The following is a 54,478-nucleotide window of genomic DNA, read 5'->3' as shown; positions in this document are numbered from 1 at the left end:
AAAATCACGGTGAGGGGCGAAGGCGAGGCAGAGTAAAGGAAAAGGAGAAGGAGAGGCAGAGCTTACCGGTGATGCAGAGTTTGAAGACGACGAATCTTGACGGCAACGGAGAAAGCTCGGAAAAAAAAAGATTTTTAGTTTTTTATAGTTTTAATAATTCTTTTTTGTTTTTTTGTTTAATTTATTCTGAGAATTAAAATGAAAGGTAAAATGGTCAGATCATATTTCATTAAAATGGAGAGGGATATAAAGATTAGTGAAGGAGATAAGAGATTTGTTTTTTCGTATAAAGGAGTTTTGAGATGAATTTTCGTGTCCAAACTGCTATTACCAGTTTACCACGCGTCTTTCGCTGTCCTTATATGGAACTTAAAGTCTTAAACTATTCGCAAAGAGACACGACACTATATATAAAACAGTTGGTGCGTTCAGTAAGAAATACGAAAGAAAAACGCTGATGTGGAGGGTGATTACAAAGGCGATTAGGGTTTTTTCCTTGGCTATCGAGTTTGATGGTTACGGCGGATCAGCCGCCTCGGACTACTGAGTCCGGTACACCGCTGTTGGATCTGGCTCTGCCGTTGAATGTAGAGGGGAGTTAAGGGAGTTCGGTTAAGGTTTTATCAGAAGAGTTAGGCTCCTTCCAGGATGGAGCCGCAACCACAGTTTCAAAGGGTTTGGGTTTAGGTCAAAAGCCATGGCTGAAGGCGGCGCAGAAGCACACATTCACGAAACAAGCGTTTGTGGTAACAGAGATTGAGGGGAAGCAGCGTGTCGTGGTTCCCAAGGATGTGTTTGTTGATGCGAAACCACTGTGGGAAGATTTTGTCATCGGAAAGTTTCTTAATTCAAAAGCTCCCCATGTGGGGAAGATTCACATGATAGTCAATAAAATTTGGAGATTGGGAGATAAATCTTCACTCATTGATGTCATTGTGGTTAACGACTTCACTGTTAAATTTCGTGTGCGCAGTGAGAGTACCAGGCACAGAATTTTAAACCGGGGAATGTGGAACATAGGTGGTCTTCCAATGATCCTCTCAAAATGGACGCCTTTCGCTGAGGAGGCACAAACAGCGCTGAAGTCTGTTCCATTGTGGGTTGTATTGAAGAATATACCACACACCATGTTTACTAACAAGGGGTTGCAGTTTTTGTCAAGTGCAGTGGGTACACCTATACGTTGACATCCAAAACAGAGGCATGCTCAAGTTTTGACGAAGCAAAAATTCTGGTTGAGGCCGATCTCACTAAAACCTTACCCGTTGAATACAACTTGGCTGGAGAAGAGGAGGGGGAGTTAGATACTGTGGTCAAATATTCTTATCCTTGGCTACCTCCTCAATGTAGTCAGTGTCGCAAATGGGAAAATTTGCAGGCTGTCTGTCTGAAAACTGCTTTGCCAACTGAATCAGAGGTTGTTCCAACGATTCTAGCGGTGAAGGAGACAGAGATAATGGGGACTGCAGACGCTCCTGCTCAGGAGATTATAAACCAATCTACAGAAGTAGTTTTGGGGACGGTTGATGCTCATGGTACTAAAACCATGGAGACAAAGGAAGCTCAGGAGTGGATAACTCCACAGAAAACCGGTCATAAGCCTATGTCTAGTCCGAACAAATAGAATACGCTGGTGCAGACTGGTGAGGTACCTCTGTTATCTAACTCCTACTCGGTTTTGAGTGAGGGGGATGAAGATGAGGCAGAGGAGGATGTTGTTCGGGCAAAGGAGGCAGCTCCACCTGTTTCAACACATGTTGGTGATTCTATCGTTGTTCCTCCTGTTCTACCTTCAACTGCACTGGTGTCTGTTGTGCCTGCAGTGTGGGCAAATGGACGTGGAGTTAAACCTACTGTAACCCTAAGAGAATCAATCCCACGTGCTTCGAAGATATCTCATAAATATGTTAGCAACCCTTCTACTCAGCCTCAACGCGACCCGAGTAAGTCGGGTACCTAACATTAATTTATGTCGACTTTCTTTTGGAATGTTCGCGGATTCAACAAAATGTCAAAACATTCCGTAGTTCGAGATTGGGTTAAGAGGGGTAATTTTCAGTTTGGTTGTATTGTGGAAACAAGGGTAAAGGAAACAAAAGATGCAGCTATTCTTGCTTCAGTTTTTCCTGATTGGTCCTATTTAACAAATTACACTTTCAATCGAAGAGGGAGGATATGGGTGGTATGGAATTCCAGTGTCCGTCTTACGCCTTGTTACACAAGTAGTCAGGTGATCACTTGCTCCGTCCTGCTGGAAGGTGCTGAGAAGGAGTTTTTTTTGTTTCGTTTGTATATGCAGCAAATGGTGTTGATGATAGAAAAGTGTTGTGGGAGGATTTGAAATTTCATCAAGACTCTCCATTGTTCCGTAATAAACCATGGATGGTTTTTGGCGATTTTAATGAAATTTTGAAGGCGGATGAGCATTTACTCTCTGATATCCAGCCTATGGTGTCACCGGGGATGCGTAACTTTCAAGAGGTGGTGCAGCATTGCTCCTTTAGTGATCTGCAATCTCATGGTCCGATGTACACTTGGTGTAATAAGCGTGAGTTTGGTCTAATTTGTAAGAAACTTGATAGGGTTCTTGTTAATGATATTTGGCTCCTTGAGTATCAATAGTCCTACAGTGTGTTTGAGGCAGGAGGATGCTCTGATCACCTACGATGCCGTATAACAATTGGGGGAGACAAACCTAAACTGCGACGACCATTTAAGTTCTGTAATGCTTTGGTAGATGATGAAAAATTTCTGCCAATGGTTAAAGATTTTTGGGATGGCTCTGAACCGTTATATCACTCAACTTCCGCAATGTACCGGTTCTCAAAAAAACTAAAAGCACTGAAACCACATATCAAGTTACTAAGTAGAGATCACCTTGGTAATTTGGAAAAGCGAGCTAAAGATGCATTTGAGCATCTTTGTACCTGTCAGATTGACACCCTGCAAAACAGACCAGACAATGCAAAGAGAGGCGGTTGCTTATAGTAGATGGCTGTTTGTTTCAAGGTTGGAGGAAAAACTTTTAAAACAAAAATCCAAACTGCATTGGCTCAAGGTCGGCGATGGAAATAACAGGGCATTTCACCGTGCAGCAAAGGCCCGGGAAGCAAGAAATGCGATAAAAGAGATTCAGTGTCCGGATGGCAGACTTGCAGATACACAAGAGACAATAAAGCAGGAAGCAGAGAGGTTTTTTCGTGAATTTCTTGGCCATAGACTGTCAAACTACCAGGCTCTCGGTGCGGATGAGCTGTTGGCTTTGCTGCCCTATCGTTGCTCAGAATCGGATCAAACTATGCTGGTGAAGGATGTAATGGAGGCTGAGATAAGAGATGTCTTATTCTCTATGCCAAAGGAAAAAAGTCCTGGTCCAGATGGCTATACCGTGGAGTTTCTAAAGGAGACATGGTCTGTCATTAAGAATGATTTTGTTGCTTCGGTCCAATCTTTCTTTAAGTTTGGTTTTTTACGAAAGGGCGTCAATACTACCATTCTAGCACTTATTCCTAAGAAGAAAGAGGTTAGAGAGATGAAGGATTACAGACCAATTTCTTGCTGCAATGTGACATGCAAGGTGATCTCCAAGCTCCTCGCCAACCGGCTTAAACGACTGCTGCCTGCATTTATCTCTCCTAACCAATCCGCAAAAGGACAGGCTTTTAATGGAGAATGTCCTCCTTGCCTTAGAGATAGTTGCCAATTACCACAAGGATATTGTGTCTCCCCGAAGTGCCATAAAGATAGATATCTCTAAGGCATTCGATTCGGTACAATGGCCGTTTTTTATTAGTATTTTCCACACTCTGAACTTCCCGTTGCAGTTTATTAAGTGGATTGAGCTTTGTATTACCACGGCTTCCTTCTCTGTTCAAGTAAACGGTGAGTTGTCAGGACTTTTCCGCAGTGCAAGAGGGTTGAGACAAGGTTGTTCCTTGTCACCCTATCTATTTGTGATGTGCATGCAAGTTTTGTCTGCAATGCTTGATAAAGCAGCTAAGGATAGGCGAGTTGGTTATCACCCGCGATGTAAGAATATCAGTCTCACACATTTGTGCTTTACAGATGACTTATTGGTATTCAGTGATGGGACTAAGACGTCTATTGAGGGTATTCTTCAGGTTTTTCATGACTTTGCATGCTTTTCCGGCCTGAATATTAGCCTTGAAAATTCTACACTGTATATGGCTGGAGTCACAGTCAGTGAAAAAGATGCGATCCTACACTCATTCCCATTTGCATCCGGAACCCTTCCTGTCCGTTATCTTGGCTTACCGCTTCTAACCAAGCGTATCTCAACCTCTGACTATACACCGTTACTGGAACGCATTAGAGAAAAATTCAGCAGTTGGACAGAGAGATATTTATCTTTTGCGGGGCGTCTTCAGCTCATCAGTTCAGTCATCCACAGTCTCACAAACTTTTGGATGTCAGCTTTCCGTTGGAATTCACGGGTCGACGCTTCTTGTTCCTTCTGCCGTGCGTCGCAAGAAAACCGCAATCATCTTTTCTTCGCATGTCCTTACTCCTCAGCAGTTTGGACCGGTCTCATCTCTAAGTTAGTCATGACTAAATTCTCGAAAGATTGGGATAGTAACATGAATCTACTTGTGGACACTTCCTTGGGGTCTGCAACTCTGTTTTTTTTCCGCTATGCTTTCCAGGCATCGATCTACTCGCTCTGGCAAGAGCGAAATAGACGTCGTCATGGAGAGACACCAGTATCTTCGGATCAGCTTATCAAATATCTTGACAGACAAGTCCGCAATTGGCTGCTCTCGCTTCGGTTTGGAGGAGGTCTCACTTGCTGTATGGCAAATTGGTTGGGTTCACGCTGAGGACACCACTAGATGGCCTTCGAAATACATTTTGTAAACATAATTTCTAGTTTCCTCTCAAAAACCTATATTTACTTCATGCTGCACTTGATGTAAACACTACTTTTTTCGAATAAATTTTACATTTTATTCAAAAAAAATATATATATAACAGTTGGAATCCAGGAAATAATTAGCAACCTATAAAAGTAAGTGAGATGACAACGAAGGGTTCTTTGAATTTGAGACTTGTGTTCTTCCTTCTATTGGTTCTTTTGCTCTCATGCTCTAACGACTATGCTCTTTCGTCTTCACATAAGTTACGCCCATCATCAGGTTAGTCTTGAGTTGAGACATGTATTCCCAATGATTTTTTTTTTTAAAATCGATCGAGTACTTAAAAAGTTCATAAATAAAAAGGTGCAAATATGATTCTCCCCAAATACCAATCAAATTCATGTGCTCTCATTTCACAATCTAAATTTCCGTGAAGTTCGAGTTTTTGTGTATGTATATTTTTTGTTGGTTTGTGAAAAGTAAAACCAATTAAAGACCAAAAATCTTTTGAGGAGATTAGTTTGGCCTCGTTTCCATTTTGGTTTTGGTAGGTTTTAGTAACATTTTTTTATTAGATGGTTTATTTGTGTTTGTTCAAAAAAGAAAGATTGTTTATTTCTATTGTTTTACTTTGATTTCAATTTGCATTTGTTTGTAACAGGAAAAAATAAAAAAATTGGTTTATTCATTTATTTGCTTTAACTTATAATTATAGTTTCAACCATTTAAAATGGATAAGGCACATGTTTATATATTTGGTTATATATATATATATATATATATTCTTTTGTCAAAAAAAGATCTAATAACAGAATTCAATTAGTTCTCAATGTTTTTTAATTAATAAATCAAACAGGAGGGAGAAGAATGATGCGGCGAGTTAAATCATCAAGTAGTGGACATGGTGGAGGAGGTGGTCCAGGTGGAGGTGGTTCAGGTGGAGGTGGTAATGTACCATTACCGTTCCATCCCCCACCACTGTTACCACCGCTATGTCAGCCGTCACCTTCAGTACCGCCACAATCAGAGGCACTATCACTGCCATGAAATGAAGAATGTAAGCTTAAAAAAAACATAAACAAAATCCAATCGAAGTGGTCAACCCATCAAATATTGTGAAGATTGTTCTTTTTCAACAGACGAAATCTAATGCAATTTAAAAGTAGAATTCATATTCAATATATGATTCATTATAAATAAAGTGTTTATTTATGATTTATTAAACATTTGATTTGGTGATTCGAAATGAGGATAAGCTTTCTTCTCTAAGTTCTTTTTTTTTTGTTAGTAATTGTTTTAAATTTTTTCAACGAATATTTTTTTTTTTGAACAAACACTTGTTTTCATTTCAGTAAAGATAGAATCCAAGAACAAATACAAAAAGAGTTTGAGAGCTCAAATTTTTAAGTAAAACAATAGAGGGCATTCCCTAATGCCTTACAAAGAGAGATAAGAGGATAGATAAGCTTAGCTAACAAACGTTCTTTGAGAACTTTGAGCCAAAAGCTGGATAGCGTTTTGGTAAATGTGAGATTAAAGATTATCGACAATTCTTGGACGAATGTAAGATGATTTGTTTAGTGGAAACCGAATTATCTTTTTAAAAAATTGTTCATACAAAACCTTTTCATACCACTACAACTTAGAAAAGATCTCACATTACACCAAATCAGCCTATTCAACCTAAATTCCACAAAATAGTCAGGGTTATCTTTAAATTCTTAAAGGTTATAATAAATGCATTTCGGGAGGGGAAGAGCATCAATTCACAAGAACAACCGAGCAATCAACGAGCTCGCATTAGAAGTGCTCTTCCATTGCCGTCCTTTTCACCACCACTGTCGGTAGTTTTTATGAAACGACAAAAATAGAAGGTTGAGTTTTGTTTTATATTTCTGTTGAAATATGTTGTAACATTTGCAAACATTAATAAGTGATGTAAGGGAATCTCGATAAGTAGTTCTACTTCCACATTCATTTCTGGTATCCTCCCTAATTTAGTGGCTGAAAAAGGTCACATTTGACTTCGTTATCTATGTTTCTTTGGTCTATTTACTAGAAGTCAAACTATCTTCTGAAAAAAGTTCTTTCTACGAAACACATCATACAAGCCACTACACCCACTAAGCATTACAAAATATCCCATATTCACATTATAGTAAACGAGCGTTTTCAACATCAATTCCAAAAGTAGTCATTGCTTTATTTTAATTGGTTATATAATAAAAAAATTTGAGGAAAGGGAAGATGTTGGTGCAGGAATTGACATCCACGACATACCAACTTAAACCGAAAATAAACCAAGTAAATTTAGATTCTGATTAAACTAGAAAATCTCGGGCAAGGCCTGATAAATGGAGTTGTGGGTAAAAGCTCACGAAGGTCGCCAAGTCAACCTCGTATCCAAACTGACCTCCTACAAATAAAACAAAAACATACAAAGTTAAGCAAAAGAAGAAGATTTCATTCTTAGATCTAAGGAAGTTTTACTTATCTAATAATCTAAGTACTTCATATAAACAGGGGGGATTTCCCCCTATGAAGGGGATCCGATTTCTAATAGCAAAAAACCCTAGATCTTAAATTGTTCTTGAGAAGAAACCTACCTTGTTCTTCAAGAGATTTTAATTAAATTTATGTTCTAGCTTTGAATCTAGTTTTTGAGAGAGATTGTTAATTGAATTTGTTTCTCCCCTTAAACAAATTCATTGTGAAAATCCTTGATTCTACAATTTGCGCCGATCAAACTCGCTGCGACAATGTCTCTACTACCAACTAACAGAGTCATTGACCCATCTCTCACACAGAAAGAAAATCCAACAGATCGCTCCCGTAATGCGGCTAGTGAAATCGAAGCCGATTTAACAGAAGCAGAACGGGTTGCTATACGTCAATCTGAAGCGCAACTCACTCGTGAAACACTGTCTAACGCCACAGCTTCACATCCAACACGACTAATTCCAATGAGCGAGCTCCAGATGGTTTTTTGTACAATGACCAAAGATCTCCTCTAGATGATTGCCGATACGAATCGTCGGATTGATGAGGTCGCCCGCCAGACTACTCCACAACCTCAACAGGGAATCCTATCTCTGGGTCAAACTAACTTGGGCAACCTCACCGGCACTTTGGATTTCACTCACAATCCGTCCAACCATGTCGGCGGATTTCTTCCACAACAGATAACCTCAGCATTCGAAACCCCTGTTAGTCCCCCGCTGGTGCAACAAATGCAGGTCGTAGCCTCGAAAATCGAGGACCTTTATTAAAAACTTTGGGATATCAGCTCTCAAATTAACCGCGCTTTCAGTTCGGCTCTTGAGATCGATAGAATGTTTGAAGAAACGCAGCAAACACCTCTCACCGAGCGAATCACACGGACTAGAATCCCACACGTCAAATTAAAGCTTCCAACCTACGAAGGAGACAAAGACCTGAAGCAATTCATGATGTCTTTTATGACCGTCGTCGCCAAGGCTCACTTTTCCGCCGAGCAAAAGGACATCAGATATTGCCAGCTGTTCCTCGAAAGCTTGTCCACTGACTTTGTTCTCAAAACTCGAGACCAATTTTATCGATAACTTCGCTCAGTTATCAACAACTTTCATTAAGCACTATCAGATCTTCATCTAGTCGAGAGCCTCTAGTGCCGATCTGTGGGGCATAACACATGAAGCCGACAAATTGTTACACCGGTATCTAACCAGATTCAAATAAGTGCTCTCCATGATAAATGTTTCAGAGGACACTGCCATTGCCGCTCTTCGAAAAGAGCTCATATACAGGTCTACCCTGCGGAAGGACTTGTCTATTCACGAGCCTTAGGATCTCGATGATGCGTTACTTCGGGCTTCTAGATACGCTATTGTCGAGGAAGAGGATGCCAAGCTAGCTGCTAAGAATGCACCTGTACGGCCAACCACCGCCAAGTATAAAGGTCAAATGCCAAACGGGGTACAGTCCACTCGATATCTGAGGTGGATGGGCAACAGAAGGCGCCTCCTAATGCGAAAGATCTATACTGTGATTTTCATCGCTTCCCAGGAAATTCGACAGCCGAATGCAAACATCTATCGTACATCTTGCTCGACAAATACAAATCTGGTGAAGTGGAAGCCGCTTTCCAACCAAGAGATTCTCGCGGTGATAAGCGATAAGATGACAACCGTCATGGGCAACTTAATGGCAAACGAAGGCCACAACACAACAATTGCGAGTATCGCAATAATGATCGTTGTGACGATGATAAGCATGAGCTTAATTATAAGGAGGATAGATGGAGCTTACCTCGACAAGAAAACGAGGACAACCAAGTTCGAGAGGAAGATCTCCCAGGTCCTCTGAAGAGGCTAACATGATAACGACCTGAACGAGCCATGAAAATTATTAAACCTGACGACTGTAGCGATAGGATTCAGTTTGGGCCCTTAAGAAGAGGGCAAAGCAGGTCTACAACATACAAGCTCTCCTAGAAGATGTGCCTCTCAATTATGATCACATTATCTTTATGATGGAAGATGCTAAAGGAATACAACATCCGCACAATGATTCTTTGGTCGTTGAGGTAAAAATGGGCGACTTCTACATTAAGAGAATCCTATCGAGACTGGAAGCACGGTGAACATAATTTTTCTTTGCACATTAGAAAAATGGGAATTTTTGAGCAGCAACTCAAGCCTGAGTCGTGGACCTTGACTGGATATGATGGAATCGTGAAGTTGTCAATTGGCGTTGTCAAATTACATGTCCGGGATGGAGGAGTCACGAGAAAAACTAAGTTCGTAGCAATGCGCCTCCGATCTATAATGCGATCCTTGGATATACACCATGAGAGAAATTTCATCGACGTATCACCTTTGCATCAAGTTCCCGAGTACAACAGGATCTATACCCTGTACGGTGACCAAAAAATATCACGAACCTATTATGTTATCGAGAACGCATGTCGTGTCTCCATCAGCAAGGACGTGACTTGATAAAATCACCAAACTGTCAGATCATTCAAGTTAATATCGATGATTCAGATCCTTCTCGCACGGTCAAAATTGGAGCCGAAATCGACGACAACACCAAGGAGGAGACGATTGCTTTCTTGAAGATTAGATCTTTGACCTTCGCATCGTCGACCAAAGATATGGTAGGAGTCGACCCTGACATCGCATGTCACAAACTCAACATTATTTAACTTTCAAACCAATCTGGCCGATATGACGGCGATTATGGGTAGATCAAGCCAAAGCAGTACATGATGAAGTGGAACGACTCCTTAAGGCAGATCTGATAATGGAGCAGCAATATCTGGATTAGTTGGCAAACCCGGTTGTGGTTAAAAAAAATGGTAAATGGAGAGTGTGCATGTATTTCACCGAGCTCAATAAAGCCTTTCCTTAAGATAGCTTTTTCTTACCTCACATTGACTGCATGGTGGAAGCTAAAGCTGGGAATCAATTGTTGTCTTTCATGAACGCTTTCTCAGAGTATAATGAGATCAGGATGAGTTCAGGAGATGGAGAGAAGCCTACTTTCATTATGGATAGAGGAACTTATTTCTACAAGGTCATGCCCTTCGGACTAAAGAATGCTGGAGCCACCTACCAGCGGCTGGTCATTAAAATATTCTCTGATCTATTAGGACGGACAATAGAAGTCTACATCAATGACATACTAGTCAAATCACTGGTAGCGAACAAACACGTCCGACATTTAAACGAATGCTTCGACATACTTGATAAGTTTTGGATGAAATTAAATCCGACTAAATGCACGTTTGTGGTGACCTCGTGGCTTTGAACCACAAGCGTGGGATCGAAGCTAATCAGAAACAAATCAGAGCTGTACTGGACCTTCCATCTCTAAACAATAAATGTGATGTGAAACGCCTAATAGGTCGGGTTGCAGCTTTGAACCGATTCATGACTCGATCAACCGGTAAGTGCCTTCTATTTTATCAGCTTCTTAGCGGGAATAAGAACTTCCATTAGGATGAAAAATGCGAGGTCGCCTTTTAGGAGCTCAAGATTTACTTAAGCAGTCATCCTATGCTGGCTAAACCGGAGGAGGCCGATACATTATACCTCTACATCTCTGTTTCTAGTTTCTAGCGAGGTCTTGGTCAGAGATGATCGAGGATATGAGAAGACGATTTTCTACACCAGCAAGGCTCTTAAGGACGCCGAAATCAGGTACCCAACCTTGGAAAAATGGCCCTGGTCATCGTTGTTGCCATTAGAAAGTTACAACCGTATTTTGATAATAGGATTTTACTATCAATTATCCTAGAGTACTATCATGTCATTGCAGTACAATAGGTGTCAACCCAGTTGGGAACTTTACTAGCAATCAAGATGCAATCAAGGTATCACAATTCAAGCCAGTTAAAAGAGAGTGTTTATGTCTAACAATCCTAGAATGATTAAAATGCAAAATGAAATAAACTAGAGAACTAGAAACAAACATGCATGACAAGAAGCGAACATAAATAAGTAAAAGCAGAAACAAGTATAAGCATGAAATAAACAGCAAGAACAGAATACAGTCTCAAGAATGCAATAATAATAAGAAAGGTAAAGGTCCTAAGGATCAGAGTAATTGATATAGGTAACAAGAAAAATATCCTAGACGATGAACATCACAACTTAGCTAATCAACTCTCTTGGCAAAAGCTACTCAGACTCAAACATTTCCAAACCTGGCTCTCGCTAGAGAAACATGGTCAAGCAGACATGACAAACGAGTTTATTCATGTCAATAAAGATCCTAGACATCTAATCGTTTAGGCTAGGAATACAAATCTTTAGGGTATGGAAATGCCTAAGTTCTAATTCCAGATGATCTGTAAGAAATTAGCATTAAGAATCCTAATCCAAAAGGGAAACAATCAGATGTAAGCTTAAACATCATATACACTAAGATTCTCCACCTAATATGTTCCATCTTCAAGAACACTAACACTACACAAACCAAGAAAACATCATACTCAAGAAAAATAACCAAGAAAATGCTGAAACAAGCATGATTAAGTAGATGATATTCTAAGAAGCAAGAATGATCAAAGAAATAAATGAAAATTCTAAATAGATTCAGAAAAGTATGAATTACAAACTAAAAAAATGTTTTTGTGGCTACTCATAAACCTTATGGTAATAACCATATCTTTTGGGTAAAGACTTAAGAGAGTATTTATAGCAAAACATGTAAAACCCTAAAACATAAAACGACAAGATAAAGAGACGGTTTAGAAATCTTCTGAAACGTGCGAGACGGGTTGCTCGAGTCGGATGTCTAGCGTGGTCGGTCGAGTGGAATGTCATCTCTTCCAGGCGTGGTGGTCGAGTGCTTCTTGGTGCTTCTTCATGGGAGCGCGTCCAAGTCGCATGTCGGTCGAGTAGGATGACATCTCTCCCAGGGGTGTGCTCGAGTGGCTTGCTGGTGCTTCTTCCTGGGAGCGCGTCCAAATCGTATGTCGGTCGAGTGGGATGTGTCTCCATGTGGGTGTGCTCGAGTCTAACGTCGCTCCTCAGATGGTTGCTCAAGTCGCATGGCATGAATCCTAAAAGTGGTGTTGGAGTCGCATAGCGTGAATCCTTGAAGTGGTGCTTGAGTTGCATGACATGAATCCTTGAAGTGGTGCTCGAGTTGCATGATGTCTCTTTCGGGAGTGCGCCTGAGTTGAATGGTCGAGTTGGACTTGGTTGAGTCCGACATTGCATTCTTTGTTGTGCGCTTGAGTTAGATGCACGTCTCAGGCTCCATTCGGTTCCAACAGTCTGGACAGCTCCTAAGTACCTAAAATACTCCAAAATGCACGATGAAATGCAGGACTTATGCAAAACTAACTAAGTATGCATTCTATGCAAAAGAGACTATCAATGATGCAAAAACACTTAATCGTTTTTCTTTCTCTTCTTTGTCTAACATTTTCATTCTATGCCCAGAACCAAAAACACTTTTTACTTTGCTTATCCCAAATCTGTACTAGACTTGTAAACCTTAAAAACACATTCCCTCTCATAAAGACTCTTTACCCTTTTGTTTTCTCTTTTACTCATCACTTTTCTGCACAAACCCAATCCCAAGAATCAAAATCTAGTTCTCACCTAGTCCTACTAGTCTGGATAACGTGAACTAGAACTAAACAGGATCCTACTCTTGTCGGCTAGAACCTAACACTTTCTAACAAGCTCAACTCGAAAAAGGCCTCACACTCAAGTATACAATTGGCTTGAAATAACGGTTGGTTATGGGTGCGGGAAACTGTTCCAAATATGGGAATCAGCTACTTGGATTAACAAGAGTGGTAAAAAAGAGAAAGATAATCCAAGTATGTATATGGTATCCATGAGTTCGAGTTCATTTCATAACATGATAATTGCAAGTGAGGATTAGGTTCAGGTAGATAGGGAATGATGTTAATTCAAAACATGCTTCAATCAAGACTAGAATGCAATTTTGAGAATTCAAAACCCGGTTCAGTCTTACATTTCAAGTTTATTCAACATGCATCAAAGAACTAATAACAAGGGCCTAGATCTTATCCTATTGAATTCAGCAAGCTACCAAGGTTATAATCATCATTAACCCCTATGCTAAATGCAACAACCATATATGAATAACATTAGAAATTTTTGAAATTTTTTCAAATTTTTATGGTTTTTCAAATATATACATGCAGACTTAAACATGCTATGATGCAAAAATTTGAAATAAGAATCACAAAAACCAACATCAATACATCATCTCAAACCCTCCCCCAAACATAAATTACACAGTCCCTTGTGTAAAAAAAATTTGAAGAAGGATTGAGAATCACAACAAAAACAATGCAAGGATGAGATGGTATATACAAAGGAAAGGTAGGAGTACCTCAATAGTAGAAGAAGGAATCGGTGCTCGCCCAAGGAGAAGCGTGATACTAACTTTGCCCCTCACCTTGTTCTGGATCTGCATGAGTGACCTCAGCTGCTTGGTCGACTTGCTGCTCAATCACTTGCGTGTCCAGATAAACGTTCTGCTGCTCTTCGCACTGCATGTCGTCGACTCCTGACTTACCATGGTTTGATACTAACACAACATCTTCTACATGCTGATAGTCACCTTGATGCTCAATGTGCTGCTCAACCTCTTTCATACCTTGATAGTCACCTTAAGCTTCATTATGCTGCTCAACCTCTTACTCACTTTGAGCTACCGACCGATGCGCTGACCGATTACTTGAAGAAGCTCTATACCTGGAACTCCTCGAACCTCTTCACTTTCTCTCCCTATACTGATGAGAGGAATGTCTTGAACGAACGGGTGACGCCTGACGCTCCCTTGTCACATAGGAGGATTGACGTACTGGAGAAGGAACCAGAGAAGGTGTTCTCTGGCGAATTGGCTCAAAGCTCGCGGAGGCGCGACCCTGCATTGATCAGGCATCCTCGGGAATGGACATAGGAATGACGGTAGTGGATGTCGAACAGCTGAATTTACACAAGAAGTCGTGAAAGTCTTCTTGAAACTATTGAACGCCTTGTCCCTTGCCTTGCCCCATCTTTGAAGATTGTTGAGACGTTCATGAGCTGCCTTGACCCCCTGGGGCATCGTCGGCATTGAGTACTCCTCAAAGTGAACTGCTCTGGGCGGTACTCATCTGTGTCTTCCTCCATCGGGTCGGTTCTCTCTTCTGCAGCTTCTACATGTTGCTCCTCAACCTCAGATTCATAAATAATGTCTCTTAGAGGAATGAACTCGATGTGCGCACCGCTCAAGATTGTCGTCAACTCGACACAAGGGAGGAGTAATCTCGAGGGACCAGCCTCATGATGCATAAACTTGTAGATCAGCTGTCCATGCCTCAAACCCCAATCTAGAGTGTTATGCTGCCGCAAGTTGTTCATGTCTATGCAGCGTGGTGGGTATGACTCGGAGGATAGTAGAACACCAACAGCCTGAAGAAACCAAGTAACCACGCCGTCCATGCACATCACTCTTGGAGTTTGGTTACTGTTGAATCGCGAGACCCAAGTTTTGTAAGTCATCATGTAGTTTAGAATGTAGAACGAGGTGGACGTGTTGGTCGTGTCACCTTGCTGTTCAGTTCCATCCATTGCAGTGAACAAAACTCCCTTAATCGCTATGTCAATCATGTCAAGCTCACCATTCTTGATATAGCCTTTGATCTCCTTTTCGTAAAACGCATTAGCAACTGCCTTATAGAAGTATCACAACACTAGGCTTCTCAAGTGCATCGCCTCTGTTTTCGACGAAATGAATGTGAGCATCCTTCCATTTTTTGCCCAGAGTGCCGCCACTTCATTCCTATCGATCTGTGGTGCAGTCCTAGTTCTGCTGGGAAATCGTAGTACTTCCTCGATGGTATTAATGGTGAGAGTGTAAAACTGGCCGTGAAACGGAATGTGATGTAACCCAAACCTCCGTCAGACATTGTGCCCGGCTCATCCACATACAAGTTGATACTTAGAGTAGAGAGGAATTGGATGATTTCCTCTTTGTATCCATGCTTGGGAGTGTTCATGAGCCTCTCCATGTGGCACTGCTTAAACAGATACTGCACATTCTCAGATATCCCGAGTTGCTCCATTGTCTCAGTATGGGGATATCTCTTACCCATGAATTCAAGATGCTGAAATAGCTCATAGTACTCCTTGGAAGTCAACCTCGCCTCAACCGCTTTTCTTTTCACTGATTTTCTGGGCGCTTGCTCTGAACGCAGGTAAGGTTCCTCCGTCTCGTAATAACTTCCCTCATCTCTTGATTCATAAAATTGTATCGGTCTCTTTCCGTAACTCTCACTCTTGGCTAACGGCTAGACTGGTCTGCTCGACCCCACTTCCTGATTCTGTAACAACCCTAAATCCTCAACAGCTTCTCCTACCATGTTCTTCTTTTCCAAAAAACCCTTTGCCATAAACTTAGGCGATGAGCGTTCTCTAGCCCTACAACCATACGCATCTCTCATTTCATCTAAGTACTTAGAGCGTTCTCTAACTCTGCTTTGAATTAAACATGTCTCAGAGAAGCAGAAATAGCACCGAGTTCTTAGATGAAATGAGAGAAGCGTATGGTTGTAGGGTAGGAGAATGCTCATCGCCTAAGTCTATGACAAAGCATTTTTTGGAAATGAAGAACATGGTAAGAGAATCTGTCGAGGGTTCAGGGCTGTTACAGTGTTAGGAAGCGGGGTCGAGCAGACCAGTCAAACAGTTAGACAAGAGTAAGAGTTGTAGAAAGAGATCGATACAAGTTTCTGAATAAAAAAATGAGGACAGTGATTATGAGATGGAGAAACTTCAGCTGCGTTCGGAGTAAGCGCCCATGAAATTAGTAAGAAGAAGAATGGTGGAGGGGAGGTTCACTGCCAAGGAGTACAATGACCTATTTCAACAACTTGAGTTCATGGGTACGAGATATCCCTATCCTGAGACAATGGAGCAACTTAGGATAGCTGAAGATATGCATTTTCTGTTTAGGCAGTGCCACCTGGAGAGGCTCATGAACACTCCCAAGCATAGATACAGATAGGAAACCATCAAATTCCTCTCTACTCTGAGTATCCACTTGTATGCGGATGAGTCGGACACAATGTCTGGCGGAGGTTTGGGTTACATCACATTCCGCATTCAAGGCCAGTTTTATACGTTCACCATGAGGACCATCGAGGAAGTACTTGGATTTCCCAGCGGAACTGGGACTGCACGACGGATCGATAGGACTGAAGTGGCGACACTCTGGGCAACGATTGGAAGCACGCCGACGTTCATTTCGTCGAAAACAAAGGCGATGCACTTGAGAAGCCCTGTGTTGTGATACTTCCAGAAGGCAGTTGCTAATGCGTTTTACGCAAAGGAGATCAAAGGCTATATCATGAATGGTGAATTTGACCTGATTGACATAGAGGTTAAGGGAGTTTTGTTCACAGCAAAGGATGGAACTGAACTGTAAGGTGACACGACCAACACTTCAATCTTGTTCTACCTTCTGAACTACATGATGACCTAAAAAGCTTGGGTCTCGCAATTCAATAGTAACCGAACTCCAAGAGTGATGTGCATGGACCACGTGGTTACTTGGTTTCTTGAGGCTGTTGGTTTTCCACTACCCTCCGAGTCATACCCACCACGCCGGATAGACATGAACAACTTGCAGCAGCTTAACACTCTGGATTTGGGTTTCAGGCATGTACGACTTATATACAAGTTTATGCATCCTCAGGCTGGTCACTCAAGATTACTCCTACCTTGTGTCGAGTTGACGACAATCTTAGGCGGTGTGCACATAGAGTTCATTTCCCCAAGAGACACTCTTTATGAATCTGAGGTTTAGGAGCAACATGTAGAAGCTGTAGAAGAGAGAACCGACCCGATGGAGGAAGACACAGATGAATACCGCCCAGAGCAGTTTCACTTTGAGGAGTACTAAATGCCGAGGATGCCTCAAGGGGTCAAGGCAGCTCATGAACGTCTCAACAAACTTTAGAGATGGGGCAAGGCAAGGGACAAGGCGTTCAGTAGTTTCAAGAAGACTTTCACGAACTTCATGAGTAAATTCAGCTGTTCGACATCTACTACCGCCATTCTTATGTCCATTCCCGAGGATGTCTGACCAATGTAGGGTCGCGCCTCCGTGAGCTTTGAGCCAATTCGCTAGAGAACACTTTCTCTGGTTCCTTCTCCAGTACGTCAATCCTCCTATGTGCCAAGAGAGCATCAACCGTCACCCGCTCCTTCAAGACATTCGTCTCATGAGTCTAGGGAGAGAAAGTGAAGAGGTTCAAGGAGTTCCAGGGATAGAGCTTCCTCAAGTCATCGGTCAGTGCATCGGTCGGTAGCTCAGGGTGAGTAAGAGGTTGAGCAGCATAATGAAGCTTAGTGTGACTATCAAGGTATGAAAGAGGTTGAGCAGCAGATTGAGCATCAAGGTGACTATCAGCATGCATAAGATGTTGTGTTAGTATCAGACATGGTGAGTCTCGAGTCGACGACATGCAGTGTGAAGAGCAGCAGAACGTTTATTAGGACACGCAAGTGATTGAGCAGCAAGTCGACCAAGCAGCTGAGGTCACTCCTGCGGATCCAGAACAAGGTGAGGGACAAAGTTAGTATCACGCTTCTCCTTGGGCGAGCACCGATTCCTTCTTCTATTATTGAGGTACTCCTACCTTTCCTTTGTATATACCATCTCATCCTTGCATTGTTTTTGTTGTGATTCTCAAATCCTTCTGCAATTTTTTCTTACACAAAAGACTGTGTAATTTAAGTTTGGGAGAGGGTTTGGGATAATGTATTTAATGTTTTTTTTTTTGTGATTCTTATTTCAAATTTTTGTATCATAGCATCTTTGCGTCTGCATTCATCTATTTGCATAGAAAAACCATAAAAATGCTACAAAACTTATTATGATTTACCAATTGTCAAACTTATACAAATGCTACAAAACTTTAATTTTAAATTATTTGAATTAAACTGTATAAAAAGATAGTAAATATAATGTATTGTAACACCATATAAAGTTTTTCCTAAAAAATAAAACATTAGTATATTAAAAACCTAGTATTATGTCTAAACTTTTAGTGACATAAATAACATTTTATCTGTAAAATATAATTCATTAAATTATATGACTTAAAAGTTAAAACTGATAGAACATTACTCTTCATGTAATATGGGCATTCATTCATTTAGCTACTATAAATTTTCTTTCAAAGAAACATATGCACAATACTTATAATACATAAGCTGAATAAAAAACACTACTTATAATACATTGTTTTGTAAAAAAACTTATATATTCTAAGAAAACAAGTCTGTAGATTAATCAGCAAATAAAACATTATTATGTAATCAACAATAGTCTTTGGATCATAGTTGTCCGAAGTTTCATGATCTTGGATAATGATTATGAAAACTAATAAAATTTTAGAAGGAAAAAAAGAAGATAGTAACCATATTATTTTCCACTTTATGAACACAAACATATATATATATATATCACTTTCACTTAGATAACCTGAGATTATACACATTTTTTGTTAATTATGATGATTGAGAACAACTAACCAACTAATCGTGAACAGAAACCAGTAATCCCAGAAATGTACTAATCTCCTTACCTCCTATTCCTGGGATTACTAGTTTCTCCCATTTCAAATTTGTATTTTTTATTAAGTTTAACTTTAAGTTTAAAATTTCATTAAAATTTGTTACCGTATAAATACTTCACTTTACATACATAGTTCAAGTTAATTTTCTATCTGATTCGAAAAATGTACCAATCAAATTTTATTGTGATGTTGATAATAACTACACTGTTGGTGGCTTTTTTCAGAAAAAAAAAAAAGGAAAACACTTGTGGTGATGGTTCATACCGCATCTATGGTGGTGTATGTGGCATCCCTGGCGACAATGACGGCACATTTGGGATTCTTGGCGGTGTTGCATGGGATGTCTGCGGCGGTGGCGGTGATGCATGGGATATCTGCGGTGGCGGTGGTGGCGATTTGTAAATATAATAATGAGGACTCGGTGGGCTGGATGAATGTGTCACTCGTACCATCTTTGTTCTTCACTCTAAACAATTTAGGAAACAAATTAATAAAAAAATAACAAAGAAACAATTAAAATCTGTATCTGAAAAGTTGAAAACACTACCGGTTATTGAGGTTTGTTGAGAAGGCAAAGCAGATTCAGTATGGTAAAGAAAGGTGCATAGAAGAAGAAGAAGAACAACAAGACCCAAGGCTGAAATAGTATTGCTTTTCATCTCTATCTCTCCCTCTCTCTCTCTCTAGGATTCTGGAAAAAAATCTTTCACTCAGGAAAATAGGGACAAACACAATAATGCCTTTTTGGCATTTTTCACCAAAAAAAATGTTGTAGTTTAAAGATTTTGGCAAATGTCACTTATGTGATGTTGTAGGCCATACATGTAGGGAAATTTCCAAGTAAAAAGTTAAAGTAAATCGAATATTTCTTCTCTCAGTAGTAAATATAAGTCAAGTCTTAAGATTTTGTCCACATTGAAAAATAATATTTTCTATCTTGTCGTCTTTTACTGGAATTTTCGGCCGACTTGCAAATATCAAATGTATACAAATATCTAATACAAATTTGTGTATTGTCAATTTACTGCCCTACAAAATTTGATTAGATATTTCACAAGAGTGAAAGTTAAACTAAACGCGACAGAAGTAGTCTGTAAACTAGATGTCATACACTTCTCCTTTTTTTAACAAAAAAAAAACTATATTTCATATACTACAAAAAACATGGATTTACCGACTGTAAATTACGATTTAAAATACAGTCGTTAATTTTAACTATTGAATTGCAATTGTTTTGCTACTTGATGACTACTAAAATAAAACAGTCGCGTAATAGACGCTAATACAAGACTGATGCATAATGTCGTAATGTAGTCGCCAATTTGCGACTAGTTTGGAGACCAATTTGACAGTGCCAAACATTACGTTAAACAATTACTCTTTAGTGACTACTTTATTTAATTTGGGCTTTCAACCAAATTTGGATCGTAACAAAACGATAAAACCCAAATCGTTTCGCATCGTTTTTCTTTTTCCCCGAGAAAACCCTAATCCCTCATTTGTCTTCTCAATCGTTTCTTCTTCTTCTTTCGTTTATTCCTCAAAACCCTAGATCTTAATTGCTCTTAACCGAGAAACCGTAATCCCTCCTTGTATCTCTCGATTTTGATGGCTGGAGTAAAGAAAAGAGGATGAGGAAGAAGAAACCCCTCAAATCGAACCTCTGGAACCTGAGAAACGGTGGATTGAAGACCCGCTAAACATCTCAGCCAGTATGCCTTAACGCCGGCAAACCCGGATAACCCAGACACTGATTCGCAGGGAATTCCTGTCTCAGTTCTCCAGCCTCCAGCGAGACCTACACCTACTTACAGGGACTATGCACCTCCGACAAATCTGTTCTAGAACTCGAGGAGCTTTCATGGAGCATCCCCTTCCAGCGTAACTCTAATCAGGTGTCCTTTTCCTCAACCTCTCGCTTCTGCGTCGAATCCACCAGAATTCTCGAGTCAACTTTGAGAGTCTCCTCAACCTTCAGTCACAAATCATCCTCGACAGTCTCCTCAAGTCTCGAATAAACCTTGACAGTATTCTCAACCTCCAGCCTCAAATCATCTTCGACCCTCTACTCAACCTTGAGCAGGCTCTGCATCGCATCACAGTTCTCAATCGCAAAACTCACATGAGGAAGAAGAAGACGGAGCTAATTCTGAGGATGACGGTTTAACGCAATCAAATATCTCTGCTGATGTACTCGCTGCTTTACATGACATGCTTGTCCAGCCAGGTCGTGAGTTGTATACCACTGTCCTCTCTCCCAGATTAGAGCCTGGAACCACTTGGTAAGATAATTTTTAGTTGATTGATTAGAATTTTTAGGTTTGTTTGTGTTTAAAACCACTTGTGTTTGTGTTTGATTAGAATTTTGATTGGATTGATTAGCATTTTTAGGTTTGTTTTTGTTACCACTTGTGTTTGTGTTTGATTAGAATTTTTATAATTTTTACTTTCGATTTGTTTGTGTTTGAATGTTTGGTAAGGACAAGTCAAAACTTACCTGAAAGATTACAAAAGTATTTACAAACAAGTTTGATGGGCCATATTACAATTGGGGTTGTGTTTCTAATGAATGAAGAGAAAGATACTTCTTGAAATTCGCGGTAAACGTATACTACTTTCAATTTGACTTCTGTATTTATAGTTTTTTTTTGGTTTTATGATCACTAACACTAGTCTCCCTTCTTCTTTTGTAGAAAACACACACCTGGGATCCCTCACTAACCGGTGTAGTTCAAGAAAAGTTCTATACCATTTGTCAACGCTATATGAAAGACATGGTTTTCAAGGCAGCAGATCAGCGAGATCAAGCAAAACCGACTTGGATTGAGAGTACTCTTTGGAAAGAAATGTGTGACTATTGGGACACAAAAGAAGCCATGGCAAAGAGTGCAACCACTTCAGCAGCTCGAATGTTGACCGTAATGGTCTTGGTCCTCACAAGCATGTATCAGGGCCGAAGTCTTATCTCAGATGGTGAGTTACATCCTAACCTTTTCATTTTTTAATAAGTTACATCAGATGGTTCCTCACCTTTTCATTGTCTATCATTTCAGAAAGTGGAATTGGGAAGACCGCCAACTATTCCTGAAGTTTTCGTCAGGACTCATACAAAATAAGATGGTACTTTTGTCGATAAGAAAGTGCAAGCCGTTCATGAGGCATATAAGAAAAAAAGGGAAGCTAAGTTGGCTGCTCTGGATAATGACGATTCTTCTGATGGTACTTCATGTCGATCAGAGCTATCCTCTGTTTTAAAAAAATCGGCCTAGGCGGCCGTGGAATCGCCGATTCTACGCTAGGCAGCCCTGTGCCGCCGCGATTTCGACATAGTCGGCCAAAAATCGGGTTTCAAAAAAAAAAAATTGAAGGTTTTGAGGCTCTAACTATTTTTTTGATTGTAGATCTATCATATAAGAGCTAAAACTACAAAAATAACAAAGTAAAATGATGAATAATTGCTAAGAAAATGAAATCCCAGCTTAAATTAGGGTTTTCAGATCGATAGTGATGAGGATATTTTCGTCATTCTGTATTTATTGAAGAAAAATAGAAAAAAAACCCAAAATGTGATTTGTACGGCTCGAACCTGAGAGCTATGGAATTTCGGTCCGTCTCGGAACCACTGCACCACGAACGAATCTTACTAATATGCTACAATATATATATATATATTATAGATGTATATAAATAAAACCCCTAAAACTAGTACCCGATTAATCCCCGATTTAAATCCGATTTTCCGATTAATCGCTAGGCCCTCCCTCACCGCCCGACTAACGTCTAGCGATTTTTAAAACAGGGAAGCTATCTAAAGAGGAGGATGATGAGCTCTTTCTTCAGGTAATTTGCTTCTTTCTAATAAGCTATTAAATTTTTCATTGTTAAGTAATTATGTTAATTTTTTCTCTCTGTTATGTTTATGCAGTTTACTTTCATAAGCGATAGAGGAACATATTTTGGAGTTGGAAGCCTAGGGAGTTATATCAATGAGAAGTGGAAGTTCCCTGGAAGCTCTTCTTCTTTCACAAGCCTGCAACAACAGTTTGAAGAAGCTAACCGCAAAATAGAGCAACAAGCAGAGCGTGACGCAGAGGCTTCACGGGTTGCAGCTGAAGCTTTACGGGTTGCAGCTGAGCAACAAGCAGAGATCAAACACTTGGTGAGCTTCCTCAAGACTGACCCAAGCTTTGTCGTCTTCCTCAAGTCTCAAACCAATGCCCTGACCCTGCTGATGTTCAAATTTAGGTTCCTTCACTATCCCTCCTTCCCTCATGACCTTAAAAACTTTTTTAATGGTTGTACTTGTACTTTTGAACTTGGTGTGATTTGTTGGATGTTTTCTAGAACTTATGTATGTTAAAAAACATTATAAATCGATAATAAAAATAATTCAATTTAACCAGATTTAAAAAAATATTATAAATCAATAATTAAACTGTCGTAAAACAGCCACCAAAACGTACACAAATCAGTAACCAAAACAGTCGCAAATGAGTAACCAAAACAGTCGCTCAGGTGTTGCAATTCAGTCGCAACTTTTAGCGACTGTTTGGCGAGGGAACAACGACCAATATTATCAGTCGCCAATTAGTAGCTCATTAACGACTCTTTAGCGACTGATTATTTTAACGACACTCTGTTTAGCGACTATGTACGTCAGTTGTCAATCAGTCGTTACTAAGTAGATTGCGACTGTTTAGTGACTGTTTTTGTAGTCGGTAATCCCATGTGTTCTTGTAGTGATATCGCAGTAAATAAGTTTGGTGAAATAATTGTAATATAATGCTATTAAGTACTCTTTTTCTTCACTAGGGAACACGACTACACGAGTCAGTCTTGGAGCAGCTACTTCACTATGGAATGATTTCTGAATACCAACTCAATTTCCAAAACAGTCAATATGCATGGTGTTAATTCTTACACATTTCTTACAGTCAATCATCTAACAATGCATTTACCATGGACCATGGTCCGAAGTATTATGCTTAAAAGTGTACTGGTACGAGTTCCTTTGGTCTGTAATAATATATACCAGTTCATACATTTAATGAATAGTGAATTAATTTCCTACGATCCAACTTTAGTTTAGTATGTAGCATACAGACCAACCAGACAAGATCTTAGTGTTTTAGATTTTTTTGTGTTATGTATATTCTCCGTCTATGATCTTAGTGAAAGTGTTTTATCAGAAATTACATTTATTTAGTTCGTATACAGGATATCTTTAACACATAATGGTAAGATTATTCATCCCTCAGATTTTTAATTACAAAAGTGAAGAATGAATTAAACACGGCAAAATTAGTCTTTAAAACTAATGTATATGTTATCACATTAAATAAGTTTCTTTAGTATTTGTAAATTGTAATAATGCTTTATGAAATACTGACTGGTTGTCTGTGCTAAGCGCCGAAGTTTTATTCTCTATTTATTTTTATTTTATTTGTTATTTAATTTTTGTTGTTATTTTGTCTTTTGGTTTTATATTTGTGATTCATTGGTTTGGTTGTTATTTTTTTTTTAAGTTGGGTAGTTTTGTAATATTAATTATAATATAATTGAAAATTTTAAAATAGTTATTGCATCTGTATTCAACGTCATTGATGCTGCACATGATGGTTGATTGAACAACCGTCAAAGTAACATAATAGAGTTGTATTTTTGTTACCCTGACTCTATGTAATGATTGTTTGTCTTTTTTTTAGCATTGATCGGTCTTTGTTTTGCTTTGTTTCCAGCCCAACTTATCTAACCAGAGTTTTCCTTCCACAATATTGCCTCTGCATAACATTACAATTTTGTAAAGGAAAATACTACTGTTGTTCGTAAATATTCCAATCCTGAATCTCTGTTGTTTTTATGAAAATATTCTTGAATTCGTTTGATGTAGTGTGTCTCCACATTTTGACTTGCGAGGTATTACTCCATGAATGTCTTTGTCTCTATTTATTGTTGATAATAGATTCATACTTTGTGGCCTTAAGTTGATATTCTTGTATACTCAATTGTCTCGGGCTGCCTTTGTGATAGAGAGCGGAAGCTTAATAACGGACGAGAACACTAGATCTCCAGGAGAACTCGGATTCACGAACGGATCTTGCTTAGAACGTCGTAACTTAACGAAGAAGCAATAAGGATAGGGCTAAAATCGGGAACGATATCGACGTGGTTTTGCAAGTCCTCCTTGCAGGGCTTGAATGCAAGCTTTTAAGGTTGAGAGTTCTCCTCTCTAGGCTTTTGACAAAGCTCTCTTGAAAATCTTTTATTCGATAATCAATAATTAACTCTTTACAAAACAATCTCACGTCTCTTTAAATAAGAAACCTAAAACAAAACCCTAACCTAAAGAACTAAGTAAACCGACAACTAATATTCAAAGCCCATACTTAAGCCCATTTATACCACAAAAAGAACTGAGGATTTTGTTAATGGAGCTCCTCCCACTCCCACTAATAGACCTCACCAAATACTCGATAACCTTCTCTCACTCTCTCAGACCTTATATGTAGATATAGACTTAAGAAAATAACCTAAACCAACCATGGTTAACTCTCACAACAAACCATGGTTAAGTTAAACTTAAGTAAATATTATTATGCATTTTAACTGCTTCTATCAATACCCTTCCCTTTGAAAATAACCTTGTCCTCAAGGTTGAGATGAGAAAACTGCTTAGCCAATCTCTTTTTTGAGCTTCCACGGACATTCAAAATCTGGCAGCGCTTCCCACTTCACCAACAACTCTTCATGCTCTGTTCTCAGATTGTCTCTGATTCTTGATTCACTTGATCTCAAGAAGTCAATTCCCGCCCTTTGAATATCAAGTGGCGTCAGAAGTTTCTTCACAGAATGTCCCTTACTTCGAAACTTGCATCCCATAACCATTCCAAATTCATTTATTGATACATCCATGTTCAGCAGTAGAAGTCTCTCTTGATATTCTTCCTTGTGATTGTTCTTAAAACTCTCCAGGTTAAGAAACCTTTCTTTCTTATTATGTTTCTCTCTGAAGATCCAGAAAAAAAATGACCAAATATAGTCTTCAAGTCCTTTATAGTCCTGTCCAGCTTCTTGGTTACTTGCTCTCCGTCTCTCCTAGACACATAATTCTTTACTTTTCCCACATGCGACATAATCATATTCATCATCCAGTTTTTTTAACCAACTGACTTAGCCTTTCCAGACATTCCAACGCTCCAAACAATATGTTGTATAAGTAGAAATGCGTGTAGATGATGGGAACTATTCAGCAAAGCATCCTCTTTTTGAAGGCTACTACATACTAGGTATACATCTCCAGCAAAATCATATATGCTTGTAACTCTTAACAGAAACATCATATCACACACATAGTTTCTGTTCTTCACCTCCTTTGTTTTCTTCGTCCTCCTGTGATTGATCTCTGTTGATTTAGGAGGTTTCCTCCTTCCCTTCAATCTGAAAATCTGGTCAACAATCACTCTCATTTTTTGAAAAGGTGAGAACGCCTCTACCTTCTTCTTGTGCTTCTGTCCAAACCTGTGTCTCCTGCTGCTAGTCCCAAACATCTTCTCATTGGCTGTTTCGACTCCCATTATCATCACATCACTGACCACTTGTTGACTCTGGTTGTTCCAATCTCTACTCAGCAGCCTACATTACGCACTAGATAACAATTTACTTTGTTCCCAAAATGCGACCTCTTTTTCTTCACATTAATTTTCCACAGTAGAAGCATATCAAGCACAACGCAACAACACTTCAATCTTTCACAACCTTTCAATCTCCTCAATATTTGAATTTTGAAATCGTTCTTCATGGGAGACTGAAATCTGAGTTGGTCAGTGCTTCCTGGTTTGAACTTGCACCTCCTAAACTTTCCATTCATCCTATTTTTCCTTCTTAGCATTCTTCGACCTTTCCATAGCCTCTCAAGAACCATTAGATGGTCGTTTTTACTCACTTTGGTTCTTGGGCTCGCTGCTTCTGTCTTCGTTTTACCTCTGGTGTTCTTCTTTCGCATTTGAACTGGCTTCTTCTTCTTTTTCTGTCTCTTTTTCTTGATCATTTCCTCGAACACTTGGTGGCCGTCTAGAGACATTGTGATATCTGTCTTCTTTGGCTCAACATATTGTACCTTAAGGCTCAGCTTTCCCTCAAACACTTGTGGCGAATAGAAGTTCATGTGTTCGTCTTTCTTCTTTGTCGACAGCTTCGCAAAATCTGTATCTTCTTTGGTTTGAAACCACCTTCAGATCCATCAATCTTTGAAAGTGCTTTCCATCTCTTCTTTTTTTCTTCTTCGAGTTCACTATTCTTCCTAGAGGCATTTGATCGAACACTTGGCAGACAGGTTCACTATTCTCAATATCTGACATTTTTTGCACACTTGTTTGTTCTTTTTGGAAGAGATTATCCAATGATACAAACACATCTTCTTCTTCTGCTACACTTTGACAAACCACCACTTCTGCTGCTGCAGTCTCATCCTCTTGTTTATCACTCAGATTCTTCATTTTTGAGTGATCTTCAAGCTGATCTGTAGCTTTGTTTTCTGATTGTTCCCTGCGTAACTGCTTCAACTCAAGAAAAGCTTGCTTGATTTCTGATACTAGACTGAGACATTCTAGAATTTCGTTGTTCCCAAACCTCCACAACAATCCAGCTTTAATCTCTGTCCAACTTGTGAAATGATTCATGGAATTTTGAGACTCAAACCAGAATCGAGCCTCACCTTCCGTAAAACCATACGCAAAAGAAACCTTCTTTTTTTCATAGAATCCTTGAGCATTGAAATATTCTTCGACCTCTGAAATCCACCTCTCAGGATCTTCATCGCCAAAGAAGACCGGAACCTCCACAACGTTGTCACCAAATCCCATTGGATGGAACGACTTTGATACCAATTTGATACGATTTGCTTATAGAAAAGGATTTGATAGATTATAGAACTGGAATTACAAAAGGAACAGAGGGTTTTGTTAATGGAGCTCCTCCCACTCCCCTTAAAAGACCTCACCAAGTACTCGATAACCCTCTCTCACTCTCTCAGACCTTATATATAGACATAGACTTAAGAAAATAACCTAAACCAACCATGGTTAACTCTCACAACAAACCATAGTTAAGTTAAACTTAAGTAAATATTATTATGCATTTTCACTGCTTCTATCAATAACTTCTGCTTAAGTTTATCCCAGATTTAATAGGGTTTTTGCCATCTCTCTTGCGTGTGGTCTTCACTTGCTGCCACCATGATGCGGCTTGTGCACGAAAGTTTTTAACAACAAGCGAAACAAATCGTTCATCTGAAATGCTTTGAAATTCAAAAATTTCTTCAACATCCAAAAGCCAATCTAGTAATAAATTACTAGAAAATCCACCATGGAACTCGGGAATATCCAACTTAAAATCCATTGTAAGGAAATCAAACCACCAGGAACGTGATGAATCAGATACCAACTGATAGAGAGCGGAAGCTTAATAGCGGACGAGAACACTAGATCTCCAGGAGAACTCGGATTCACCAACGGATCTTGCTTAGAACGTCGTAACTTGACGAAGAAGCAATAAGGATAGGACCGAAATCGGGAACAATATCGACGTGGTTTTGCAAGTCCTCATTGCAGGGCTTGAACACAAGCTCTTAGGATTGAGAGTCCTCCACTCTAGGCTTTTGACAAAGCTCTCTTGAAACTCTTTTATTCGATAATCAATAATTAACTCTTTACAAAACAGTCTCACGTCTCTTTAAATAGGAAACCTAAAACAAAACCGTAACCTAATGAACTAAGTAAACCGACAACTAATATTCAAAGCCCATTGTATCATGATTCTCTAACGTGATGAACACCGGAGACGCGTGGGTCTCGAAGATGCGCTTCATCACTTTGCAAGTTGTGGTGATGCTTCCAATATATGTCTTACGTTTTTGCGGGAAACGCGAGCAACTCATGCCATTATATCTCCGAGGATTTCATTTGGGAGTTCTTCTAGGGTGTATGGTTTTACTTGGTACATTTTTATATGTTTCTTTTGAATTGTTTTGGTCATAATTTTTCATGTATTTTATATAGTGTTGACATGCATTGGAGTTACGTTTTGGTATTATGGCTTATTTGTTGGTTTGTCTTTATTGTTGGTTAACTATGTGTTTTATATTGAGGTTTTATGTAGTATTGCCGTTACCTCTCTTACTCATTATTTTATCATATCATTGTCTGAGTAATTGTGTTTAGTGGCGTTTTTGTATATTATCCGTTGTGTGAATAATTTTGTTGTGTGACTTGATCTCAAAAAAAATTTAAATTCTGTTTTAAGTTTGTTATAAACTTGTTGGTCTATACTTTTAAAATTTAAGACATATACTGTATTGAAGTTGTTGATGGTCTCCGAATTAATCCTTTGCTCTATTTTTTTGTTCTAAATACTATTAATTATTATAATGTATTAAAATGAAGTTGTTTTCAGAGAAAAATGTTTTTTTAGGTAAATTTTTTTTAGTGTCTTAATGAAACCACCTTTAATTTGTATAACAGATTACAATAACCTAAATGTTTTTGTTGACAATTTTTTTGTCTTTATTCATGGATCCAGATGTTGTTGTTAATATTGTGGGCCTTTTTAATATATTAGTCTCAGAGTTGAAGGATTATTTGTGGTTTTTTTTTTGTCAAAATTAGAAATTAGAAATAAGAAGTAAAACATTTGGGTTTAATATGGGCCTTTCAAGTGTTAAAAACAAATAAATTAGAAACTGCTTAGTGGATAAATGTTTTAGAATAGGCTCAAAAAATTAAAGAATGAGTTGTTGATGTAGCAGCAGGAGGAGTGAGGAAAGGTAACTTTATATATATAGATTATGAAATAGAATGTAATGTGTGTATATTCCAATAAGCGAAGTGAAGTACTTATACATACAATGTTCTCTTCACGTGATAAGACTAAATCCTAGTAAATCTAGGCTTTATAGGCTATTACCCCCTCTCACGTTGATGGTACGTAATCGGTAACACCCAACAAGGACAAAAGCTTTTCAAATATTGGTCGAGGAAGAGCTTTATTAAGTATATCAGCAACCTGGTCTTTAGTAGAAATATGCTCTGTAGTAATAAGTTTAGCAAGAACAGCATCACAAACTTGATGACAATCGGATTCGATGTGTTTTGTACGCTCATGGAAGACAGGATTAGCCGCAATATGGATTGCCGCCTGGCTATCGCAATATAGAGTGACAGGAGCGGTGTGAGCAACACCAAGATCTTTGAGAAGAGCTTTTAACCACTTGATTTCCTTAAGAGTGTGCGCCATTGCTCGATACTCAGCTTCAACGGAACAACTTGAGACAGTCTTTTGTTTCTTTGTTTTCCAGGAAATAGGAGAGTCACCTAAATAAGTGACATTAGCCGAGAGAGAATGACGACTGAGAGGACATGCATTATAGTCAAAGTCACAGTGGACCGAAAAATGTAGGACACTATCAGACCGAAGTAAGATTCCTTGAGCGGGCGATCCTTTGAGATAACTAAAAGACGAAGTGCAGCCTCCCAATGAGCCACAGTTGGTTGCTTCATAAATTCAGAAAGAATATGAAGGGGATAACATAGATCAGGACGAGTGATTGCAAGGTAGATTAAACGGCCAATCAGACGACGATACTGCTCAGGACTATCAAAAGCGAGACCTTTGTCGGTGGTGAGTTTGTGATTAAGCTCAATAGAAACAACGGAAGGCTAACAACCAAGTATATTTGCTTCTTTAAGAATATCCAATGCATAATTACGTTGAGAAAGACAAAATCCAGCCGGACCACATGAAACTTCAAAGCCAAGAAAATATTTGAGCTTACCAAAATCCTTCATGTGAAAACAAGTATGAAGTTGTTCTTTGAAGTTAGCAATGGACAGAAGATCATTCCCAACAACAATGAAGTCATCAACATAAACAAGTACATGAATGATTGAGACACCATGCTTGAGAGTGAAGAGAGTGTAATCAGCATAAATCTGTGACAACCCGTCCCGCGGACTCCACTAGCCCACCGCTAGCCGCCCCAACGGACCCCAAGCTGGCCCTGCAGGGCATCGATCCTAACCCCTCACCGTGGAATGGAACTATTCATCCAAATCCACAGATCAATTGGTGACAACTTTTCCTGTGGGAAGGTTGTTAAAGGGTGGGGACTAGGGTTCGAGGAGCGCCTGGCGCACCAATAACCTACTGGTGGATTTAGATGAATAGTTCCATTCCACGGTGAGGGGTTAGGATCAATGCCCTGCAAGGCCAGCTTGGGGTTCATTGGGGCGGCTAGCGGTGGGCTAGTGGGGTCCGCAGGATGGGTTGTCACAAAATCTGAGGAAAACAAAACTCACGAAGAGCATTAGACAACTTAGCAAACCAGCATCGTGGAGCTTGTTTGAGACCGTATAAATATTTTTGTAGACGAAAAACCTTAGTTGGATCAGAAGATTTAAAACCAGGTGGCAACTTCATATACACTTCCTCCTCAAGATCGCCATGAAGAAAAGCATTGTGAACATCCATTTGGTCACCTCCCAGTCCTTTACAGCAGCACAACTAGCAAAGATCTAACGGTTGTCATCTTCGCAACCGGAGCAAACGTTTCTTTGAAATCAGTACCTTCTTTCTGGTGATTGTCCAAAGCAACCAAACGAGCTTTGTGTCGCTCAAGTGTGCCATCAGAATTAAACTTCAGTTTGTAAACCCATTTGCTATTAATTGCCTTCTTACCAGGAGGCAGATCGGTGATATCCCATGGCCTCCAGCGCGTCAATTTCCTTGGACATAGCATCACACCATTCTTTAATAAGAATAACATCTTTAAAATGCTTCGGTTTCGTGCTATCGAGAATAGCAGCCATAAAAGCAATATGATTGGCAGAAAAACCAACGTTAGTCAAATAATTAGAGATAGGATATAGAATTTTACCAGAAACCAAATCTGAGGATGTTGAAGTAGGAGAAGAAACGTGGGAAGAGTATACAGCATTAGCAGCAGACTTCTTCTTTTCGACAGAACATGTGATAAAATCCTTTAGGAGGACAGATTTCTTCTTTTCACGATGTCCTTTGCCCAACAACTCAGGCAGACCTAGAGACGAAGAAGAGGCAGACTCGTTTAGTGGTAGTGGCCGATCGACCGATGTAGAGGAAGGACCATTCGATCGAGTGCTGAATACCGTCGTAGGAGTACGAACAATTGAGTCGTCAGAGGGATCGGTCGATCGCAGAGGGATAGAATCAGATGCAGAGGGATTGGTTGATTGTGGGTGGAAATCGATCGATCGAGACATCGCAGGAATAATAGTATTGGGTTCTCATGCAGAGAGATCGGTCGATCCATTGTTCCGATCGGTTGATCCACTGCTTGGATCGGTTGATCCACTGCTTGGATCGGTTGATCCACTGCTTGGATCGGTTGATCCACTTTTTAGATCGGTTGATCTACTTCTCAGATCGAGCGATCCAGAATTTTCAACAACAACGGCATCGGGAATCGACGTAAGAGCTGGAGATGGAGATGAAGGAGTAGAAGACAGGGTAGTAGAGCAAACAGGAGATGGGATGGGTAAGAACCAATCATCATTCTCAAGTACATGAGAAATAGATGAAGCAAAGGGAGTGGGTGTAACAAGAGTGGAGTAGGGAAAGATATCTTCTTGGAATCGAACATCTCAGCTTGCAAAAATCTTTCCAGTTTCAAGATCACAAACACACCAGGCTTTCTTACCATGAGGATAGCCGAGGAAAACACATCTCCGACTGCGAGTAGTAAACTTATCGTTGTTACGAGGATGAATAAGAACATAACATAGGCAGACAAAGGTCTGAAGCATGTCATATGATGGTCTTTTACCAAAGAGAACATCATATGGAGATTTTCCCTGCAAAATAGAGGAAGGTGTTCGGTTAATGAGATGGGTAGCAGTGAGGATACTTTGCCCCTAGAACTTGACAGGAAGGCTCCCCTGGAATAGAATCGCACGAGCAACATTTAAGATGTGGCAAAGTTTGCGTTAAACACGACCGTTTTGCTGCAGACTATCAACACACGAGGTTTGATGTAGAATAGCGTGTTCTTAAAAGTAAGAAGTGAGACACATAAGCTCAGTACCATTGTCACTTTGAATGACCTTTTCTGGTTTACCAAACTAATGTGCCGACATTGCACAAAATTGCGTATAAGATGCAGGACTTCAGATTTAGCGGTCATGAGATAAGTCCACACTGACCGTGAAAAATCATCAACTAGTGTAAGAAAGTAGACAGCACCAGTTGTAGTTGGAGTACGATAAGGATCCCAAACATCGCAATGTATTAAAGAAAAACATTCCATTGTTTTATTATTGCAAATAGGAAATACTTCACGAGTATGTTTAGCTTGAAAACAATTATCACAACTCTCAATCTGAATAAAATGAACTGAAGATGGATGACATTCTGGTAAAAAATGCAAAGCACTAGTAGAAGGGTGACCTAGCCAACGATGCCACAATGCTCCAGAAACTGGTGATGCCGAGGAAGCCTTGTTAACACGAGCAGCCAGAACACCGGTAAAATAGTACACACCCTCATTTTCTTCTTCCGCCCCAATCAAAGTCCTCGAAAAATGGTCAATTAAAACCCGTTTATTTAAGCAATTTGGAGACAGAGATCAAAGTGCAATCAAAATCGGGAACATATAACATGTTATTCAGCTTATACGATGAACTTAGAGGAAGTGTGCCACATTTAGTAGCCCGGGAAGCTGTGCCATTGGGTTTTGTAACAGGAGAAGGAATAATGTCAAAGACATCGATCAAAATAGTACAATCTCCTGTCATATGATAGGAAGCACCAATATCAAGAATCACATTAGTGAGACAGGTTTTACCAGAAAAACGTTCAGAGGAAGTGTTAGGACATTGAGCTTGCAAGAGAGAGATGAGATGAGATATCTAATCATTGCCATCCGTAGAAAGACTAGTAGTAGAGACGTGAGCGGTGTTGACACGACCACGTCCATGGGACAAACCATGGCCCCCTCCTCGAATGGTATTTCCACCACGATAAGAGCCACACCCACGCAAAGAAGGTTGATTGTCTTGGCGATTTTGCTCACCAATCAGGATATCCATGAATCAAAAAACATTTGTTGACTTCATGACTTTTTCAATGGCAGTGAGTACATAGTAGAGTAGAATGGTCGCGTGAACGCGATGTAGTTGGAAGTGTAACACGAGGTGATACACTTGATTGAACCGAAAAACCAATTGCATCTGTCTTCACAAGATCCTTAGAGCGAGATGCATTGAGGTTATGTTCCTCACGAATCACACAGGAGTAGACTTGGTAGAGATCCGATAATAGAAGAACGAATGGAGCTAAAACAATCATCGAGGCTGAGAAGAAACTTGTGCACATGATCATCCTCACGTTCTTTTTCGATGTCCACGGCAGCCTCACAACAACTTGTACGATCAGTATTGTAGTTCTGTAGTTCTTCCCAAAGTGTAGTTAGACGTCCGTAGTAAGTAAGTACAGGTTGTGTGTCTTGAGTACAAGCAGCAATCTCATCCTTTAAAAGGGTCTTATGCACACTGTTTCCTACGGAGAAGCGTTGACGAAGACTCTCCCAATGCTTTGATGCGTCAGAGACAAAGAAAACAGTAGGGCGGATTGGCGGAACGATGGAGGTACAAATCCAACCGACGATCATAGAGTTTACAGCAAGCCACAACCCTAACTCTGGATCCGCAGACGGCTTAGGGATGGAACCATCAAGGAAACCAAGCTTTTGTTTAGCTTAGATAGAGTTGCGGAATTCCATTGCCCATTCAGCATAATTATTCTCCTTTAGAACAATAGAGGAGATCAAAACCCCGGGATTATCAGATGCGTTGAGTAGGTAAGGAGAAGTCGTCAAGGTGGTGGATGCGGCAGGGCCGGTAAGCAAAGCAGGAGGCTGTTGTCCCGACATTGTTGTGTAGTAGTAGTAGTAAGGGTAGAAGAATAGTTAATTAGTGTTTGTAGAACAAGAAGAGCAGCGGTGTTGCAAAGAACAACTACGCTGCAATGGTGGTGTAGAGAAAAAAATTAGCTCACTGAACTTTATGGTCTGATACCATGAAATATTTTGAAATAGAATGTAATATGTATATATTCTAAAAAAAAGAGAGAAGTATTATACATATAAGATTACTTTTATGTGATAAAACTAAATCATAGTAAATCTAAACGTTATAGAATATTTACATATTTCTAGGCTATTACTTTACGTACACATCTCCCACGGATTCTCCGAAGTGATAATTTCACATATTAATCACATATGACGCAATCATATATGACGTAATAACGTAAATACAATTAATTGACTTTTCCACCACCTATAGTTGTCATATTGTATACATATAGTATTATTTTTTTATGAAATTTAGTTTTATAATATATTTATGAAATATGTTTTGGTATTAGAAAAATTGATTGCCAACTATTATAGCTATACTAGGAGATATCCCGTGCTTTACATTTTAAAAATAATTTATAATATAATAATAAAAAAAATTGTTTTAATTTTTAAAAAAGTTACTTTGTTTGAGATCAAATTTATTTTTAATTGTTCTATAAATCTATTAGTTTATTTGAATACTAATTATTTTAGAATATTATAGTATTTTACTTTTGACTTATTATTACAGTTTTATATTGTTTGTTTGTTGTCTTTGCATCATTATTTTGTGAAATATAAAATAGTAATTTTAATATTATAATTGTGAGTAAATTAAAATTATTAATTTATCATCTATATAAATTTAGTTTTACCAACCCGCCAATGTGGAAATTAAAACACACATTTGTTTTGTCAACCATTGGGCCACAACTGGCTGGCCCATTAGGCAAATTCCTACATTCGTAGGAAGCGGGACTCGATCCTTGGTGGGATGCTGCCTTCTACAAATGGACTTACCTCATGCCACTGCACTAAGGTCTCTTCACTCAAACACACATTTTTCATGCATTGAGTAATATATCTTCGTTTTAAAAAATTCAAATCACAACATATGCAGAAAAAAATATGCATTATATTAATCATAAGTATTATATGAAAATTCCAAACAATTTGTAAATAAAATAAATTAAAGATGATAAGAGAATCATAATTTGAAATCTTAACAAAATCTTCAAATTTAGTTATTAAAATAATTGTATTGTATACTTGGATATAAAATCTTAGTTTTTAAAACTCTGATTGGTTTATATATATATATATATTTTTTAAATTAGTAATTTCGTCCATACTTTATAAGAGAGAGACAATATTTTTTAGATTTTTTAATATTTGATCTGTGAATGTTTTTTATTTTTTAATTAATTATATTTATTGAAATTAGTTAATAAAGCTTATTTCTATATGAATCAAAAGTTCTTATAGATTTCTCCATATACCTAGATTTAAACGATTTACGAACCAAATCCGATAGAAAACCACATAAATCCGGTTCGAAACCAATTTTATAACGGTTTACCATTCCAATTTCCCAAATTTGAAAATCACTTCTCAATTAATCGATCAAGCAGCTCTTGTTTCAGTACCAGAATCATCAACATTATTCAAAAGAAAACTCTAAATTTTTACCAGAAACATCAATCACCTACTAATCTTCCAAACTTATAATGTTAGTAACTGTAGAATCACTTTTGGAACCTTCATCAGTGTCTCTATCCTTGATAAAATTAGCAGGATTTATATACCTTCGATTCCATTTCATTGCATCTGATAGCTTCCATTGAAGAACCCGCACAAATCAAAGACCCACGCAATAGATCGGCAAAATTATATATAAAAAAAATCAAAGATCAAAACTTTTGATATAAACATATAATTTTTTCTTTTTGTCAACATTTGAGTCACAACAGGTCGGCCCATTAGCCAAATCCCTACATTCGTAAAGAGCAGGACTCGATCCCTAATGTGATGGTGTCATCTACAATTGGACTTACCAATAGTCATTGCACTAAGGTCACTTCACAAACATAATTTTTATGTAGATATAATGTTATTTTCATAATTAGGTGTCCTATTACGTTTCAAAAGTAATAATTCTTTTAACATAACATATGTTTTTAAATTTGTTATTCGCTATTTATTGATTAATAATAATATACATGCTTAATGAATTATTTTTTTGTTTATACATGTCAATATCTAATTAAGAAAAAAGTATAATATAATTAGCGTACAATGGAAAATCTATTAGTTTCATTAATTTTTCTTTTTGATTTAAGATTTTTTTTAAGATATAAACATGTAAATTTTATGTAGATTTAATGTTATTTTCTTAATTAGCTATTTTGAAAAATAATAATTGTTTGACACGTGTCAACATCTCATCAGTATATTTGACACGTGTCACAATCTGGTGAGTTACTAACTTTGAGAACCAAGAATAAGATATTCCAACATAAGTCACACATATATGGTAAATTAATGTACTAATATTTGAATCAAAATGAAAATTACTTGGTGATAAATACAAACATACATAACTTATATGACTAACAACATAACCATTATTTATTATTTATCGGTTTCGTCAGATATTTATATTGTACACTGACTGTATTATTCAATACTAATATGCTTTTCTGCTTGATGACTATTTTTCTTGTTTTACATATTTTTAGTGGCAAAAAATTCATGTAAAAACAGTTACATATTCTTTATCGATTGTTTTCTTATGTTGGTTTTGGAACCAAATTTTTAAAAAACCAGTATAGAATTAAATTGAGAAACTATATTGATCATTATGGTGTTGGTCATATATTTTTATGGAAGATTTTCAAAAATACACATTTTTCTATTTCACTTTTCAAAAATACCTTTTTACAGTGTCTACTTTCAAAAATACCTCTTTTTAATACATAAAATGACTAAATTTTAATTTTTAAACCCCAAATACTAACTTTTACTTCTAAAAACTATACCCTAAATATAAAATATAGAACCGAAACTAAAAAAAATTCTAAAAATTAATTTAACATATTGTAATTGTGTAAAAGATGGCAAAACTGAAAATGTTCAAAAAAAAGGTATTTTGTAAAATGGTTATTCAAAAAGGTTAATTCTAACAAATTCTTTTTTTTTCGTTTGCATATGTTCAAAAAATTCAATTCTTTATATAAATATTGATACTTTTTATTATTGAGTTATATTTTGTGTAATCATCCATTCTCCTTTTTTTTTTTTTTACTGTAATCATTTAGTAAAACTTTTAGGCAAAATGAATATTTCCAGGCGTTGGACGGTAGGCCCAGTACAACAATTAGCATCAAGATATTCATTTTCTTTTTTTGGTGTAAATGTTAGGTATTCATTTTCTTATCTATACAAAGAGGCCTTTGTCCAAAAAAAAAAAACTATATAAATAGGTCTTGTAACGAAATTTTGAGAGAGTATGAAACTAAGCTTAATGGCTACAAAGGCATCAAATTTCGTTTCTCTTCTTTTGTCTTTGTTTATTGTGCTCTTATTTGTCTCATCTCAAGTGGAAGTCGCCGAGGCCAAAAGTCTCCAACGTAAGTGTTTACACGCATAAGACCATTTCTAATGGGGTTGTTGAAAGTAAAATTCGACTGCTTAACTGATGCAATTGAGGTGTTGAAAAATAGAAAAAATGAGGTGGATTTACAAGTATTGAATCATTTCAACAAGTTGAAAAAAGAAAAGAGGGTGCAATCTTTATATGTGTCATGTGTTTATTGGACCAAAAATAATTTGCCCAACAATATATAAATAGATACATCTGAAAATAATGGAATGTATTTATTGTGTTTTTTTTTTACATCTACATTATTGAAGATAATTATTGTTATGATATTACTTTAAAAAAAAAATTATACCAAAATTCATCATTTTGCATATTCTATAAATAGAGTCTTGTTTCATTAAATTTGGACACTGAATTATTCTTGAAGCAGTTGCATCACATGATCTATGGATCTGGCATGCCTTTTTTGGATGCACAGGCACAATGAACGATATAAACATTCTAGATCGTTCACCGGTGTTTGATGATGTTGAACAGGGAAATACTCCAAGAGTTAACTTCTTGGTGAATCAACGTCCGTATAATATAGCGTACTATCTAGCTGACGGTATCTATCCTTCTTATCCTACTTTTGTTAAATCGATTAGGCTTCCTCAAAGTGAGCCGGACAAGTTATTTGCAGAAGTTCAAGAGGGATGTCGGAAGGACATCGAACGTGCATTTAGAGTGTTACAGGTTCGATTGAAAATCATTTGCGAACAAGCTCGCATGTGGGACATAGACAACCTTGCTATCATTATGAGGTCTTGTATCATATTGCATAATATGATTGTTGAGAATGAACGTGATACATATTTTCAACGATGGAACGATTATGATCAATCTGAGGCAAGTGGGTCTAGTACACCGCAACCATTCTCGACCGAGGTGCTACCTGCATTTGCAAATCATGTACGTGCTAGATCCGAATTGCGTGATTCAAGTGTGCATCGCGAATTACAAGCAGATCTAGTCAAACACATATGGGCAAAGTTCGGAATGTCTCGTGATTAAAATGATTTTTGAGTTTTTGAGTTGAGTCTATTGTACTAGTTATGTGTGTTTTATTGGTTATATTGTGTGCTTCTTATTGTATTGTATTATGTTCTTCTTATTGTATTGTATTGCATTTTAAGTTTTTCGTAACTTTATTTTTTTTAATAATGACTCTCTCTTTTTTCGTTTTTACTATTTACATTTTCTTAATTAAGAACATAAAATTTAAATAAAACTAAAAATAAAAAACTATTTAACTCTTAATTATGTTAATTAAAATTTAAACGATAGTTGTTATTAATACGTAATCGGAAAAACTAAAACATGAAAGAAATTAAAAATAATGAAACAAAAATGGGTAGAGTAGGGTGTTGAATTTTATTAAACAAATTATTGTAGGGTGTAAAATTTTAGTGGATGTTGAATAATTAGGTGAAAGAAGGAGAAGATGATGTGGAAGAGAGAGATATGATGCGGAGGGTATTGAATCTTAAAACCATTCTTGATAGTAACGTCTCTTTGCTTTTTCAACAGTAATGTTCAATATTCATTGATGGAAAGTTAATAGTCCAATCCAATGTATTAAAAATAATAATCGGTTTCTAGATATTATTATAAGTATCAACAACATTTTTTTCTTGACAAAACACACATATATATATATATATATATATATATATTAAATATGATATGCGTATATGAATAATATATAACTAGATATTTTTTACTCCTTCAGGCTAAGGAACTACGGAAATTGTTTGGTTGTGAAAATTAGATATTGTTTAGTTCGTTATCAGTTTTCATATTGTGCGCCCTCATTATGAAATAACTATGAAATTACAAAATAAAATAAGTGTACTAGTTATTGCAAGTTTCATCCAATTTTGTATTTATCTTAGATTTTATATGTCATTTAATATGAATTAATATATTTTTATCATCTGTAAAATACTGTTTATCTGATAAGTGAAAATTATATTTGTGTTTAATTTTCATATCATAATACACTAATATGTAAAGAAGATTTTGTTATCATTTCTTTTAGGGAAGATTACTATACTAGGTCGTAAATCGTTGTTTATTACTAGAATGGGGGTAAGGAGGTTTGATTCAAAATGGCAAAATCGCCCTTGGAGAGATGTGTAACGAAAAAAATAATTACGAAACATGCCATCGTAATTAAAAGAGAGTGTTAAAAGGGAGATGTGTTTGGAGGGAAAATATCCCGCCAATCCATAAGTCTACCATTGTAGTTACGGTAGAGTTAGATGAGGTTGGTAGAGTTAGTGAATAGATTTATGGATTTTCAGAGAGTAATGCGGTAGATTGAAGTAGAATGGTGGTAGAGATATAGTTATATGAGAGAGTTAAAACACTAGTAGAGTTAAGCGACAAAGATATAAATAGTTATGGTAGAGTTAGTAAAACTCGTAGAGTTATGAGGTAGAGTAAGCATCAGCCGTAGACTTAACTTCAGTGGTGGTAGAGTAAGCAAGAAAAAGATTCTTAGAGTTATGGGCGAAATAGAGATATGTGATAGACTTAAGTGTAGTGGTGGTAGAGTAAGAAGGTAGAATTGAGTTATATGGCATACTAATAAATAGTGACAGTAGAGTTATTGTTGATGATAGAGTTATTGTTGAGAATAGAGTTTTTGAATTATGTTGTGGCAGAGCTAACGCTTACTAAAATAGGTTAAAATTCGTAGACTTAGTATTTCGTGTGGTGATAGAGTTAGTAGATTAGAAAAATAATTTTTAGGTTAAATGAGATTGCCTAAATGGTGAAAAGACAAAATTTCCCTAAACGAAAAATACTGAATTTGTAGTAAGTTAGATATGTATTTGCTGGTAAAGTGCTGATGGAGATCACTATAATTGCAAATTTTTGTATGGCCTAAGATGGGCTAAGAGAGTTAACTTATACTTATCTAGTTATCTTCATGATCTAAAAACAAATCATGTTGTTTTCATTTGCCTCCTTGGTATGCGCATGTTATAATAAAGTTTGAGGCAATTGAGTTGAGTTTATAAATGTGATCAAGCCAATTGGATATATGCACAATAAAGCTAATGGTGGTATGAATTGCATATAAGTGGTATGAAGCTATTCAAAGAGTCGATGAAGAACAAAATAATAATTTCATAAATTTCAAAACAAGACAATATCCCAAGTTGTTTTAATTTGTATTTATCCAAACATAAAGAATAGAGGTATACAGTAAGGCTATATAATTCACTGAAGATAACATAACACCATGTCGTTTCTTATTACAATATGATTACTAAAGACTAAACATAAACACCATGTCGTAGCTCTTTGTTCTGCTAGTGTTGAAGTTGGTTCTGAGCTCATCTACAACCAAAACGTGAAACTTTAAAAACAAGAACCTGCATTTCAAAAACCAAAACCAAAACCTGCAATTTAAACTAGAACCTGCAGTTTTTGAAAAACCAGAACCTGCATTTTGAAAACCAAAACCAGAACCTACAGTTTTTGAAAACCAAAACCAGAACCTGCATTTTAAACTAGAACCAACAGCCATAATAGCACCCTAGAGATTTGAGAACAACAAGATAAGTAGATATAGCTTGTAACCACTGATCATATAGAGGCAAATTCAATTTTATTTTACATACCTGTCCTAGCGGAATAATATATATCTTTAATCACAATCCTTAAACACACTTCACATGTGTATCATCTAAAAAGTAAAGAAAAGGAAGCAACAAGATGAAAGCAAAACTATGGTTTAGAAAGCAACAAGATGAACGCAAAAATAGGAACTTGTAACACTCAAGGAAGGGAAAAGACGTAATGGTTCTCTCTTACCCTGTCATATGTGTCCAACCATATGTTGTTTTCAGTCCCGTTATACCACAAAGGCACAAAGTGCTGCAGGGACACGAACAGAAACACAAAATGCATCAAAACATCAGATCATGAGGAAATAACCAAGAGGTCAATTCAAACATGAAACATCAGATCACATGACAACAACAGTCCTCTATTTTTGAAGTCATGATTACAGAGCAAACATTTCACTAATCAAATTCATCACATCTAATCCATACAAAAAATGAAAAATCGAGCTCAGTCCGTTCATCGTGGATCAAATAACATAGAAGATTTGAATCCGGATCAATACATTAATCCAAATAAATCAATCATGAATTCAGATAAAAAGGTTTTTTAAAACAAACGAGATACGAATCGAGAAGAAAGAGGATCGAGACCTTGACACTATCGACGGAAAGGAAACCACTGAGGATACACTCTTTGAGACTGGTGACGAGAACGATAACCTCGTACTCTTCATCCATGGCTGATTCTGAAAGGTTAGTAGAGCTGAAGAGAGAAAGAGATCGGATAGAGAATTTTTTTTCGGCCATCGCCGGCCATCAGAGAATTTTTTTTCTTGACGGCTAGGGCGAAGAGTTTTTGTTTTCGAGAGAAAGAAGAATGTTTGTTTTTTTTCTCCCAAAAATAATTTTTAATGGCACTTATATAAATACAAGATTATAAAAGTGGTTTAAGGTCTTTTGGCGACAAATTATTACTACTCTAAAGAAAACAGATAATAGTCTAGTAATAAACCACGATTTATGCACTAGTATAGTAATTCTTTCTTTTTTTTTATCACGAATTTAAATTAGTTAAACTTTTATAAATTGTAAATAGGGTTGAAAAGGAAGCTGCTGGCAGCACGACGATCAAAGAGTAAACGAGGTCTTCAATACCATCCACCGACGCTGCTTGTGCCGCCGCCACCCCCACCACCACCCCGTAAGTTGGCTGCATCACGTCCACCCAGGAGATCGAGTGCACCACCACCTTCCTTGATGCAAAATGCACCACCACGGCACCACCGTCCCGGATGCCGGGCCCGGGTGCACCACCACCGCCCCAGATGCCACATACGCTATTACCACATCCTCCCTGGATATCAGATGCACCGCCACCATCCTTGATGCCAATAATGCACCACCACCTCCCCGGATGCCGAGTGCTGCACCACTGGCCCGGATGCAACATACGCTATTACCACTATTGCCGCATATGCCTCCTCCTTTGTCACATGCCTGATCGGTGCGGGTATGAAAACAATAGTAAAAACATATTTCAAAATATACAGTCAGTTTTAAGTTTTTTTCAACTATGTATATACAATGATAACTAGTTATACAGTAATAAGATGGATATAAAATAATTATAAAATAATATAGGTTTTTTAACAAGTAATATAACTTCGAAATTACACATTCATAATTCTAAACTCAAAGAATAAATATTGAGAATTTGTTACAAACCTAAACTTTTAGGATATTTTCGTTGAATTGTTTTTTTTTTAAATAATGTACTTTTGGAATTATATTTTTATTAATAAATTTTACTAAGTTAGATATTTTTGAAATTTTTATTTCTTATAAGAATACTAATATACTTGTTTTTATTAATTAAATCTTAACTGAAGTACCCTTTGTAAAAATAATTGTATCAGTTTTCTTTTTAATATATGATGCTTTTTTTTCATCTTTAAATATATGATGCCTGTATAGTTATAATTCAGTCTACATAACGAGGAAGGAAGCTGACGCTGGTGGTAGTCACATAACGAAGAAGGAAGCTAATGGGTATGATCAGATGGCTTCAGTTCTTCATTTATCAAAGAAATAATAGTACTGTTTTTATAAGAAAATGCGTCTGCTGATGATATGAATCTTGCATTATTCATCACCATATATATATTGTAATAATTGCTAAGTTACATCATAATCCCAATAGCTTTTAAATGTTTGTTCCATGGATGTTGTAATTAAGTATCTAATATATAAGATATTGTGTTTTTTTTCTTTCTTTTGTCAAAGTGAGATATTGTGTTGCTCAATAGTTAATTATTAACTAACTAAAGTCCGAACTCAAAAGACTCTTGACACAAAAATTCCAACCTCTGAAGAGTTTGAGCAAAACCTTTAAAATATAAGATAGACAATAAGAAACAAGAGACAATGTCAATACAGTAGAATCTCTTTTAATTAATACTCATTCTAAATTAATAATTTTTTCCAATCCTAAGTTGAGCGGATGTAAAAAATGACTCATTTCAATAAAATAATAAGAGAATAATTATTTTGGAAATCCTATGTAAAAGTATAGTCTCATCAATATCATAAATTAATAATCAAATAAACTAAATATATATACATATATATCTAAACAAATCTAGTGAAATATGACTATTGTTGTTTGTCTATTCTTGAATTTATATTCTTGTTGGAACTCATCTCTAATCTTTTTCATTGTTGTCTTCTCAATCGAATCCAAAAATTGTGGAGAGTTTAGATGCGATAATTGTTTATTTAGTAACTGGTTATGTAACGCTCCGACCACCACCTCTTAGTGGGCTCCATGTCCAATCACAGTCCATGAGTCCACTTTTCTTAATGGGCCTCACGTCCTCTCACTAGGCCCGTGAGACCATCTATATTCGACGGTCGGTTTGCTACGTTCAAGAGGTTTTAAAGACTTGTTACCGTCCCTACAAATCACCACATGATCTTTCCCTGTGTTTTGTCCTCACTCGCACAGTTTCGACAGCCACTTCCCGGAAGGTCACCCATCTTGAGACTACTCCAGCATAAGCATGCTTAACTGTGGAGTCCTCTCGGGACCTTTGACCGAAAAACTAAGTGCACTTTGGTAACATAGGTGGTCAAATCAATTCTTTTAAACCTCTCTGCATGTCTTTGTAACCGGGGTGTCATAGGTTCTAAAGATATCGCAATATTTTCTTCGACTTCATCATTACCATAGAGGATAGTAGTAGCAATTTCTTCTAAACTTTAAACTTCTAATATTCATCATTTTTATCTACATAATTTAGTAAACAATTAAAATTCATCCTATTACGATAACCAATATTATAAATTAAGAAATTTTTTTAAAAATGTAAATGATAACAAAAGTATTTTATGTTGTAATAAAAAAATTTCAAAATTATGAAAATGAAAAAATCTCTTCGTATATTTATTTATTGATAAATTAATAATTATTAATATATCGATAAATTAAAACTTCTATAAATTAATAAAAGGTTTTGTATTTTGGTTTGACTTCAATCTTTTTGCCCCACGTGGATATATAAATAAATGACTACAACCCAAAAGAAAGATAGCAAAGTAAGAAATATAAGAGAGAGCAAGAGAAAGGGAGAGGGAGAGGGAGATGGGAACGAAGTGTTCTTCACAATGACGTCGTCATGTGGTGGTTTTGGTTCTGCTGCTTTTAGTCTTCCCTTGCCTATCGGCTCCTTTCTTAGTAACCGGTTAGTGTTTCATAGATGCAACGGCGGACTTGGGTAAAATGTTGAAATGAAGTTTTATTTTCTATAATTAAATTAATAATAAATATATTAAATATAAGGAGGATATTGATAAGCATACAGTAAAAATTTTATATATTAATAATGTTGTAACTATGATATTTTATTAATCTATAATAATATTAATTTATAGATAAATTAAGGAAGTATTTATTATTTTATATTGTAAATTGATAATTAATAATTTATAGATCTATTTTAAATTGTTTAAATTCTTAAAAATTATAAATGTAGACAATTTTAGCTAAATAAGGTTCGATTATTGGGGGTTATAAATTTTATAGTTTTATAACTGAATTTGTAATATTTAAAAAACATTATTGACAATAAGTTACAAATACTATATCGTATAAACAAATTCACTTATACACATGACATACATAAATTAAAATTTATAAATAATGATATCACTTATCATATTTTAATAGCTTATAAAATTATCACAATTAAAATGATGAATCTAGAAATTGAAAACTTTTACAAAATTTAGCTATTTTTATGACATGTTATAGAGCATTCTATATCATTATAGGTTGAAAATATAACATAGCAATTGGTTTACAGTGAAACAACCCGATCCGTTTTTTTAATAATAATAATATAACTAAATAGCCCATAATATTTAATTATAACCAACCAACAAAGTAACAACAAATCAACAAGCACAGCGGAAAACAAACCAAACCAACTCCAATTTAAAATAAATACTATATAAATTATAACCAATTAAAATAATCAACCTAACATGCTTCTAAACCAGGTTCCAACATAAATATCATAATCAATAATACAACTGAAACCCTAGATTATCCTCCTCCTCATAACCATGATTCTACACTACACATTCATTACCTGAACCACAAATACCAGAAATACTCAGTGGGGCGATCCTCCCATCTACGAGATATGCACACAAGAAAATCAAGAGTACAACCACAAATAAAACATAACAAACAACTCATTGAACATGTCACCTAATAACACATTCACCATACCTACATACCATCACACAAAACAAGTCATACAACCCAATCGCTCAGATAAGCTCATGGTCACACACTCACCTTAACAAAGCTGATTCTAGCAACAAATATAAGCAGGAGAGACTCTCCTCGTTTCTGAAACAGTCCAGAAACGTCCTACAACAAGTCACACAACAAAAAGCAATCTTGAAACAAACTGGACAAAAACATCAGAAAAAACACTCTCAAAGAAGAAGCCCTAAAATAAAAACCAGTCGTTAACTATCAAATCTTTGGGGTGAAAAGCTAGCCCGAGACGTCATGACGCTTCCCACAAAATCTTGTGCCGATCAAAAACTATACAAAACCACGATCTCAGTTACAATCCCAGATGGTCCTAACTCGCGTTTGACAAAACGTGTCTCACAAAACTGGCAATAACTGATCGAGTTTAAATCCAAATCTACTTCTGTAAAAAGAAGAATAAAGATGAAAGAATTTGGAATATGTATACCAAATTTTGTTACCTTTGATAACGATTTGATATGCTGACACTGTTTTCTTCCAAACCTTAACTATTATGGTCCTTCTCCTTGTCTCTAAGATAAAGTTTTGTTGATCTCTTTCTCCTTCTCCTTCAAACCAAATCGACCAAAAATCTCTCTCTCTCTCTCTATCTATCTCTCTCTCTCTCTCTCTCTCTCTCTCTCTCTCTCTAAGCCTCCAGTGTCGGCAATCCACAAAAAAGAGATGGAGGCGTCACTTTTAGAAAGATTACTAGGGCTTTTGATTTAATTTAATTAAATCAGGATTTAATTAAACCAAAATTAATTAAAATCCACTCCTTTGGTTTAATCAACACAACCCAAAATATAATCCCGGACACGGATGTTACAATTCTCCCCCACCAACCAGGATTCGTCCTTGAATCCCGCAACACCGTCCATCCGCTAAGGACCTTTGTGGAACCGTCACTACGGCCGCAAATCCTCCGACCAGACTGAACACCGTCAGCCAAGGTTTCTCCATGAAACTGTCACAATAGCCCGCACACCCTCATGACCCAACGGTCCACAAAACCCTGACCCCACTGGTCAGCACAACCCAAAATCCGAGATCACTCCCGACCTCCGAGGTCACTATGCTCTATGCTCATATCCACGTCCTCGACATTGTTTGCTCTCTCACTCATACATTCTCAGGTCACAACCTTCGAACTGCACCGCCTACACTCTCAGACCATCGTCCTCGAGCCATACCGTCTCACTCTTGGATCGTCACCCACGAGATCTCGGTACCAGGGGAACTACTCATCCCTTCCGGGGAACTAATCATCCCCTAGGAGAACTAATCATCTCCTCTGTCGCTCTAAGGGTCGCAACCCCTCAAGCCCGCAGTGCAGTAGGGGAATTAATCATCCCCTCAGGAGAACTAATCATCCCCTCAGGAGAACTAGTCATCTCCTCTGGAGAACTACTCATCTCCCCAGGAGAACTAATCATCTCCTCATGAGCAAAAAAGTCATAACGTCAATAAGCATCTCCCAACCGCAACTACCTCCTATCGTTTGCGTAAAACATTGCAATGTCCTATCAACCACACCACCATGACCACTCTTCAGGCCAACTCTAAAACATCCCAACCACTCTGGTGTTTACGCACACCCTTTTCAAAAAATAGACAAGTTCTAACTATTCATAGAACTTTCTTTTTTTTTTGTAACCACACTTTCCATAAATAGTTAAGCTCTAACTCACATAAAACTTTTCACTTTTAGAAAATTTCTATTTATGGAAACTTTCCATTTCAAGAATCGCATAATCCCTTAATTCATTCCACATCAAGATTCCATAAGGACAAATCATCTTATTAAATCCTCTCCAACAACATTGTCAGTAATTCCGCAATACGGTCATCTCGATCTGAGCAAAACCTGTTGCCACACTCACAACACTCGCTGGACCTCCAGCATCACCAGTAAGCACATCGGCCACACCCTCAGGCCCCCACCAGAACAACATGCGAATTACTAACTTGCTAAACAGTGGCACTCCAGCCACCCTAAGCGAAGTAAGTCTCCAGTTTAACTTCTCGGAAATCCATTTTGAACACATCCACTTTCATGAATCACCGCCAACGGTATTTTCCGACACCGGCGTGATCCACCACTTTCCAACAACTTTATAGCCAACTGCACTTCCCGCACAAAAGCTAAAAACACTACACAACTAACAGCATATAAAACAACTTACCGTGGAATCTCATTGAAGGCTCGAAGAGCATGATTCTAGGACTCCATGTTCACTCAAATTGACTAACTACTCATAATCAATTCTATCATACTACAACCATTCACAACAGTATGCACCAAGCAACAGGAAAATAATTCCACCAATTAAATTCCTTTAAACCACTCTACACCATCCATTAACCTGCCCTAGAACTGTAAGGGCAATGATACCAAACTAAAACAACCTGATCCGTTTTTTAATAAATAATAATATAACTAAATACTCTATAATATTTAATTATAACCAACCAACAAACCGACAAAAAATCAAGATGAACAGCGGAAGACATACCAAACCAACTCCAATTTAATATAAATAACATATCAATTATAACCAATTAAAACCATCAACCTAACATGTTTCTAAACCAGGTTCAACATAAATAGCATAATCAATAATACAACCGAGACCCTAGATCATCCTCCTCCTCATATCCATGATTCCACGCTACACATTCATTACCTGCACCACAAACACAATGAGATGCATGAGTATTACCATAAATACCTAGTGAGGCGATCCTCCCATATACGAGCTATACACACAAGCAAATCAAGAGTACAACAACAAATAAAACATAACAAACCAGTCATTGAACACATCACCCAATAGCACATTTACCACACCTACATATTATCACACAAAACAAGTCATACAACCCAATCGCTCAGATAAGCTCATGGTCAATCACTCACCTTAACAACAAATATAATCAGGAGACACTCTCAACCAGTCCAGAAACGTCCAAAAATGTCCTACAACAAGTCACACAGCCAAAAACAACCTTGAAGCAAACTGGACAGAAACATCAGAAAAGAACAGTTTCAAAGATGAAACCCTAAAATAAAAACTAACCATTAACTATCAAATCCCTCTAGTGAAAAGCTATCCCGAGACGTCATGAAGCTTCCCAAAAACTCTCTTGTCAATCAGAAACCAGACGAGACCATGATTTCAGTTACAATCCTTGATGGTCCTAACTCGCGTCTGAGAAAACGTGTCCTACGAAACTGCCAATAATTCATTGAGTTTAAATCCAAATCTACATCTGTAAAAGGGAGAATGACGATGAAAGACTTGGATTCCCAAACTCTAACGATTCTGGTCCTTCTCCTTCACTCTAAAAGGGCTCTCTCTCTCTCTCTCTCTCTCTCTCTGAGACACCAGTGTCGACAATCCACAAAAAAAGAGAAGGAAGCGTCACTTTTAGGAAGAATACTAGGGCTTTTGGTTTAATTAGGTTAAATCAGAATCTATTTAAAACCGAAATTAATTAAAATTCACTCCTTTGGTTTAATCAGCACAAACCAAAATATAATCCTTGAACACAGATGTTACATATAGGTATGAGCTCTAGGAAAAAAATTCAAATTTTAAAGCATACAATATTATATCAGCATATAATATATAAGTATATTAATACATGATTATTAATGTATTATATTATCGGACCATATTTTACAAGGTGATTTCAAAAAATTATTATCTTATTATCTTATCGAATTTTGTTATTTTTTACACTGGTCCATTTCATATTATAGTGTTTATTAATTTATAGAGGTTTTACTGTATATATATGCCGAATGGGGGAATAATAGCAGGATCTTTAAAAAGTGTACAAGCACCAAAGAGAAATAAAAGTTACCACGGTAAAAAAAAACTAATTGTTTTATATTACAAAAGGATTTACTAAAAAATTTCAACCTTATTTTCATCAATTGGATACATAATACATATATATATATATATAGTTTTGAAATGAAGGAAATCAGAGATAGTATTGGTGTCTTTGTTTAGAGTATCTCCAACTCATCTATATATTTGCCTCTATATATAGAGAAAAATATAGCAATCTTTATTTTAAAGGTAAATTTGCTCCAACCTAACTCTATTCTCACCTCTAATATAGCAATTTCTATTTTTTTTTTGAATCTAATGTTAAATTATATTCAAAGAAAAAATAAATGTGTTACAAAACTGGTCTTAACGTTTTCAAAAAAAATATTAAAGAACATGCTTAATAAAGTCTTGCTGCAAACCAAACTTGGATAGTAAGACCTCCACCCTCCCCTGTTGTACTCACCCGATTACGAACGATCTTATCTATGAGTTTGACTAGGTGTTCTACTGTCGAAGGTTTCTCACCGTGACGTCGATCGTTCCTTTCTCTCCGTATTGAGTGGATGGTGTTCTGAAAAGCATATCCTACTAGGAATCGTGTTGTCTTGTCTAATGTATCGCCTGCTAGTAGAGCCATGACCTCCTTCCAATGTGTAGAGTATTTATCCGGGAGTAACCTTTTAACGAGCACCTCCCACACTTGTTGTGAGAACTGACAAGTGAAGAATACATGCTCTCTAGTCTCCATAGAATTCTTGCAAAAGATGCAACTTGTGAGTGCATTAGGATTCCATTTATGGATTCTTTCTCCCGTTGCTATCCTGTTTTTCGCCACCAACCATGTGATGAACACATATTTAGGTGTGGTATTGGGAAACCAGATGGCTCGATACTTCTCCATTGTGGGTTTAGCTGCGTGTATATGGTGCCAAGTAGCTTTCGTTGTGAACTGGTTGCGGTAATGGTTGTTCTGACCTTTCCATAGAGCAACATCTTGTTCTCCAGTAGTCTGTGTGGACTGAAATTTTTGTGTCTCCTCTTCAACCGAATTAAGAAGAACCGATCGATATTGTCGCCGTCTAGTCATAGCCATAACTTTGGCCAGAGTGCTCGAAGATGGTATGCCCATAGTTATACAACCTCTTTCTTTTAGAGAACCATAAAGATGACCTAGGGAGGACCAGTCATCAAACCAGAAGGATGTATTTTCCCCATTATGCGCTTCCACTATATGAAACTGTTTAGCCATCTTTCTATATTTCAAAAGTTTCTTCCAAATCCATGATCCACTTGTGGAACTAGCTTTCTTTGTCCAGATAGATCCGCTACGAATGAGGTAGCATTTTACCCATAATGAATCTTTTGCAGAGATTAGTCTCCATATCTGCTTGAGAACAGACACCTTATTTGCTTCTTCTATGAGCGAAGGCCTAAACCACCTTCACTTTTTGAAAGACAGACCTCAGACCAAGCAACCTTTGTTTTTTTTACATTCAATGAAGGACCGGACCATAGAAATGCATAACACAACTGATCAATCTCTCTGATAAGAATAGAGGTGAGTTGGAGTAAACCCCACCTCTATTATAGAATTAAATCCATTGGAGACAGTCGGAGCCACGGTTTTTTTAATCCACAACATCTGTACTAGAAACAAGATCTTCAAAAATTAAAGAGGGTTGTTTGCCTAAGAGTCCGGACCAAATCGTTCTTGGGATCTAAGAAAGTACGCTATTATATATTGATGTTTACTTTACAGTAGCCAACCATAAAGTTGTACTAGAAAGACTTGAATCGCGATCTCCTAATCCTAGTATAAATAGTTATATCATACCATAAATCAGTTGATAGACCAGTCATTTGATAAACCATCGTGCGGCCATATCAAGATTATCCTCCACTGCCGTGGTTTGGTATTTCAGTCACAACTTCGTATAAGGTAGCTTCATTTCTACCCACAATTAAACCTTCGTCGAGTATATATATATTATTAAATTGCAATTTTTTTTGTATTTAGTTACGCTAATCATTTTTTAGTTGCAATATTTTATAAGATATACAACAGGTGATTTTTTTTTGTGTGCAAAAACTGGTGATGTGATTACATTTTGTTTTACCCCACATTTATTCATGAAAAAAAATATTTGTAGTTCTTCATATTAATTAATTATATGTTCAAAAGAATTTTAATAGAAAATTTTAAAAATTTTCAAGAATATATAGTCTTAAGAGGTGGTTGTTGTCTCATAATTTTTACTATTGTAGCATGATTATTTTATCCAATTCCAATTTTGTCTCGTAATTTTTACTATTGTAGCATCCATTTTACATTGGTTGACATGGCTATATAAGTCATGCTATACTTTTCAGTAATAAGCTATCAATTATCTACTTATAGTTTTAGAGAATTTGATTATTCTATCCAAGTCCAAGTTTTCAAAATCTAGAGCAATCCTATCATTTTTTCTATTTTAGAATAATATCTGTATATTTCTTTTTTTTTTTATCTAAACTAAAGTAACTCTAAAATAAAGCATGTTTTTCCAATGTGTAAAAAAATAAAGCATGTTTTCTATTTTTTACTCTAAAGTAGAGTTAGTAGAAAAAAATACAATTGAGAATAGAGTTACTCTAAATATAAAGCAATCCTATTCATTTTTTCTATTTTAAAGTAAGATATAAGTACGACATTGGAGCAAATGTTACTTTATAATAGAGTTTTAACTCTAAAATAGAGTGAGGTACGGTTGGAGATGTGTTTAGAACATAGATGTATTGTGAGACGGTGTATGAAGGAGGGGATACACTATTGATTTAGCACGCATATCTGTTAGATCTATTATTTTGTATTAGTTAACTAAGAATTTTATTTCCAGTCCAGGAACCTAGACAGAGCAAAAGAGCTCGCAAAAGTAAATCGTTTGGTGAAGATTTTCTGATCATGGCATTTCTAGTTGAAAATCTACCAAGAACATATGCAGAAGCTATGTCTACACCTGATGCACCTTGTTGGAAGGAAGTAGTCAAAAACAAAATAGACTCTATCTTACAACATCATACTTACGAGTTATCAGATCTACCAAAGGGATTTAAACCTTTGGAGTGTAAATTGATTTTTACGATAAAGCGAACACCCAATGGCGATATTGAGCGGTACAAGGCTAGGCTTGTAGTACAAGGATTTTGGCAAAAATAAAGCTTAGATTTCTTTGATACCTATTCACCGGTAACAAGACTTTCTTCGATCATGATGCTCATAGGCATTGGGGCCGTTTCTAGGAGAATATATGAGGCTATACTCTCTAAGTTCACTCATGATTAACCAGGCATGTTCAAGACCACAATTAACACAATAGAGAACCTCGTTTTTACGAGGAAACGAAGTTGTGTTATACTTGTTGTCTAAGTTTACATACAAATCTGGATGGTTTAAGACATCATGTTCACTATTAGCCCGAGTAAACTCAACAGGTATAACAATGAGTCGGTTCAAGGTTAAAAAACGCCACCAACTCATATACAATTAGTTTTCCCATATACTCTCGAAGGTCTGTCTAGTCTAGCTAGTAATGTCAGTTTATAGGGTTAGTTTTGTCGTCATATGTTTAGACTTATTTCTATTCATGTGGGGGATTGTTGGAACTGAATTTTCAAAAATAAGTTTCAAAAATTGCAGGTTTTGGG

General features: G+C 37.1%; 3 protein-coding genes, 1 long non-coding RNA gene and 1 pseudogene across 8 annotated transcripts; 2 read left to right on the top strand and 3 right to left on the bottom strand.

Moving 5' to 3' along the window:
- The first annotated feature begins 512 nt into the window (after positions 1-512).
- On the top strand, positions 513-4,838 carry LOC147934834 (uncharacterized). The gene is made up of 9 exons (XM_087472820.1): positions 513-552; positions 604-1,084; positions 1,168-1,522; positions 1,640-1,943; positions 2,028-2,258; positions 2,300-2,548; positions 2,645-2,819; positions 2,935-3,721; positions 3,825-4,838. Exons 1-9 carry the CDS (start codon positions 513-515, stop codon positions 4,836-4,838), a joined length of 3,636 nt encoding a protein of 1,211 aa, XP_087328946.1.
- Positions 4,839-7,004: 2,166 nt separating this feature from the next.
- On the bottom strand, positions 7,005-19,772 carry LOC147934833 (uncharacterized). Of its 3 annotated transcripts, none has more exons than XR_015570398.1 (3): positions 19,523-19,772; positions 19,240-19,441; positions 7,005-11,080 (listed from the first exon to the last, which is right to left on the bottom strand). It is a non-coding gene; the product is annotated as an uncharacterized LOC147934833 (long non-coding RNA). The 3 variants fall into 3 exon arrangements; XR_015570396.1 differs by having other exon boundaries at positions 7,005-7,290; XR_015570397.1 differs by lacking the exon at positions 7,005-11,080 and adding an exon at positions 11,920-12,659.
- A 14,507-nt stretch (positions 19,773-34,279) lies between these two features.
- On the bottom strand, positions 34,280-34,672 carry LOC147934832 (uncharacterized). Its single transcript, XM_087472819.1, has one exon. It carries the CDS (start codon positions 34,670-34,672, stop codon positions 34,280-34,282), a length of 393 nt encoding a protein of 130 aa, XP_087328945.1.
- Positions 34,673-38,950: 4,278 nt separating this feature from the next.
- On the top strand, positions 38,951-39,734 carry LOC147934831 (uncharacterized; annotated as a pseudogene). Its single transcript, XR_015570570.1, has one exon. The product of XR_015570570.1 is annotated as an uncharacterized LOC147934831 (transcript).
- A 1,929-nt stretch (positions 39,735-41,663) lies between these two features.
- LOC104724982 (uncharacterized) lies at positions 41,664-43,048 on the bottom strand. Of its 2 annotated transcripts, XR_015572809.1 has the most exons (4): positions 42,776-43,022; positions 42,372-42,434; positions 42,179-42,243; positions 41,664-41,894 (listed from the first exon to the last, which is right to left on the bottom strand). XR_015572809.1 is itself a non-coding variant. In XM_087475900.1 (3 exons), the coding sequence occupies exons 1-3, from the start codon at positions 42,929-42,931 to the stop codon at positions 41,775-41,777; spliced, it is 339 nt and encodes a 112-aa protein (XP_087332026.1). In that variant the 5' UTR covers positions 42,932-43,048; the 3' UTR covers positions 41,664-41,774. The 2 variants fall into 2 exon arrangements, 1 of the variants encoding a protein (XP_087332026.1); XM_087475900.1 differs by lacking the exon at positions 42,179-42,243 and having other exon boundaries at positions 42,776-43,048.
- Between the last annotated feature and the right edge of the window lie 11,430 nt (positions 43,049-54,478).

Source organism: Camelina sativa, chromosome 11, assembly GCF_030686135.1.
Source record: "Camelina sativa cultivar CO46 ecotype springtype chromosome 11, ASM3068613v1".
NCBI classification, from domain to species: Eukaryota; Viridiplantae; Streptophyta; class Magnoliopsida; order Brassicales; family Brassicaceae; genus Camelina; species Camelina sativa.
This window is presented reverse-complemented; position numbering and strand designations above follow the sequence as displayed.

Excerpts from the sequence above, each read along its gene's own strand:
- LOC147934834 (XM_087472820.1), top strand. The coding sequence starts at position 513 with ATGGTTACGGCGGATCAGCCGCCTCGGACTACTGAGTCCG. Across the intron at positions 1,523-1,639 it reads CAGAAGTAGTTTTGGGGACG|ACTGGTGAGGTACCTCTGTT; the intron begins GTTGATGCTCAT and ends ACGCTGGTGCAG. Across the intron at positions 1,944-2,027 it reads TCAGCCTCAACGCGACCCGA|TTCGAGATTGGGTTAAGAGG; the intron begins GTAAGTCGGGTA and ends AACATTCCGTAG.
- LOC147934832 (XM_087472819.1), bottom strand. The coding sequence starts at position 34,672 with ATGATCGTCGGTTGGATTTGTACCTCCATCGTTCCGCCAATCCGCCCT.
- LOC104724982 (XM_087475900.1), bottom strand. The coding sequence starts at position 42,931 with ATGGCCGAAAAAAAATTCTCTATCCGATCTCTTTCTCTCTTCAGCTCT. Across the intron at positions 42,435-42,775 it reads TTTCCGTCGATAGTGTCAAG|CACTTTGTGCCTTTGTGGTA; the intron begins GTCTCGATCCTC and ends GTGTCCCTGCAG. Across the intron at positions 41,895-42,371 it reads GGTTGGACACATATGACAGG|ATGAGCTCAGAACCAACTTC; the intron begins GTAAGAGAGAAC and ends TTTTGGTTGTAG.